This window comes from Diabrotica virgifera, chromosome 4 (assembly GCF_917563875.1).
Source record: "Diabrotica virgifera virgifera chromosome 4, PGI_DIABVI_V3a".
Taxonomy (NCBI): domain Eukaryota; kingdom Metazoa; phylum Arthropoda; class Insecta; order Coleoptera; family Chrysomelidae; genus Diabrotica; species Diabrotica virgifera.
The window spans coordinates 242,568,402-242,640,490 of NC_065446.1; the positions used below are offsets into that span (position 1 = coordinate 242,568,402).

General features: G+C 32.4%; 1 protein-coding gene across 1 annotated transcript; it reads left to right on the forward strand.

Moving 5' to 3' along the window:
- The first annotated feature begins 32,668 nt into the window (after positions 1–32,668).
- Positions 32,669–40,811, forward strand: LOC114338941 (uncharacterized). The gene is made up of 2 exons (XM_028289564.2): positions 32,669–32,845; positions 40,363–40,811. The coding sequence occupies exons 1-2, from the start codon at positions 32,837–32,839 to the stop codon at positions 40,735–40,737; spliced, it is 384 nt and encodes a 127-aa protein (XP_028145365.1). The 5' UTR covers positions 32,669–32,836; the 3' UTR covers positions 40,738–40,811.
- The last annotated feature ends 31,278 nt before the right edge of the window (positions 40,812–72,089 follow it).

Here is a 72,089-nt window from a genome sequence, read left to right on the forward strand (position 1 = left end):
GAGAAACCTGGATTAGAAATATACAAAAACTGGGATGGAAATAAACCTAACTGAATACCTAACAACGGATATCAGAACAAATAAAACAACTGGAAATAGACCAAGGTAAACAAATGAAAGGAACAGAAAAGTACAAGTATTTGTTTCATAATATCAAACAAAGGAACTACTGAAGAAGGTATAAAAATAGACTAGACTATAGACTAAACTATAAAAAAAGACTGCATACGAAAATTAAACCCGGTACAGTGTGATAAGAACATCAGATTAAAACAAAAAAAAAAAGAACTTATAAAAAAATTATATAACACGGTGACAAGAACTATCCTTACTTATAAATGTGAAAAATCGACAATAAATAAGAAAACCAAATACAAAATAAGAGCAACAGAGAGGGAATTCCTAAGAAAAAGCTGCAGAGTAACAAGAAGAAATAAAATAAACAACATAGATATTAATAAAATAATGGAAATATAACTACATGAATAAATAGACTACATCGAACAGAAGAGATTAACCTGGTAGGGACATCTCAGAAGAGCAGCCCAAAATCGTTGGATAAACAGAATAGCAGTATGGAGCCCGATAGTAAGAAGGAAGGGAGGCAGACCTCAAAGATCTTTCAGAGATAAAGTGGACGAAGCAATGGAAAGAATAAATCTTCAGGCAGGGGACTTTCAACAAAAAGAACTGGAGAGAAAGGTTAAGTAAAGCAATACAGTGAAAACTGTAGAAATCGTTAGTATATAATATATAATATATTTCATATTATGAAGTCTTATTTTTACATACTATAAGACTACGAGTACATACAAATTAAAAAAATTATGATCAAAATCCATCAACAAGTTCCAGCGATATTAATCGCAGCATATGTTTGCAGAATAAGTTTCATTTTTTGAGTGCACGTATTTTAGTAAGTCCCCTCCACCGACCACGAATTAATTCCGTTCGGTCGCCATTTTTAAAGCTATATTAACCACTCTGTTGAGGTTAAAAATTTACTCAAACTTTTACACATAACCTATATATCTTGAACTTCAAAATGGCTCTAGTTAGGTTGCTTAATTGTTATAAACAATGTTACTGTCAATTAAATAAAAAAGTGGCTAACTATGACCGTAATTAACATAGGCAAAAAGTTTTTCTTTAAAAATTCGTATAAAAATATCAGTTTTTCAAATTTCATCGTAGTTTTAGCCGAAAATTCATATAAAAATATCAGTTTTTCAAATTCCATTGTAGTTTTAGCCGACAGTCAATATTAACAAAGTTATTCAAATTGTTTATAAGCCAAAAATGACTATTTCTGTAAAATGTTTTCTGAGTGATAAAAATGACTTTTTAATGATTTTTTTTAAATGAGTTAAAAACATGACTATTCTTTCACGATGTTTTCACAGAATTGCTGTATCATTATTATTTTCTAAACAATAACATTGCGAAAAAAAAAGCTCTTTGGGATAAACAAATTGAATAAAATTTAAACTAATTGACGCATCGTCTTAAAATTTTTTGTGCATTGTATGGACTGTTTGGCTCAACTTTTCGTGCAACAGGAAAGTCCTAAATTAATTTTCGCAAAAGTTATAGCAAATTTTTTATTTTCGAAATTTTAGTTTTATTTTGCAATATCCGAAGCAACAAATAATCGGACCAAAATTCAAAAACGCTATTTTAAATCTTGGCTTATCTACTAAAAAAAAATATTATAAATAAGACATTTAATTACCCTATTTTTACCTGTAGCGATTTAAACGGAAAAACTCTCATTTTTGACCCTTATTTGTTAATAACTTAATTTCTCGTCCAAACTGTGACGGGCATTTTTGTATTTATAATGTATTAGGTATATAGTACCCAAAAGACCCATTTGCAACCTGGCTGCTCAAGTGTCCCAAACATGGTATATTTTTGCCTTATTTCCCTGGTGTATATTCAGAAACCTTACAAATGAGATATCCCGTGGCCCCTTTTGTATTTAAAAAACTTATCGATTACGAAACGAAATTCAATTTACGAATTAAAAGTTTACAATTCTTTAGGTCCCATTTCCCCCCTTTTTTTGTGTAGGAGTATTTCTAGACTATTGTTCCAGTCTTTAGGGAGGCGTCTATTAAATAGCTCTGTTAGTATTGGGATTATTTGCTCTCTTGCGTATTTTCAAAAGCTGGACAATTACACCAGCGTGTAATGGAGCTTTTTTAGTTTTTAGCTCTTTTTATTTCGAATTCCTCTATATTTGATAGTACCTTTGACTTCACGTTTTTTATTTTTCGTTTGGAAAGAGTGGTTGACTATGGAAACTTCTAATGAGTTTAGTTTAAATATTCTATAAAACGAATTCATTTTTAGTTGACCTAGAAAATAAACACAAAATATAAACTCAAATAAATTTATTCAAACTCAAAACAAAAACAATTCTTTTAATCTTTTACTGACTGTTGACTTTACTACCAATAATAATCTGGGTATGGGTATGAATCATATCCGTAGTATGGATAAGGATAGTAGTCTACATATACACGTCTTCTCCCCCATCTCCTATAAGGCCTTCTTCCCCAGCGGTATTCAGATGGCTCCAAGTCTTTATCATCTGTAGCTATAGCTTGTACGTTTAAATCTTTGGTTCCTTGTGACGGATTTGTTTCTTGGTCTAGAGGAACAGCCATTGCAATGGCGACTACTAAAGCCAATACGACAATTTCCTGTAAGTAGAATATAAAATAAAAAAATAGATAAAGAAAATGTTCAGCAAAATCATATTTATAAATATTTATAAATATTTATAAAAGAATATTGTTGTAACATATACACTAAGCATCAAAATTAACGCACCACCTTTACCAAAATACTTCACCAAAATTACAAAAAAACTATTTAGAAATCTGAAAACTGGTACATTTATTTATATTTCAGAGATGAATCGATTTCATTAACTGCGAATTTCTAGTACGGGTCATATGCGTCCGTTTTGGGTAGGTAAACGGTTATTTTATCGCATAACATTTTTGTCTTTCATTTTTAAGCATTTTTGACTCTAGATTATTAAGTTATGAGGTATTCTGGTACTAAAAGTTACTCTTGCTTTAAGTTGATAAAATACACCGTTTTTTTGAAATTTTTTTTTTCAATTTTTATTCAAATTCAAAAAACGAAAAATGTTCAATTCGATTTTTGTAGAAAACCGTGTGTTCTACGCACATAAACCAATAGTATCTTTTAGTACTAGAATACCTCACAATTTTTTAATAATCCAGTGTCAAAAATGCTTAAAAGTTAAAGCCAAAAAAGTTATATGATAAAATAACCGTTGCCCTACCCAAAACGGACGCCTATGATCGGTACTAGAAATTGGCAACGGATAGAATCGATTTATCTCTGGAAGATAATTATACGTACCGATTTTCGTTTTTGTAAATTGAAGAGTTCTGGAGCTATTTAAGAAAAACTAATTACGAGAAGCCATCTTCAAAGAGCTCTAGCTCATTTTGGAAGCATTTTCAGACTAGGCGAATTGAGCTAAATTGTCTTAAAATTATCCGAAGAATCTCCTGTCTTCGTTTGTCGGTAGAGTTTCTGGACACCTTGTATAGAACACACAATAGACAGCAGATATTAACTTAATAAAAGAAACTATGAACCAAGCTACAGCTACATACTACCTAAATGAAAATGAATACACGAACCCTGTACCATTAAACAGGGGAGTTAAAGAGGGAGACACTCTATTACTATCACCCATACTGTTCACCTTAGTTTTGGAGGACGTGTTTAAAAATCTAAATTGGAAATATAGGGGAATAAACATCAATGGTCGCTACCTCCTGCCGCTACCATAATCCTGATAGCTACTGACTTACAAGAACTGCAAACCATGCTTTCAGAACTACACACCGAATCTCCTAAAATAGGATTGAAAATGAATTTAAACAAAACAAAAGTCATGCACTCCGAAGAAACCGTGACAATAATAAACGACAAAGTTGTAGAAAAAGTTGAAAAATATATATAGGACAAAAAATAATACTAAATAGGGAAATTCAAACGGAAAAAATAAAAAGAAGAAGAAAGTTAGCATAGGCAGCATTCGGCAAACTGAACTATATACTCAGAAATCAACAAATTCAACTACATCTTAGATCTAAAGTTTTTGATGCATGCATTATTCCGATGTTAACATATGGTTCACAAACATGGACAATCACAAAAAAGAATATGAACATACTCAGAGTCACTCAACACGTGATGGAAAGAGCAATGCTTGGCATATTACTTAACGACAGGAGAACAAACACGTGGATAAGACAGAAAACCAAAGTCACCGATGTGGTACAAAAATCATTAAAATTGAAATGGGAATACGCTGGACATGTAGCTAGGAGCGATATAAACAAATGGCACAGAAAAATTCTAACCTGGAGACCATACCAACACAAAAGACCCAAAGGCAGACCTCCTATGAGATGGATAGATGATCTGAAACGAACTGCCGGGAAAAATTCGCTACAAGTAGCGTACAACAAAAAACAATGGAAAGGAAGACTTGAAGAGGCCTTTTTCACAAGCCACTACCTTTCTCTTAGTATAAAAGTAAGAATGCTGAGATGCTTATTGTCTTCTCTGTCCTTTTTTATGGTGTTAAAAAGATATGGGCCAAAAATTGGAAGCATTTGAGATGTGGCTATGGGAGCGTTCAAGTATTACGTAACGCAATTTTTGAGGATTTTTGACCCCCCTCCCCCCCATGTAACGCACCGTAACGTTTTTCTGTACCCCCCTCCCCCTACCTAAACGTTACGTAACACCCAAGTGGCCATTTGAACCTAAATGGAAAACGAGGTTGCGAAAAGTACTGGAAATTCGGTAAAAGAACTTTGTTATTATTTTAATGGCATTTGAGGTAATAATAGAAATTTACAATCATCATTCAGCCTTAAATGTCCACTGCTGAACATAGGCCTCCTCCCCTCGTTTCCAACCACGTCTATCCTGCTTCATTCTTTATTGTTCTTCTCATGCATTCTTCTATTTTATCTTTTTTAGTAAAAGCTTAAAATAAAATAACATATTTATTATTTCAACATTTTATTTTGCTTAGTAAAAATTTTTGTATAACGAATAATTTACGATTTTACCAGTAGTTTTGGAAAAATAGTGAAAAAAATGTGTAAAACTTTTTGTTCTTCAACGCCCTGTATCGTGAAAACGTATGCCGTTACAAAAATTATTTAGTAAGCAAACCCCAATTATTTTTTAATTTTTCACCTATCCTAGAGATCGTGTTACCTTTTTCTGAAACACCTTGTATATATATAAGAAGGCACTTATGGAATAAAATTATTTCTGTCCTTGTTTTAAATAATTTTAAAAAACGCTGGCACCCGTAGATTTTCATATATAAAAATGTGTGCTTTTTAAACATAAATTTAAATGTACAGGGTGATTCATGCAAGCCTAGCGTAGTCCATTATCTTTAATTTTAATTAAACACCCTGTACATTTTTGTTTTTAGAAGCTGCTTAACAACCTCATCTCAAAAATGTGTATTATGTAGGGTCTATTATGAATAATGCAAGGTGAAATTTTGAAATTATGTATAATTTTCGTCAAGATGTTAATCACATAAAACTTTGAAATTAATAATTCAGGAATCACACTTTAAATAAGGGTATTATTTTTTAAAATATCTATCACTTTTCTAAACTAAGTATCAATATAGTGGGTTTTGTATTTAATGCTTTTTATTTAAAGACATTTTTAAATAATTTGAAAATTTGCGTATTTAAAACATTAATGAATACCTACCTACTACTGAAAACGATACTGCATGTTATGGACTTAAATTACCCATTTCATTTTTACCCAAATATAAAGTACCTACCTATCTATTCATCAGATAAACCCATAAATAACTCCGAGGGAACAGTTCCGGATATTGGAAACATAATATGACACATGGTACATGGTCTTTTGTAAACAAAACAATTTTCAACGAAAGAATTCCTTATTATCTTAGATTAGGCACTTGACATCATTTTTATCCTGAAAATCCTATGTCGCTAACTTTACCATCAAATATAATTTAGGTGAAGTGAAACGAAAGAAGATTATGCGCTGTTGGATGTTGGGCTTTGGGTTGTATAATATGAATGAGAAATGGTTTATATTTGAGCAATGAATTTTTTTTAGAGTTTTCGGTTGATTTTATACAGTTTTCAGTAGATAAGTAGATTGGAGTTCAAATCAGTAGGTTTTATACAGTTTTCAGTAGATCGGAGTTCAAATCAGTAGGTCTACTGAAAAATCAGTAGACAAATCATAAATACAATTCACGGGTCTATGTAAAACATAAAAGAAATTATGTAGTTTTTTTTATTTAAGTTAAAAAATAATGTTACGTAACGCGCTGTTCGAACCCCCCTCCCCCCATGTAACGCGCCGTAACGATTTACAAAACCCCCGCTCCCCCCAAACTGCGTTACGTAATACTTGAACGCTCCCTATATCGGAGAATTCTTAAAATCTCATGGACTGATCGGGTCACAAATTAGGAGGTCCTTAAAGGAATGGGGAAGAATCTAGAGGTACTACCCACCATCAAATCTCGAAAGTTGGAATATTTTGAACACATTATACGAAATGAATCCAGATATACCCTCCTACAAGCCATCGTGCAAGGAAAAATATTTGGAAAGCGAGGTCCAGGAAGAAGAAGAACATCCTGGTTAAAGAACCTCAGAGCCTGGTTCAACACAACATCTGTGCTGCCTTTCCGCGTTGCTGCAGATAAAGTGAAGATTTCCATGATGATCGCCATAATTCGTCACGAATAGGCTCATCAAGAAGAATATTATGATTGTATTTTATAGAAATGTCTTAACGGCCTGTTGTGCGTATCAATAAATAAAATTTAATTTCAACCTAAGAAATTAGATTACCTAATTTTACATAATATAAATGGGAATACCATTCAAAACTTTTATTAGCTTAACACAATTAGCATAATCAAGGCAAATGACGTGAAAGAACACCAATGAACTAAAAATAGCATAACAACTAATCTCAAAATTATAATTTGGTATAAATTTAATATTATTAAATTTAATATAATTAAAATTTAATAAACTTAAAAGATGTAAAAAAGATACCAGCGTTTGCAAGAAGACCTTCCATATACCTAAAGCTGTAAACGCTAAATATAAATAAATTGAATGTAGAAAATAGAATGTAGGAAATGTCCACATACTCTTGACTAGATATTCAACGTAAAACAAAGGTTAGCTAAAGCCTGTGAGTACTACATAGATATCTACAAAATATTTGTAGATTTTCGACAAACCTATGATAGCATAAATGGAGATAAAATAATAATGTATAAACATTTTCAAAAATGTATAAACATTTTCAATTTCTTTGCAACACGAAAATGCAGCAGCTGCATAATACTTTCTGTGCTACTTCGATTGCTAACTTATTTTGATAAAATAATATTTTATATATATAAATACATATATTATACTTAATTATGCAAGAATTTGGTATACCAAGGAAATTTGTAAGGTTAGTTCAAGTTACCATGACTCACACAGAAGCTCAAGTACGAGTTTAAAATCGATTTAGTTCCCTTCCAGGGCCTTGATTTTTGACCCTTCGTTTCGTTATGGAACGTATTCGCTTCGTATCTGTTTAGTATATGAAGCGAATACGTTCGATAACGAAGCGAAGGGTCAAAAATCGAGGCCCAGATGACTAAAGTGCTGAAACAGGGACATGGACTGTCTCCGACTCTGTATAAGTATGGAATTTGTTGCAAGAAAAAGGTCTGTAAACCCAAAAAATATTGTTTAATAAGTCTAAGCAGATTGTAATGTACGCAGATGACGTAAACTTGATGGGAAGAACCGCAAGAGACATCACCAAACTTTGTGTGGAGTGTGGAGCTTGAAGAAAATGCGAAAGAAATAGGGCTAGTTATCAATGTAGATAAAAAAAAATTGACAATTAATAAAACTAAAGTCCTAATACAAACAAGGAAACAACGAAACTTGCAGAATAGCTCACTTATTAATAATGATAATAATAATATTACTTGGCCATATCATTAAAGACCCTCAGATCCAAAACGACAAATGACGATATTGATGTCAAACATAAGAAACCATCCAACATCTTACAGGGGGCTGGCAGGCATTTGCTGCAACTGAATACATGGAACGGCATGACGCAGTGCGAAAAATCCTTCATCAAGAGATAGCTATCAAGCTGGGACTTCTCCAAACTGACCATCTCCCATATTATCAATACGTCCATGTGAGTATGCTTGAGGAAGGCAACTACAAGCTATACTGGGACCGCACTGTGCTCACAGACCAAAGAGTGGCAGATAATAGACCAGATCTCGTACTAGTTAATAAATTAATAAGACAAACAACACTAATTGATACCTAACAAAAATAATCTACGTAGTAAATTTACTGAAAAGATCGCCAGGTACAGAGATCTGGAAATTCAAATACGAAGACAATCGAAAATGCAAAGTACCCAGACGGTACTTATTACTATGTCTACTACTGCAGTCATTCCGATGAACCTCCTCGAAATAATAAAAAAGCTGGGTCTAAATGAACGTCTTTATAAGACCATGCAGAAAGATGTACTACTCGCAACGGCCAGATGTGTACGAAAATTTTAGGGAGATACACCTGCATACCAAGTCACCTAGGGCTCGATAACACGGAAAGAGTCCCACCAGAGCTCAATACTTTTGATACCGTAGGTATCTGGGATGAGTTAATTTTCCCCTTAGAGGGAGTGTGAGCCAAATGTGAGTGAGTGAGTGTGAGCTAAGTCTGGATACTTGGCCATACAGATAACTGTATGTTGGGATACAGTGTGCATATTGTACGTCAAAAAACATCTTTTGATAGCTCTTCATTTCTGTAGATACTATCATACCTTTTGTTAAATACACTGACCGGCACAAAAAACGGCCACCCCACAAAATGGGTAAGTTTTGATGTCTTGAATTTCCTAAAGCTGTTGTCCGATTTCGTGATTTTTTAATATTTTATAGCCTTATCTTTTAACAATATTGCTGTAATGAAATTGTTGCTAGACAGGTAACTTATCATTGTATACCGGGTGTACCAATCAAACTGTGTTTTATTCTCAAAGTTCACCACACCCTGTGGAATATTCTAGCATTTATAAAATATTGAAATTAAAACCCAACTATAGCCTCAGGTTTTCTTAACATTCTGTTTTTTGATTAATTCGCTTATGTTGAATAATAAAAAAGTTAGGTACTTTAACAACTAGCCATGTTCTTCATTAATACAGGGTGTTTCTAAATAAGTGCGAGAAATTTTAAGGAATAATTCTGCATAAAAAAAATATTGACCTTTTGCTTATAAACATATGCCCGCAAATGCTTCGTTTCCGATATACGGGATGTTGAATTTTTTCTTACAAACTGACGATTTATTTATCGCTCTAAAAACCAGTTGAGATATGCAAATAAAATTTGGCAAGTTTTGAGAGGTTATTATTGCGCATTTTTTGAAATACAATTAAGAATTTTATATTCACCATTGGCGTGCATGCGCGCCAATGGAGAATATAATATTCTTAATTGCATGTCAAAAAATATGCAATAACTGTATCTTAAATCCTACCAAATTTCATTTTCATAATATCTCAACCTAGTCCTGTCGCCAGGGGGGGTACAACGGCCTCGTTAATTCAGATGGACTTACCCAAATTTTTTTTATGTATTTTGACCCGTAGAACACGAATTTTTTGGGTAACAGTTGATCCGGATGTCGATAAGATTGTTATAGACCAAGAACTTGAGGAATCAAATAACAGCGATTTTTGGCAAAACAAAACAATATTTTGTATTTTTTGGGTCATTTTAAGCAAAAAATATTTCTACAAGTTTTTTAGTAGGATGCACAGTTTTCGAGATAAACGCGGTTGAACTTTCAAAAAATCGAAAAACTGCAATTTTTAAACCCGAATAACTTTTGATTAAAAAATAAAATAGCAATTCTGCTTAGCGCCTTTGAAAGTTCAAGTCAAATTATGTCGGTTTTGATTATTTGCATTGCTAAAAATTTATTGTGTTATTGCTAAACAAAGCTACAAACAACTAGTGCGTGAGTGATGTTTCTATGATTTCTCATTTAAAATCGAACGAGTAGGTAGAATAGGTACTAGTGCAATCAAAGACTATTTCTACGTTACATGCGTTAAAACGCATGTAAAAGCACGGGAAACCCTACGTGTTTATAGCTTTGTTAAACAATAAAAAAATAAATTTTTACCAATGCAAATAATCAAAACCGATATAATTTGACTTAAACTTTCAAATGCGGTAAGCAGACTTGCTATTTTATTTTTTAATCAAAAGTTATTCGGGTTCAAAAATTGCAATTTTTCGATTTTTTTAAAGTTCAACCGCGTTTATCTCGAAAACTGTGCATCCTACGAAAAAACTTGTAGAAATATTTTTTACTTAAAATGGCCCAAAAAATACAAAATATTGTTTTGTTTTGCCAAAAATCGCTGTTATTTGATTCCTCAAGTTCTTGGTCTATAACAATCTTATCGACATCCGGATCAACTGTTACCCAAAAAATTCGTGTTCTACGGGTCAAAATACATAAAAAAAACTTGAGTAAGTCCATCTGAATTAACGAGGCCGTTGTACCCCCCCTGGCGACAGGACTAACCGGTTTTAGAGCAATAAATAAATCGTCAGTTTGTAAAAAAAAATTCAACATCCAGTATCTCGGAAACGAAGCATTTGCGGACATGTGTTTATAAAGCAAACGGTCATTATTTTTTCATGCAGATTTACCCCTTAAAGTTTGCCGCACTTATTTAGAAACACCCTGTATTAATTAAGAACATGACTAGTTGTTAAAGTACCTGATAACTTTTTTATTATCCAACATAAGCGAATGAATCAAAAAACAAAATGTTATTAAAACCTGAGGCTATAGTTCAGTTTTAATTTCAGTATTTTATAAATGCTAGAATATTCCGTAAAGTGTGGTGAACTTTGAGAATAAAACACAGTTTGATCAGTACACCCGGTATCAATGATAGTTTACCTGTCCAGGAAGAATATTATTACAGAAATTTTGTTCAAGAATAAGGCTATAACATATTAAAAAAATCACTTAAATCGGACAACAGGTTTAGGAAATTCAAGACATCAAATATTACCCATTTTTTGTGCCGGTCAGTGTAGTTAGATTAAATTTTTTATTTATTTTTAATTTTTTGAAAACTCATCCGGACATATTTGTTTATAGGGGAGTGCATTTAGATTTTCACTTCGGAAAAAATCAAACAAGATAAAACTTTTTGTAATTTCATTAAGAAATGTTTAATAAACAACATATCAAAAAGTTCTACTCGAGAAGTGGGTGCTTCATTTTTTATTAAACAAATGAACAGCGAAGTTAGATGTTTTTTTAAATAACTCCGAAAATATAATTTTTAGAAAAAACTGACTTGACCATTGAAAAATTCAGAAAATTTTACAAAAAAAACCTTATATAAAGATTTTTCTAAAATTAAATCACTAGCTTCTGTAATTTTTTATTTATAACGCTAAAGTCACCCTTCTCACACACATTGGCGCACTGTAAACTAGCGTTGGAAGAAGTGCACGGTTGAGTTTTTTTAACGTAATTCTTTAACTAATGGATTAAAAGAAATTTTACAAATTGGAAATGAAAGAAGATGAAATAAGCTATCTTATGGTTGTAATAAAAAGAAATAAAATGTATGGACATAAGTACGGTGTGGGCGGAAAGTGAGCCTTAAATGAATTTTGTTTAAAAATGATTTAAAATTGTGTAACTAATACAATTTTACTTGTAAAACTCTCAAATTTGCACAACTTAACTCTCAATGATCTTACTAAACGATGTTTTATTAAAAAAAATCTCAAAAATTTAATTCAAATAATACGATGTCTCAAAAAATGTAATTTTTGAAAACTTCGTAGTTTTACAGAATTCCCACCACTTTAAGACGGTATTACTCAAATTTGAATAAATCTAATACAATTTTTTTGCTATTGTTTTAAAGCTTTGGATGTAATCTTTAAAAAACACTGAATTATTTTAGTTTAAAAATGAAATAAACAATTTATTTTTGAGAAAACTAAGAAAGAGAACAAAAATGTAATACAAAAACCGAAAATTACCAGCTGAAAAAATGTATATACAGAGTGATCAAACCTTTTTTTTGTAAAACTTACCTAAAATACATTTAATAATAAGCTTCAACAATAATAAATGTTTAACAAAAAAAATTTTTTTTAGCTCTTATACAGTATGTCTGCGTAACTTGGAACCTATTGATAACTTTTTAATATCAGTTTTATGAAAAAAAGTTATTCTTTATAAAATACTCTGCATCGTATATAACATAAGATGCAACCATCAAATATCAAATTTTGTTAATTTTGTACGAGGTATGTCAAAAATATGAATTTTACTCAAGAGTAAAGTACCTTTATATTTTACAATATCGAAAATTTTTATAAAGAAAAGTTGTTTGGAATTAAAAACTATCTTCCAATATGTAATTATATCCTTCTAATCATAAATTTGTTTTTTTTTAATATTCTTTCTAATACATTTTAATTTTTAATATTATTGTAAAAATTATTTGTTTATCTTTTTTTTAAGAATAAAATTCCATATTTGTTTGATTGGATTCTACTTGTTTTTCATTTAAATATCCGCCATTTTGGATCCGCCATTTTGAAATTTAAATTTTTAATCTTTAATTCAGATTCAACAACCTGTTAAAAATTAAGACAATAAATGTTTTAGAAAAATATTCTTTTTTATGTTCTTTTATGAAAATCCGCATTTTGGATCCGCCATTTTATAGTTTATAATGTTACATTTAAGTTAGGTTTATCAAAGCACTCAAAAATAAATATATGTAGAAATAAATACATTTTGTAAAGAAATTATGATTTTACAACTATTTTTTAAGTTATCCGCCATTTTGGATCTGCCATTTTATAATTTAAATTATCAAAATTTGAATCAGGTTCAGCAACCTCTCAAAAATATCCACATATATGCAAACAAACACGTTTTATAAAAAAAATTCGGATTTTACAACTACTTTTTAAGGATTTTTAGGAAAAAATCCGCCATTTTGAATCCGCCATTTTGAATTTTCAAATTGTAATGTCAGATTCGGGTTCAGCATAATCAAAACTAAAATAAAAACATTTTTTATCAAAATAAAATGTTGAATTCACCCATATTCTTAACATTATTTATACAAAACAATTGTTATTGTTTAAACAATTAATAAACAATTAGCGGCGAAATTTGTGAGTAGAACTTTTTACTTTAATACATTGATAAACTAACAAAAAAGTTTTAGAAAAATATAACCTTGTTTGATTTTTTCCGAAACATTGTATCTTTTCGTTCTAATTGCACTCCCCTATTAATTAAATAAATATACCTAATATTAATAATTGAAAATGAATTAAATAAAACATACCTTTATCATTCTGAATAATCGTGTTTAACAGTTTAACAATACTAAATCAACTGACGCATAACTAGACCATTATATGGACTTATATAGATAAAATTTTTCAAAAACTACTAGTTTTAGTCATCATGCCATAAATAAGATTATTGATGCTTTTTGGTTTTGTTTTACGAAAATATTGTTTATACATAAATTGTCGAGAACATTAAAATGTCTTTTATGTCTAGGTATATTGTTGTGAGAGAGATTTGTTAAGAATTATTTTGGAAGCCAGAAATCTAGTTTAAAAATCCCCAAAATATATACAGTGACTCAATAAAGTCTAGAGATTTTAGTCAAATATTAACTTAATAGTGTTAATAGTTGTTAATATTTGACTCGGATATTTTTAAAGTGGAATTAAAATGCTAAGTGAATGCCATCAATGCTTTCGGTAGTAAACCGATTTTTCTTATTAAAAATATTTATTTATGTATGAAAAAATAGCTCTGTATATAACTTTTCGATGTGTTTCGGGTCTATTAGTCCCTTCGACTCTGCTCTTTAACCTCTTATGAAGCACCATATCGCACCCTCAGTAATATAAGGGCCTAACTCAAAATTTGTGTTAACTGTGATTTTAAATGATAAGGGCACAAAATGAAATTCTCTACTGGTTAGCGTTGACAGAGGGAGAAAAAGAACATGAATGGTCGGTAAATATATTTGTGCCTCTCTCTCACTCTCCCCGGCCACCTCTGGTTTTTACTGCTACAAGGGAGCAATCAGTAATATGTCTTCCTATGACGGAAATCCTGGTTAGTTTGTGTTTTAACATTTTGTATTATATAGAATAGTTTTTAGTTGAGCCGTTATATTATGCAAAATATAATAAATAAATGGGTCTAATTCATAATATATTGCTATTTTGCATAAACAGTGACAGGGCATTAATAATATAAGGGATCAAACTTAAACAGTTCCTTATTTCTGTTATGTGTTTTTGTACTATATGGGACTAACTTGAAAGTATTTTTTTCAATTACATGTAATTAATAGAATTTATTTATATTAATTTTTTCTCATTGCTGTTTATAGTGCAAGTATCAAATAAAAAATCTGCCAAATTTCACATTTATAACTTAAATAATAAGCATGTTATTTGAAAAAATAGCTGTAATTTTGAAAACCAGAATCTTTAAATCCGTTTTCCCAAAAATCTACTTTTTTGAATTGTGCCTTTATATTACTGAGGGTGCGATATATCTTTTTTCAAACCATAAAAATCATGCTTCAGTTTGTTTGAGAAGGATTCCTAATACTCATTTTTAATTTTTTTTACAAGTAAACGCATTTAATTTCTAATTCTTTTTTAACCTTAGTCAGGGGCGGATGGGCCCACCGGGATACCGGGAATTTTCCCGGTGGGCCGTCGTTTGTGGGCTGCCACGCGCGGACCTAAACCCTTAATTTTTCAACTGCATGAATCTTGATTTTTATAAATCGATGTAAAAATACTGATACGGTTGCACCTAGACCTAGCAAATACCTAGACTAGACTATAAAAGTAAGAAAAGAACCAAAAATTATGTTCAACAAAAGTAAACAGGATGTATACTTTCTTTAAAGACTGGTCCAGCGCTGTTCTTTATTATGTTATTTTCTAAGCTCCCTCAAACAGCGTATACCTGCTAAATGCTACCTGCTATTTTTGTAAGCTATTATTGTATTAAAATTTACCCAGCAAGAAACACGAAAATAAACTTAAACACAATGTGTGTCTGGCACTGGCCTATGTTAAAAACATCTGCAGACAATATGCACTCCCGGCTTACAGTTTGTATCAGTCATCGTAGTTATTGTTTTCTTAGTAAAGGAAGCCCCTTGACCTTGAGACCCTAAGGATTATTTTTCGTTTTACAGTTTGTTTACTACTGTCGACGACTGTCGTTATTTGAGACAGCGGTTGTGCGAGTTTGCAAATTCTACGTCCGTCGCGTCGCCAGAAATCTTTTGGATTAACTAACGCCTTATCCCATGTATATATATATATATATATATATATATATATATATATATATATATATATATATATATATATATATATATATATATTAAATTTTGGGCCGCCGTCGTTTATTCTCCCGGTAGAATTTTACTTGCCCATCCGCCCCTGACCTTAGTACGCTTGTTGTTACTCGTTTGACATTTAATTAGGAAAGCTTTTTTCTTTCCCTTTCTTCTTTAGTTCACCTTTGTACAGAACCACGGAGTATTCCGCTTTATACTTCAGGGAAATAAGCTAGAAATAGACCATGTTCGGAACACTCAAAGATCCAGGTAGCTAACTATTTTACAAGTTATTGTAGACCTATAGGAAGAAAACCTACCTGTTCCCTGCCTAGAATTCGCGTCCGTTTTTTAATTATTAACAATTTAGTGCAAAAATCGCGATTTTTTCGATTTTTTGCACCCCATTCAAAAGCTAAACGGTTGACATAAAATTTAGTTTTTTAGAAGATTGAAAAACCTTCAAAATGCCGATTTTTGAAAGTTAAAAAGTTAATTTGTTGCTACGAAAACTGCAAAATAAGTGAAAATCGTTATTTGTTAATAACTTTTACTAAAACTGCCTTAGAACTTTAGTGTTTCGACCAAAGTTGTGTATTGGGGTACTTAACAAAGCCTATTTGAGACAGATCCATTAATTAGTTTAAAAGTTATTATTATTGTTTATCCCAGAGACCTTTATTTTGCATTAACATAAGACATAAACTAATGAAGACAAGGCATTTCTGCGTATGTAAAATGAAAGTAGAAAAGTGATACTATCAAAATGTACTAAAAAACGGTAAAAATTATCTAATATAGTCTAAAATCCTAATGCCAAATTTTTGAAATTTTGTAGTTTATAAACATTTAGAATAACTTTAAAAAAATTTTCCGTAGAAAAAATCATTTTACATATTCGAGAAGTTGGTATTTTACACGAATTTTTAAAAATGTTGTTCATTTGGTAACTAGTCGTGGTGCGTGAAGGGGGAGCTGGGAACCGACAAATGCATGAGTTCAAAAACTAAAAAAGGCAACTTAAAACTACTATCATTTTCTATATCTCGGGATATATTGAATATATTTTGATCTTTCTTTTTTTAGTATGTACGTAATTTTTCTGTGCATTACAAAATAAATATACAATTTGTCTATTTACAGTTTGACATTTATTAATTGATAAACAGCCTAATTTGTTTTTTAAACAATTTTTACAAAAATAATTTTTTCCCAAAAATCCATGTTTTTAATCAGACTATCATTATTAATCATAGAAAAAGTTAAGGTATACTTTAATAAATAAATTATCTTCCATAAACTATCTAATAAAAATAATTTATTTATTAAAGTGAACTTTAACTTTTTGTTCTTATCTTAAGGTGATAATTAATGATACTATGATTAAAATAATAGATTTTTGTAAAAACATATTTTTTCAAGAATTGTTTAAACAAATTAGACTGATTATTAATTAATAAATTTTGAAAAATCGTAGAGGGTGCTGTAAAGATACAATGTTTATGCAAATGTTTATGAACTCTAGGCAGGAAACAGATAGGTTTTCATCTTATAGGTCTATAATAACTTAAAAGTAGTCAGCTACCTGGATCTTTGAGTGTCCTGAGAAAATCCTTATTTCTCTGGACTGTTAGTAGAGTTGCTTTTATTATCTTTCATTTGCCCAGAGCTTCTCCACCTGAGTCTAAAATTTTTGCCCAGCTTTTCTCGACTCAATCACTTTGGGTTTGTGTTTCTCTACATCCAAAATTAGGGAAGGAAGTAATTTTCTATTTGAGAGAAAATATAATTACGTAAATACCACACATTACGTAATCACCATCAAAAAATACCATCCATAGAGATATCAATCCGCCAATGAACGAGCAGAATTGCTTATAAAGAGGTAGACCCTATCTCCTCACGACGATCAAAATGTCTACTCACCAACACCAAATGGATATTTTTCTCTCAGAGAACGTGAATTCCTTATTTGATACTTAAACGTTTCAAAATCATCAAAATATCCAAATCTCCAGAGAGGTAGAAGAGCCGGCAGAAGAACCATCCTCTCAATACATACATAATAATTGTTCCTCTTCTACGTTTAGTATCGAGGAAGATGCTTCTAGCTTTTGAAGAATTTTCCCTATTCTTCCCTGTTCTTCGCCATTTCTGTCGCTACTGACAAATATTTGCCCTTATTTTATAATATCCCTGCAATGTCTCAGTTCCACTTTTATTGGTCTGCCTCTTCTATTTTTTTTCCTAATGTTTTAGCTTTCTACACTTTTTTCACTTGCCTGTTACTGTCCATAACTGTTAAATGACCAAACCATGCTAATTTTTTCTCTTTTATTGTGTCACGTAACGGTTTGATTTTAAGTCTGTTTCTTATTTCTTCATTTTTGAGGCTCTATTATTCTTGCCCCTATCATTCTTCGAGGGTATTTCATATCTGCTGCTTGTATACTACTCTGGTAACTTCTGTATAAAAGAAGGTCATGTTGGCCTATAAATTGTTTCATTTTCGTCTTTTTCCTGTTTTCCTAGATATTTCTTTGTTGTTGTTCTGAAGCTATTTCCTTGTGGAATTTTCGCAATTAACTATTTTTAAATGGAAATAAGCCACAATTTTACCAAAAAAATGATTTTATTAACGCTTCGACGGCCAAGTCGGGTGTCGTTGTCAAAAAACAAAATAATACTAAATTAAACAAAAATGTTGTTGCTTAATAAAAAATTCTTTTAATAATTTATTTAATCTGACTCATTTATATCGGCAATTCAGACATACATTATACATTTTAAAGTAGAAGACTTTAAAATTCATTGAACTGGCAAGAACCACAAGTTCTTATGGAGCGGGGAACTATGTTGCCTTTTAAGCACTCCTAACACATTCAATCTTTGAACATCGACTTGGAGTCCCTATAAATATCATATAAGTATCATGTAAACCATATTTCTCGATGTTACCAATTTCATAAGGTTGCTAGTTTCATGTACTAAGCAGAAAGCACTGAAGATGATCTGATCTAGATCGAAAACGTTTTGCGAATCCTTTTGGATGACTTTTAATGGTTTTTAATAAACTTTTTTATACCATAGTACAAACGAAGTTTTTACTTCTGTATGATTTACTAAAATATAAAATATGTAGGTACTAACTCGATATGTTACTGACTTACTAATCGTGGTATTTTCTTTCTATTGACTTCCTCTTTAGTATGGGTAACCACATCCTACTGCATTCTACCGAGGAATTTGCGACACAATTGGTTTAATTTAGCATAATTAGAACCGCTTCTTTGATTTTTCTCTTTTTACTATCTGTTTCTTTCAGGACTATACTTAAATCTCTCCTCTGAACTCTATGTTCATTATCCCATGCGTGTTGACATATTTGAGATCTATCAAATTCTCTATTTTTAATATAAGACTGATGTTGACTTATTCTAACGTTTAATAGTCTTGATGTTTCACCTAAATAAAATTGTTCGCATTCACAAGGTATTTTATAAATACAATTCTTTGATTAACTACTTATATGGGAAATAAGCCACAATTAAATTGAAAAAAATAATTTTATTAACGTTTCGACGCCCAAATCGGGTGTCGTTGTCAAAATACTACTAAATTTAACAAAAATATTGTTGCTAAGTAAAATATTCTTCTAATAATTTATTTCATCTGACTCATTTATATTGGCAATTCAGACATATATTATACATTTTAAAGTAGAAGACTCTTAAATTATGTTGCCAATATTTATACAATTCTTTGTTCTTTCTTGTTCATTGTTAAGTTTAGTTTTAGATAGAATAGATCTCAATGTGTTGGTTGTTTTGAATGTTGTTGAAATTATTTCCTATTGTTTTAAGTTTCTCGGATATTCCTTTTATATTATGGTATTGATATTTTCCTCGTATTATTTCTTGTGGATGTTATAGGATCCCGTTCTACGTTGTTCTGTTCTATTCGATCCAATCTTGAGAATTCCTTATTTATAAACGAATTTTTAATAAATCAGATGTTAACAATTGATTTTCTTCTAACAATGAATTTTCGTTAGAACAAGTAATTTTGGCTCATTTCTTTGTTATTTTCGTTATCTGTGTCTTCTCTTTATAAACATTTAGGTAGTATTTAACATATCTATCTGAGATAGTTAACCCGGCATTGGTCGCTAGGTAGATTATTACGCGAGTGAGATTTTCTCTCACATATCCAAATTTTGCCTTTTTTTACAAAATAAAATTTTTAAAACTGATTTTAAACTTTTTTTTATTAACTAATAATAAGAATATAATAATATAACATAATATAGATAATAATATGATGAAATACAAAAAAAAAAAAAAATAATCGGAATTAAACCAATATTAATCAGTCTCCGTAACTTCACAGTTTACGGCACAGCACACAAGTATAACAAGAATCCTCTGGACAAAGTGGTTGATGACAATAATTACAATTTTTTTTACATTATTTCAGGTTTTAAGTGAGAAAATAAAATTAATTTTTATACACAGTTGGCGGCGCCGGTGGTCGCTCGATGAGAGAATCTCTCACATGAAGCGCATTGACTCAGCAATCTGGTGATACTGCGTCAACTGAGTCACTATCTGAGCGGACGAGTCTATTTAGGCCCGGCGCAAATTGAACCTAAGCGAAACACAACCTGCCCCTGCTAACTGCGTAGACAGTTTTGCGCATACTAATACTACTATCAGTGCATCCGTTCGCAGGTCTCGCTTGGGAACGTTTGTCATCGGCGTACAGTTTTCTTGGGCCGTGGGACGCGTGACTCACCGCCATATGTTTATTTTTATTTGTTTTTGTTTGCGAGATGGACTTATTTGAAATGAATACGGATGATACCTAAGTACGATTTATTATGATAAATAAAAATATTAGCATAGTCAACACCCCGAGTGAAAACTGCGATGTCTTTGTCATTATATTCTGATAACTAAGCGGCGATACGAAATTAATAATCAAAGTTATGCCTTTACAAAAACACATTATTAGAAAAATAAGGTGAAAAATTATGCATGTTACTTAAAACCGTGATCGATAAAAATATCGTTTTACCCTCAAATTCAACTTGTCGGCATATTACATTTTTGTTTATAACATATTACATTTTTTATGCTTAAAAATTAGAAACAAAATATGCAGATAGTGTTATTTTTTATGACCGATCAGTAGCGGAGGGATTATGAATTATTATGACTTGCAGTAATTGTAAATGATTGCGATCCGAGCAATAAATTGAGGAATATGAGTTATGACCGAGCAGTAGGGGAGAGATTATTTTAAATATGTAGGTATTATGTGCAGAAATAAAATATTCAGTGTAAGATATCTTTTTATGCATAGCCTAATAAAATAAAAAAAAAGTCAAAATGTAAATTCGTACAGGTTAAAACACATTTTATATCAAAGTTTAGGTGGGTACAAAAGATATTTTCAAGAAAGTATCCAAATCATACAAGGGGATCATTGTTTAAATAATTAAAAAGGGGTCATTTTTGCAAAAAAAAAATACTTTTTTAACTGCTGAGGTAACTCACTTATTAATGAAGGTCTATGGGATTCTTTTCTGCAAAGTTGAAGGGTAAATATTTCACATAAGACTTACTATATTAAATTTGACCCCCTATTTATTTAAATAATTGTATATAAAACTTTAAAAACAAATTTGCAAAAAATTATTTTTAGCGTTTTAGATAAGCACTATAAAATATCTTGTTTTACAGATTAAGTTGCGCTATGTTACCAGTATTAAGTAAAAAAAATTTGGTTGGAAAATATTTAATATTTTTTGAGATATTGAATTTGTTTTTTAAATGTTACTATATTTTCAATTGCAAAAACGCGGTTGTTACCAAAGAAATATTCACCTGCTTAAGATCTCATTATTTTTATTTTTATGTATATTTTCAAAAATATATTGATAAATTTAAATTTCAGTTAAACTCCTCCCTAAACTGGCATTTGAAAATTATTCAAATTTGTTTATAATTTGTTTTTTTAGTAGCGGAATTTTTTATTAATTAACAAAATTTTTTTGTCGTTTTTTCTTCTTCTTTTTTTCCTTGCAGTTATATTACTACGGGCCCTTTTAGGGCTAAATTTTATTAAGAATATCGAATCTCTAAGTTGTAGATTGTAGACCTAAAAATATTAAGATTTAACTAAAATATCTTAAATAAAATGTGGCTACTTACTGAGTTACAGGGTGTTTTATTTAAAAATTTAAAAATTATTGTTGCCAAGTACTTTAAAACTATTTGACGTATCCTTATCATACTTGGCAGAAAGTGTAGCTATTATACACCCTACTAAATTGTGATTAATAAACGTTTCTAGCTAGTTCCAGAGGCGTACGACAGGGGATAGTGAATGATTGACCCTTCCCAAATTCTACACCACTGAGTGAATTACTATTTTAGCGAAATTTTTCGATTCTCCAATACTTTGTATGTAAGTAACTTTATTGGTATCGATAAAGTCATCAGTTTGAGAGATATTGGAAGTTTAAAATGAATGAATGAATGAATCAAAATAACTATGCCGTTTCATTTTTAACATCCAATATCTCGAAAACTAATGACTTAAGCGGTACCAGTAAGGAGTATATTATTTACTTATAAAGTATTGGAGAATCGAAAAATTTCGCTAAAATAGTAATTACCTCAGTGACGTAGAATTTGGGAAGGGTTAACCATTAACTATCCCATGTCGTACGCCTCTGGTAGTAGCTAGAAACTTTTATTTATCACAATTTAGTAGACTGTATATTACCCACACTTTCTGCCAAGTATGATAAGGATACGTCAAATAGTTTGAAAGTACTTGGTAAAAATAATTTTTAAATTTTTAAATAAAACACCCTGTAACTTAGTAAGTAGTCACATTTTATTTAAGTGATTTTAGACCAATCTTAATATTTTTAGGTATAGAATCTACAACTTAGAGATTCGACATTTTTAATGAAACTTAGCCCTAAAAGGGCCCATAGTAATATAACTCCAAGAAAAAAAAAGAAGAGGAAAAAAAGACAAAAATATTTGTTAATTAGTGAAAAATTACCAGAAACCCAATTATCGAAACAGCATTTCAAAATATTTAATACCCGTGACGTTATTAAAAAAACAAATTATAAACAAATTTGAATAATTTTCAAATGCCATTTTAGGGGGAAGTTTAATTAAAATTTGAATTTATCAATACATTTATCGAAAACATACATAAGAATAAAAATAATAAGATTTAATACAGGTGAATATTTCTTTGGCAACAACCGCGTTTTTGCGATTGAAAATAGAGTAACATTTGATAAACAAATTCCATATCTTAAAAAATATTAAAAATTTTTTTTTGACCAATTTTTTTTTTGATTAATACCAATAACATAGCGCAACTTCTCCTGTAAAATAAGATATTTTATAGTGCTTATTTAAAACGCTAAAAATATTTTTTGGCAAATTTGTTTTTAAAGTTTTATGTATAATTATTTAAATAAATAGGGGGACAAATTTAATTTAGTAAGTCTTATGTGACATATTCACCCTTCAACTTTGCAGAAAATATTACTATAGACCTTCATTAGTAATTGAATGACCTCAGCAGTTGAAAAAGTATTTTTTTTGCAAAAATGACCCCTTTTTAATTATTTAAACAATGATCCCCTTGTATGATTTGGATACTTTTTTGAAAATATCTTTTGTACCCACCTAAAGTTTGATATAAAATTTGTTTCAACCTGTACGAATTTACATTTTGATTTACATGTAGTATAATTTTATTTTACTAGACTAGCACCCGCATATCATCAAATTCGATGTTTTCGAAAGTCATGCCGCTGCGACTACTAGGGACGTGTAAAAATATTTTTAAAACGTTACTAGTTACAAGTACAGAAATACCGATTTTAAGTTGCCTACTCAATTCAGTACAAGGATCAGATACATCAGTATTGTAATCAGTATTTGTACTCAGTACCACTGAGAATCGGTATCAAAAGTAACCGTTACATGTCCGCACTGATTTTGCCCGTCTCTATTTGCCACGTCGATAGCCAACGGTTGGTTTGGGTTGTGTTCAATATGCGGCACACTAGAAAAATAAATGCACGGGTCAGCCGTCCGGCCGGCGCAGGTTGTCTCTGGCTTAGGTTCAATTTGCGCCGGGCCTTAGATTGTCGAGAAAGGATAGATAGGAGACTAGAAGGAACCTCTGCGCATAGAATTTCCCAGAAAAAAAGTTGTGAGCAGGTTTCTAAAACCGTGAGAGAAAATCTCATATAGCGACCAGTGCCGGGTTAAACAACAATTGATTTACAAAGATTTAAAAGGTTTGGAAGATTTGTCAGAACTAACAAACCTTTGTTAGTTCTTACAAAACGAAGATTTGACCTTTGTGGCCACATGTCCAAGGTGATTAAATATTTATAAACATAATAAAATAATTATTAATAAAATAGCAAAATGATATTTTTATTATAAGCTGAAATTTTTTATAATAAAACCTCAAAAATATCGGTTTTGGACGGGAGTCCCGGTACCTTTTACTATTGTCGTCATTTTTTAATTTCCATATTGATCCGAAAAATAACAGTTTCGCAAGGACTGGTTTTATTATGACAAATTTATTATAATAGTCAAATTAGTTGTGCTAGTCTTGGAAATGTCCAATCACAGATCCACTTTACACAAAAAACAATATTATGGCGAATATTTTGCTATGCTAATAAGGAATTATTTTGTTTTTTTTTATATATATTGCGTATATATACATAATTTGTACCAAACAGACATGTTATTCTAAGTTTAGACGTTCAATTCTTATGACTAACTTAATCCTAAACAGTCGTATAAATAATTTGCATAACATTTCATAATTTTTGTCTGTAATATTTTTTTTTTTGTATACATAATTCATGCTTCTGTAAAAGTTTTGTTTTGCTTTGTTTTCACGTCAAAACAATGTTTATGATTCCGAGTTTCGTTTTATAATATTTTTTGTGTTCGTGCTTTGCAGTATTTTACTACATTTTGTCATATATTTCAGTTCTTTCCCATATTTATTGTTTTAGTCTATTTTTATCTCTATCAGATCATTCATAGAAGAATATGTTAGTCCAATATTGATAAATTAACTATTTATATAGGAAATAAGCCACAATTAAATTGAAAAAATAATTTTATTAACGTTTCGATGCCCAAATCGGGTGTCGTTGTCAAAATACAAAATACTACTAAAATAAACAAAAATGTTGTTGCTAAGTAAAATATTCTTGTAATAATTTATTTAATCTCACTCATTTATATTGGCAATTCAGACATATATTATACATTTTAAAGTAGAAGACTGTAAAATGATATTGTCAATATTTATGAGTTGCGTTCCTGGAACGACTTTACTGAAAGATAGTTCATTCAATTACATGAAATCAACCCCAACTCAAGAATATCCGTTACAAATAATCATAGCATGTAATCTGTCATTAAAAAGACAACCAAATGCAACGATGACAGTAAAATTCTCGCGTTAGAGATTCCATAGTAAATCACGAGGGAAAACCAGGAAAAAACCTTGTGATACTATCCCGTCATCGTGAGTATTTGGTATTAGGTACATTTAATAATTTACTCTCAATGTACTCCTATGTCTGAATTGCCAATATAAACAAGTCAGATTAAATAAATTATTGGAAGAATATTTTACTTAGCAACAAAATTTTTGTTTATTTTAGTAGTATTTTGTATTTTGACAACGACACCCGATTTGGGCGTCGAAACGTTAATAATTTTTTTTTCAATGTAAGAGGAAACACTAGCGATCAACAGGTAGCGAAAACGCGTTCCAAGATTGCGGCTGTAATTTTGAATATTATTTCGAGATATTTGGCACAGGTATTCGTTATATAATAAAGAATGGCGGTACAGAGCTCAATTTTAAAAATATATAAATATGTGGAAATTACTCTGCATTTAAATACAATATTAAAAAAACGAGCCTGTACCGCCATTAAGAAGAACAAAAAAATTGACTTTCTTCAAATAATTTTTTTTATCCGATGCCTAGATTTTGTGCCATTTTGGAACTACTAAAATTTTTTATTTCATTAGTAGTTCCAAAATGACACATAATCTAGGCATCGGATAAAAAAGTTTGTTTGAAGAAAGTGTATTTTTTTGTTCTTAATGGCGGTACAGGCTCGTTTTTTTTAATATTATATTTAATTACAAAGTAATTTCTACATATTAATATGTTTTTCAAATTTGGCTCTGTACCGCCATTCTTTATTATATTATGAATTAATACGTGTGCCAAATATCTCGAAAAAATATTCAAAATTACTGCCGCAATCTTGGAACGCGTTTTGGCTACCTTTTGATCGCTACTGTATCACCTTAATTTTGGCTTATTTCCCATATAAATAGTTAATTATAAAAATACCACCAGGAAATAGCTTTAGAACAACAATACTGATAGATCGCAGTTTTGCTTTTGGAAAGCACTTGAAACTAGAAAAGCAGTTTTTCATGTGTACAGCGATAGAGACTTTAATAAGGATATGCATTTGTGCTTTGTGGATTTTAGAAAAGCGTTTGATAGTCTCAAACATGAACAACTAACATAGATAATATATGCTACGAAAGGCGGGTATTGACGACAAGTATATCTATATTAGGATTATGGCAAAATTATACTGGGGTCAAACAGCAAGAGTAAAAATACTTGCAATGAACTTACTGAAAGTGTGGAGATAAAAAAATGTGACCAAAATGAGTGTATCTCCACTCCTCTTCAATATCTATCCCGAGGAAATATTTAAACATGTCTCTTGAACATAGTGAACAACGGTCAAGAGCTGTTCTCATTTTCTTTTGTAAATTACTCCACGATTCAAAAAGATATTCCGGTGTGCATCATTTTACGATTTGACAGACAAAAAAGAAATAGAAAATAAAAGTTGACCATACTTTAAACGGTTTTTCCTCAAAACCGCTTCTTTCAAAGGCTGTAGACATTCTAACTCAAAAACTACTTGACTGACCCACCTGGAATTTTGTACTATTTTCTATAGACACTATTTGAGGTAACACTATCAAGATATTTTTCGTTTTATGCTTATTTTTTGTTTAACAATAATAAATATGTTGATTTTCACCCTTTCTTGCAAAAAAAATCGTTGTTTTGACTTTTGAGTGATATCAAAAGTCAAAAGTCGATACAACTAAAAAACTCTACATCGTTACCTCGAAAAACTCATAAGCTAATAAAATCTGTTTGAATTTTTTCTTTACCATGATCCAATGATTAGTTGTCATGTCCACCGCAGAATTCATTGTTTTTTGAGGTGTCTTCAAAAATTTGCCACCGTTGGCTTATTTTCAATATTTTTCCTTGAATTTATTCTTGAATAATCTATGAATTATACTGAATATTATGCTTATTTAATTGGAAATAAAATAATTCTACCATACTTTCAAAAAAAAAATGTGCTTGAAATATTGATTTCAACCCCTACGGCCCCCCCTTAAGGATAGCTATGACACGATTTTGATAGGCAACCCATGCTAGAAATATTTGTCTATGTATGAAATTTAATAAAAAAAATGTTTCATCCGGCAACTAGGTGGGTACAGATCGACCTATATTCGGAGCTTAGACTATTAGTGCAGTCACTGAAGGTGGACATGAGCTATTACCTCCGATTTCGTTGAACCTGCATCGATTTGCATGAAAATTGATGAGTGGTTAGAGGATATCTCAAGGACCAAAGGTGATATGGTGCCAACTTGCGCTTTTACCCTGGGGGTGGATGCCACCCCTTCTCGTGGGTAAAAATTATTTTATGAAAATAACCCCATAAATCGATAGAGGGACAATTTATAAGCAAAATTTGTTATATAAAGTTATTAAAATAAATTAATACTTTTTGAATTATTATAGTTCAAAAATTTTAATTTTTCGTTAGAAAAATGCATATTTTAAACCGGTTTTTGATAAATAACTAAAAAACTATAAGTTTTTACAAAAAAGTTAATATTACCAAAATTGAAGCTAATAAAAAACGAAATAAACTTCTTACTTAAAAAATCTTTTAATGACTGAAAGTGAGTTATAGGTAAATGAATGTATATTTTTTCGGCGAGTACCCAAATCTAAGTATTCAAGCTTAAATAACGGAAAAATGATACATTTCATAACATAAACTTATTAAACATTTGTCAAAGTACTTAGAAATATCTGTCAAATCGCCGAACAAGTTGATAACGTTAAAATTTATGCACAAAAATTTTTTCAAAATTTATCTTCTCAAAATTATTCCAAAAAATGTTATTTTTTTATAACTCCCTTAATTTTACGACATCAGATTTACCTACAAACCATTTGAAAGATAATTTCAAGGGCTATTAAACCACGTTGCATTTAATTTTTTCAACCCCTTAATTATTTTAATATAAAAGGTTAAATGGCCTTGGTTACATGGTTCTCGCACTAAAATTTAAGCTTTAAACGTTTCTATCTCGGTTATTTTTTACCCTACAGAAATGGTAAAACAAGTAGAATATTTGCTAAAGGATAAAATTCCGTTATATATCACTTTTTACGTATTTTGAGTATTTTTGGAGTCATTATCAAAAGAAAGTGAAAATTACGATAGTTTTAAAAATTCTGATTTTTTTAAATTATATTTTTTTTCAAAAATATGCATTCTAAAGCGTTCAAAATTGTTGAAATCTTTACTTATGCTAATACAGTCGTACCCGCTTATTGGAATAGCCTCCGTGTCAAGCAAAAATATTTGTATAACCGGGATATTCTAATAACCGATCACTGGTGGCTAGTAGAAACGTTTCAAAACCTCAAATTTTTATTCACTAAACCGGGATATTCTTATAACCGGTATTCTAATAAGCGGGTTCGACTGTATAAGTAAATTCTTGTAAGGATTACTATAAATTTTAATTTTTGTGGAAATGGCGTATGTTTAATTTTTCACTTTTTCCTAAAAAATTCGAAAGAGTTCTCTTATTTTCATCATAACTTGCTTAATTTTCATGATATTAACTTCTTCTGGAGCTCATGTGATAGATATTTTGAAGTACTTTGTTAAGTTCCTAACAGATGTATCTTATAAAATGCATAGTTTTCCCGTTATTTTAGCTTCATAACTTAGATTTGAATACTCGCCGAAAAAAATATACATTCAATGACCCATAACTCACTTTGAATTAACATTAATTAGTGTAGTTCTTTAAGTAAGAAATGTATTCAGTTTTTTATTATCTTTAATTTTGGTAATAATAGGTTTTTTGTAAAAGCTTATAGTTTTTGAGTTATCAGTGAAAAACAGGATTAAACATGCATTTTGTTACGAAAAAATAAAATCATTGATCTTTAATAACTCAAAAAGTATTGATTTATTTTAATAACTCTATATAACAAATGTTGCTTATAATTTGTCCCTCTATCCATTTATGGTATTAATTTTAATACAATAATTTTCACCCACGAGAAGGGGTGGCATCCACCCCTAGGGTAAAAGCGCAAGTTGGCACCATGTCACCTTTGTTCCTTGAGGTATCCTCTAACTACTTACCAATTTTCATGAAAATCGATGGAGGTTGAACGAAATCGGAGGTGAATATCTTCGGTGACTGCACCATATCAGTGTTGCATTAATTTATAAATATCTGACTATACATCAAGATATATTATAATAGATCATTTGCTGTTTTTAAATAAAAACCGGAAACAAAAATATTTGTTCAAATACATCGTGTACAAATAACTGGTAAATATTGTCTACTAAAGACACATCAAACAATAGCTACAAGGTTTCGGTATGAAGAAATATATTTTCGGTAAAACACTCGTTAAGCAATGCAAAAAAATAAATTATCACATTTCCACATTGTTTACTTTTAGTGGAAGAACCTTCAAGTGAGGATCTATAATTAGGTAAATATAACAAAAAACTATTTTGTCTACTTTTTTTCTTCTTTTAATCAGATATAGTCCGAGATTCGACTACTGGAAAACTTTGTTTGCAGATAATGAAAAATTACAACATAAAACAAAATAATACCAAAACTAAGGCTTCAAAGTGTTAAAAAATTACAGCATTCTGACTAGTATCGGGAAAATTTCCACAATTTGCAGTAAGTTTATATAAAAAAAGTAAATTTTGATTAGATTAGATCGGATTTTTACTCTAAGGCAGCTGCTTGAAAAATGATGGGAATTCAATAGAACTATTCATAATCTTTTCATAGATTTCCGACAAGCCTAACACAGCTTAAGGGGATCAGATGTAGAATGCAATGGCTGAACTTTTAGTTCCAAAAAAACCTATTCAGCTTGTTAAGATAAGTGGAAATGGCTGTAGATCCAGTGTAAGGATAGTTGAGAAACTCTCAGGATCGTTTGAAATAAGCAGTGACACCAGACCTGAAACAAGCAGATGTGCTGTCACAAATTAGAACAGAATGGACAGAAATTACTACTAACATACGCGGCTGACACATTGTGGGAAACACAGTTACAAATATGAAGGAGATTTTTAATAAATTAGAGGTAGAGATAAAAAACTGGATTAAAAGTAAATTGAGAAGAAAACCAAATATATGTGCCTTAACAGACGAGATAGCTTAAGGCAAAATACAAGAAGAAATTCAGGCAGAACACACTAAACAGGCTATACGTATTTATAGCCTTCACACCACTATGAAATCTAATGAGCTTACCACGGATATAAAAAATCAGAGTATATAAAACAGTGATTATTAAATTATAGCACTACAGGCGTAGCAGGCCCATGGCTTAATATACCATTCTCTTCCATTCTCGTTTATCGTTAGCTTTCTTTTTCCAGTTGGTTATGTTAAGTCTTATCATGTCTTCTTTGACCTCATTGCTTCATCTTGACTTTGGCCGTCCCCTTCTCCTTCTTCCTGCCAACGCACTAGATATTATCATTTTTGGGACTCTTGTTGAATTCATTCTCTGGACGTGACCCAGCCATCTAATTCTTTGAGCTCTTGTTGCTGCTAGTATATTAGGTTCTTGATAAAGCTCTGATAGCTCCTTACTTGTTCTTCGCATCCATTGACCGTTTACGTCCTTCCCACCAAAGATTTTGCGCAGCACTTTTCGCTCCCAGACTAATAGCATTTCATGCTGTTTTTTTGATATAGTCCATGTCTCAGATGCATAAGTTACGATTGGCCTTATTGCGGTTTTGTAGGTTCTTAACTTTGTTCCTCGGTATATATTTTTGCTTCTCAACAGCCTGTTGAGAGCATTTACGGCACGGTTACCTGACATAATTTTTCTACATATTTCTTCTTGGATATTAGAGTCAGTCCCTTGTGAAAATACTTCCTAGGTATTCAAACCTTTCCACTTCTTCGAATTTATATTCGATTCCTTTTGTTGTTTTCATCGTTATGTATTGACCCTGAATAAATTGTTTGTTTGACCATTTCATATATTTTGTTTTTTCTTCGTTGACATTTAATCCTTTGTTCACCGCTTTCTCCTCGAGCTTCTTGGCTTGGCTGTTTCAATCAGTTCCGCTTTGCTCGTAGTCAATATTACCATGTCGTCTGCAAATGCTAAGCACTGGTGCTTCTTAAGATGTATAGGACCTGTTCTATTAATATTTGCTTCCTGTATAATCTTTTCCAATATTATTCTAAACATTATAGATGATAGGTAAGGTAAAGTCGTTGGTTCAGAGTGCTGGACTGCGCTCCGTATTCTAAGTGAAAAATAAGATTATTTTGCCTTCGTATTGCAACTGAATAAAAATGGTATACATTTTTATTTTTATTAGTATTACTCCTATAGAGTAACTAGGTCCATTTTCCGTTGGAACTTTACCAAGCTGCAGACGGGGGTTGTGAATTGCATAGTGTAGAATACCTCCCCTTTTGTCTTCACTGCAGCATCCTTCTGGCTTGCATATTTTAGAAGCCTTGGAGGTGTCACCAGGGAAATGGACCAATAAGTTTTCAATTTACAAATCTTTTAGTAATATTTTTAATATTTTTCAATATTATTAATGTTGCTATTAGGATTGAAAACTTTACCTTTCAATTGCCAGATGACGCTAGTTACCTAATCCATACACGTCAGTTGCAATGTGGGGATAAGCTTTTATAGTTTGGTCACTTCGAGCAGAGAGCAGCAGGCCTACGCCTCTCCGAAGATAACTCCAATAAGAGTCGAAAATCATCGGTTCAGAGTGCTGGACTGCGCTCCGTATTCTAAGTGAAAAATAAGATTGTTTTGCCTTCCCATTGCAACTGAATAAAAATGGTATACATTTTTATTATAGATGATAATTGATCACCTTGCCGTACTCCTTCTGACATCAAAGCTTTCTGTTAAACTATCGCCTATCTTAACTTTATTCGCTGTTCTTTGCATAGTTAATTTTATCATCCGTATTTATACCAAAAACGAATAGATAAATAAAAGCAAAACCCTCCCAAATAAAAAAGCTCCCTTGTTGTATACAGAGGTGTATTGGTTTATTTTAATATCTTGATACACCAAATTTTTCTTAGAATTTTTCTCTCTATCGATTTCTGGGGTTATTTTTAATAAAATAATTTTCTTCCCCGAAAAGGGGTAGCATCCACTGCCAGGGTAAAAGCGCAAGTTGGCACCATGTCGTTTTCGTTTCTTGAGGTATATGCTATCCATTCACCAATTTTCATACAAAACGATAGAGCTTCAACGAAATCGGAGGTGAAAACCTTCAGTGACTGCACTATACCTAAATAGTACACTGTATATAAGTGCGCAAGGGGGGAAAATCTCACAAAAAACATGTAATACAATTTTTGAACTTCTCTGCAAGCTTTCTTTCGAAAATTTTATTTGAAATAGTTGAAAATCTGATGATTTTAAGATTTTCTTCTAGTGATATCTATGATCTTCGTCATATCTCTGACTATAATAAAAGAAAAATGATTCATTCCTAGGAGATTTACGATGTAACGTAAATATTTGTGTTTTCATTTTGACAGTAATGACGAACGATGATGCTGTAAAAAACCGGAGTATCTGAATCAACGTAAGCTCATTGGTATGGGAACAACCTTACCAAAGGACATTGACTACCGGTACGCCGAAGAGTATAAAAATAGACCTCTGGTCAGGAACGGACATCAAATATCTTAAGACTTTTGTATTCGAAGTGTTTAGTGGATTGTTTGCAAAAATGATTAAGGTAAATGTTTACTTTTGTTGAATTTTCTTGCCAATATTTTAACAAGTTTTTTTTTTCTAATTTTTCCCAAGTTTCTTTATTTTCATGTTTTTTATTTTTTTTATTTCATCGTAAGTCAATATTTTAACAAGTTTTTTTTTAAATCTTCTTAAGTAAAAGGTCCTAATGACTTAGGCGCAAAATTTCACGCGAATGTGTTTTAAATGCATTCATTTTTTCGAATTCTGAGAAAACTAATCAGTATTTTTGAAAAATTTAAACGCTGAACGAAAGATTACATTATTACCGAGGGCCTAAAGTCCATTAACATAACCAAAAACTTTTTTTTGAGTGAGATATTTGAAATTAAAAATCACACTAAATTTTCTTTTTTTAACCCCTGTAACTTACCTGTAACTTACCCATTATAGAAGTTTTCAGGGACTTTCGGCCTTCGGTAATAATGCAATCTTTCATACTGCGTTTAAATTTTTCGAAAATAAATAACAGTTTTCTTAAGATTTCAAAAAAAAAAATAAATGCATTTAAAACACATTGGAGCGAAATTTTGCCCCTACGCCCTTAACTCAAAAACAGCGATTTTGACCAAGCTGAAAAAAGTGATTAAATTTCAACGCTTTTCAAGCTGAAAAACGTTGAATTTAATAGTTAGTTTCAAAATAGAGATAAAATCTGTCGATTTCTATTACTTTTTATCGATTTCTAATAGTAGGTACTAAAATAGTTACTCAAAATCGATATTTTTGACTTAAGACCTTTTTACTTATCAGTACAGAATTTTAAGGTAATAATATTTAAGGTATTTAAGGTATATAATATTTACAAAATTTCCTTATCAAATTTTTAAAATTTATCTTTTATTTCCATGTTTTTATTTTGTTTTACTATTCTAAGTATTAATTCTTCATTGCATTTAGATATTTTGCAGGTCCTTAATTCATAATAAGTCAATATTTTACAAGCGTTTTTTCTAATTTTCTTAAATATTAATTCTAGTATGAAGATAAATTTTAAGATAATATACATTATACGCAGCTACAAAAATACCCTTTGAGACTATTAAAAATATGAATTTTCTTTTTAATTAATATTTTTTATACACGATACCTATATATCTGCATTTCTTTACCTATATCTATACTCATAATATAAAAATTTCTTTATAATTTTTTTTATTTTTTGGTTTTTCTGATTCCTTTTTCACATCTATGAAATTCTTCATTACTATTTTTATGTTTTTTATTTTTAGTTATGTTTTAGTGAAAATTTTTTAGCCATAATTCCTAAAATATAATAATTTCAATTTTTGTCTTTTGATACGTATACTGCCTGCCTTCAGTCTCTATAATTTGGGGTTTTAAGTGAATTGCTCTTTTTGTATCTTTTATTTCGATGGTTTCTTTATTTCGTTCTACTAATCTACGTAATTCTTTAATAATATTTTCTGTTAATTCTAAATTACTTTTCATATTATTTTTTGCAAAATGACTTAAATTTATATTAGTTTTAGGATTGAACAGTATTTTGTATTTCTTTTTTTTTTTTGTTCATCTCTTGCTGAAAAATTGTAGCCGTAATTCCTGAATATAATACTAATACTTTTTATGGATAGGTACTTATACTATCTGCCTGGATAGCTTCAGTCTCTATAGTTTGACTTTCCAAGTGAATTGCTCCTTTACTCACCATCTTCCTAGGTTGAAGATATTGGTATATTTGATATCCTCTCAGCTTTTTGAATAAAAATATCTGTTTTGTAAAGTGAGTATCTGCTATTAGACATAAATATACCGATTTTTTTGTTTAGGGTTAACAAAATCTCTGTTGATGCTACAATAAGCCATTTGCGTTCCATTGTATTATTCTTAGCACATCTCTCCATTTCATTTTCTATTACCAAGTGCTATTTTGTCTTTCTATAATTATCTTTTTTTTGCTTGTTCTTGAATTCTATTTATAATATTAATTGAATATTTGTAGCATGTATGTTTTTGAATTGATGTTATTGCATTTAGATATTCTGTGGGTCTTTTTAATTCAGTTTTTGCTAATTTTTAATAGTAATTGTGCCTGTCTTTTTAATTAATTCATTCTTTTGGATTATTCATGGCATTCTGTATTACGTTTGTCTCTTAACATAGGGAATAAACTTATTTTTTTATATTTAGCTTAAAAAGAATAATATTACATCTCAATAATAGAAATTTAAAAGTTTAATTGGATCGGGATTTTGTAATTTTTTAATTTGAAAGATAATTATTTCAATTTTAAGTTTAAAAGTCATAGGGGATCCCGCGTATGAAAAAAAGTTGATTAATAGCAAGCTGAAAATTTGTTAATAGCTTAAGGGTGTCTAGTCGGATAAACTTTGATATATGGGAACACTGTAACATGGGCAGTTTTAATTGTGGAACAGGTTAAAAATTTGGAACGGTCACACCACGAAAACGGCACATTTATTTTGTCTGACAGAACAGACTTAAACTCTCCGAACAGAGATTAAACTCTCATGCAAAAATCAGACTGCTATTTATCACCTGTCATAATTCCTGTTATTTGACATATTCTACATGTTCCACTCATTAAAACGCCCATTTGGTGATAAATAGCAGTCTGATTTTTTAATGAGAGTTTAATCTCTGTTCGAAGAGTTTAAGTCTGTTCTGTCGGACAAAATAAATGTGCCGTTTTCGTGGTGTGACCGTTCCAAATTTTTAACCTGTTCCACAATTAAAACTGCCCATGTTACAGTGTTCCCATATATCAAAGTTTATCCGACTAGACACCCTTAAGCTATTAACAAATTTTCAGCTTGCTATATTAATCAACTTTTTTTTTCATACGCGGGATCCAGACCTATCACATCTGAAACATTTTATTTGTTTTTTATATTATCATATTATTTCCTATTTCAGCACTTCATATCTAAAGTTATTAATGTTATTTTCGTTTTCGTTGACCACAATGTGTATATACACCGTTCTTAGGCGTCAACGCCCTTCGGTAGGGATCTATGGGGGAGTATCACCGAGCCGCAAGCCCTTATCCCTTGCCGTACAGCTCCCTCATAGGTCGATCAGATGCCCGCATATTCGTTGACCACAATACTTTTAGAATTTCAATAGGGCTTCTTGAAATACGATTTCGCTATAAACTAATACTGGAAAAATTATGCTTCCTTGTCGAAGACTCCGAGTATGTTAATTTTTACTGAAAAATTATTTTAATGATTTTCCCATGCAACCCCTTAGGAGTTGCTATAATTATGGGGGCTTTTTATTTCCATTTTTATGTATGAGCTTAAGTGCCCCATTTTACATTCTTTTGGGTATTTTTACATCAAATAAGCATTTGTTAAATATTTGTGTTAATTATTGTATTAAAGCCGAAAAAGCGTGTTTTAGTATTTCTGCAGGTACCTATGTCCCCAGGAACAGCTGCTCTGTTATTTTTCATCCTTTTTCGGCATTTCTTATTTCGTTTTCAGACATCTCTACAAATTATATTTGTCTATCTCTTATTTCGTAAGTTTGGGAAGTAAATAGATATAATTTTCCATGAATCCCTTTCTTTTGAGCCTCCCATTAAGCTATTTATATTTTTTCATTTTTTACTCAAATTGTTTTCTTTATTTTTCTATTATTGTATCTGATCATTATCTCTTTCAATTGCTTCTTTTGATGCTAGGTGTACCTATTTGGGTTTCATGTTTTCATATCTTTCTTCATTTTTCATTTCATGTTCATCTCATTTTCATTTTTCACTCTTTTGTTTTTTATGCTAGTGACAATTTATAAAAAAGTGATCGACCCGTCGAGTATTTGAGATTAGTTGATTTTATGTTTTCATCCTCCATGACATTCTATTCTTAATACACTGTTGGGGTCGTTATTTCTTTTGTTCGTTATTAATAGACCAGGGCGCATCTGTAAAAATATTATTACATTTGGACGTTGAGAGGTGACTCAAATTTTTTTGCAGAAATTGCTTGAAAATAACTCAATTAATAATATTTGAGTTATCCTCCCACTCAAAAAGGTCCGGAACATTGTTTAAATAATCAAAATGTCAAAAAATGAAGGAAAAATTCGATTTTTTCTTCGTTTTTTGATTATAAATTTAAAAATATTCATTTCCCAGAAAATTTGTACTGGCATAAAAGTTGCGTAATTAAATTTCCTACAATATAAAATTGGTTGAAAGTGTTAAAAATAGTCAGCCTTCTTGAAAAATAGCAATAATTGCAAAAAAAAACTATAAAAAACAAGTATTCGAATTTTACGTTTTTCAACCATTTATACTACACTCAGGACCTTCATATTTTACTCAGAAATACTTTATGATATAGTAATATAACACTGTGAATTTCATTAATATCGGCTCAATAGATTTTGCAAAATAAATTTTGCAATCCAGCTTTCGCAAAAAAATCATTTTTTTAAAATGTTAGAGGACTGAAAATAAAGCAGACATCAAGTTGAATTTTTTTGCATATATAAGAATACTGTACCTTTCATTTTCAATTTTCAAAATTAAAATCGGCTAACTACCACGGCGTCGGTAATTTTTTTAAAAAAACATTAATTATTGGTGCAACGCGCAGGACAGCTGATTTCTGATTTGGCATTCCAATGACCTTTGATAATGATTAATACATTTTAATTTTCAGTACATCTTGATATCAATAAATAAATTTGTTTATTGCAAAATAAAAACACATACTCTGTCCTTTGAAATAACACTTTTTTAGCAAAAACTTTCTTTGTTCATATATTTAAACTTGAATAAAAGTTTATTATTTTTAAACATAGCAATTGTTTAAACAGTATTTCACAAACAATAATAAAATTAGTTTGATTTTTGTGGAATTAAAATATTAAAATACAACAAAATATAGAGTAAGAAAACAATGTATTAGATAAAGATTGGAAGAAATTTTGGTGGAAATCAACTTGTGTAAATCGAACACCGCTGTCCTGCTCGTAGCACCAAAATTGAATGTTTATTTAAAAAAATTCCTGACGCCGTGCTAGTTGATCGATTTTAATTTTGCAAATTGTAAATGAAACATACAGTACTCTTCTACCGGGTGGTGAATCGGAAAACGGGCCATAGGAAACTCAATGTAAAATTCTAAACTGTTGAATTCCTGCTTCCCTATCTATTTTACATCAAAAGTCATGAGAAGTTATTTGTAGAGGATTGAAATCTGTATTAAAAACAGAAGTTACAATTGTTCTACGATTTAAACACATTCCAAAATTTTGAAAAATATAATGTATTTACCGCAGTAGGTATGTGTGGGTATGTTAGGCCACACGTTACTATTTAACTGACAGTGAGCACATTATTGACTGAAGAAAATATCTTTATTATTAATACTTTCTCCTTAACTAAGGGTATCTTATCAACTTTATTGTGTTTTAAACAAAAAATGATAAAATAATTTAAAAAATTGACAGTTCTAATTGTTAATATAATAAATTCATTGTCAACAAATGCAATCTTATACACATTATTGTATTGTGTGTGGCCTAGCTTTGGCGTATTACTCTGAAAATTGTATTATATTTTTACAAAATTTTGAATAATTATTGTTCATAGAACAATATTAACAGTTGTTTTCAATAGAGATTTCAATTCTCTACAAATAGTTTCTGATGACTTTTGATGTAAAATAATTAGGGAAGCAGGAATTTAACAGCTTAGAATTTTACATTGAGTTTCCTATGGCCCGCTTTCCAATTCACCACCCGGTATATGCAGAAAAAATTCAACTTGCTACCTGCTTTATTTTCAGTCCTGCAACATTTTGAAAAATGAATTTTTTTTGCGAAAGCTGAATTTCAAAATTTATTTTGCAAAATCTATTGAACCGATCTTAATGAAATTTACAGTATTGTTTTACTATATCATAAAGTTTTTCTGGGTAAAACATGAAGGTCCTAAGTGTAGCATAAATGGTTGAAAAACGTAAAATACGAATATTTTTTATGTTATTTTCGCAATTATTGCTATTTTGCAACAAGGGTGACTATTTTTAAAATATTTAACCAATTCTATATTGGAGGAAATCTAATTACGCAACTTTTATGTTAGTACAACTTTTCTCGGAAATGAATACTTTTAAAGTTATAATCAAAAAACAAAGAAAAAATCGAATCTTTCCTTCATTTTTTGACATTTTGATTATTTAAACAATGTTCCGGACCTTTTTGAGAGGGAGGATAACTCAAATATTATTATTTGAGTTATTTTCAAGCAATTTCTGCAAAAAACAATTGAGTCACCTCTCAACGTCCATCTCAAAACAAATGCGCCCTGGACTATAACCTCACCAAATGGGGTCTGATCCATAGCTGGCTCCTTTATATACTTTCCTGTCTTCGACATTGATCATTGTCTCTTGTCTAACAATTACATAGTCCAAACTCATTGTCCAAAGAAATAATATTCTTAACGATTACTGATTGTATAGTATAGGTCATGAGTCTCGTTCCATTCTCTTCTTCTTCTTCTTGCAATAGGGCTATGTCCTGTTTCTTCTGTTACACTCTCTGCTGCAATCCGGAGCTCCAGCTCTTGTACCATCGTTTTTTGGGTCTACCTATGAGTCGCTTGGTGTTGGGCTTCTGTGTCTTCGCCCATTGTGCCATACGTTCAGGGTCCACCCGATCTACGTGTTGTCTCCACCCACATGCGTCGTCGTGCTCTTGTCCATCTCACTGCGTCTTGAACGTCTAGCTCTCTCAATGTGTCTTCGTTTCGTTTTCTATCTCTGAGTGTAATACCTCTTATGGATCTTAGGATTTTCATTTCTGTTGTTCTTATTATTTGTTGGTCTTTATTGTCTCGGCCCATTCTCATTAAGACAATTTCTTCATATGGGCCTACTATTTTGCTATTATTCTTTTTTTGTTCAGTGATCCCCAACTATTTTTGGAATAGTTTCCGGCCCAAACCTGGCGATTTGTTTCATTATATTAGCGCTCTTTCCCCTGATTTTTCCATTTAAGTTGGAAAGAATCAACTTGCCTTACTGCACCTTCTGGGTGAACTGTGTCTGTTTTAAGGTTCTCATTGATTTTCGGAAAGGCAGAATTTCTGTAAATGTCACAAATGAGAGTGATACAATCGTTGTCGCAATCAATCAGCCAATCTCGTTCACTGCTGGACATAGGCCTCCCCGAGTTCATTTCAGCGTTCTCTACACTGGGCCACTTGTAACCAGTTTCCTGCTACTCTCTTTATAGTCGATCCATCTAGTCTCTGGTCGTCCTCTTCTTCTTTTTACAGTTTCTGCATAATGCATGATACAAGATGATACAATAAGTATGAATAATGGCACAATTTAATAGTATCTAAAAGTTTGTATGAAAACCATAGGTTGTGGGATGTATTCGGTGACTTATATCTAATTATGTCCTCTACTATTTTTGGGTATAAATATTTTTATTTGAGTATTAAACCATCCCAATAGAGATTCTCATCTCTTTACACTTTGTTTTTTTTTGCAGGAGCTTATTCTATTGTTCCTGGCCATCGCAGCAGCAATGGCCATCCCTGCAGTCCCCCAAGAGGCCAAAGAAGCTTCTGAAGGCAACCCTTCCTTATACCAAGCCGGTGGATTTCCAGCAGCAGAGACTGTTCAGGGTGTAGAAGCAACCGACTCAGACCTGGAACCTTCTGCGTCTGCACATTGGGGTGGATACGGATGGGGCGGAAGGGGTTGGGGCGGATACGGAGGATGGGGTAGAGGATGGGGCGGTTATGGAGGTGGATGGGGCGGTTATGGGGGTGGATGGGGAGGTAGAGGTTGGGGAGGATACGGAGGATGGGGTAGAGGATGGGGAGGTTATGGTGGATGGGGCCACAGAGGTTACTGGGGTTAAGAGTGTTTGGACTGGGGAGGCTGTGAATAATTTTAATTGTAAGGTAGTTTTAAGTGAATAAAATTGTAAAAGCAGTTGATGGTTATTTTTTTACTTTAAGGCCCTTTAAAATAAAATACCTCATATCAGACTCAGGATCAGGTTGTTATAACCCAACACAAAAAGATCTTAAATAAAGTAAAGTAGACAAATATATAATAGGCAAAGATACGTTTAACAATGTAAGAAATTTAAACATAGGTTCAAAATTATGGAATTAATTCATTTTTTCGAGAATAGGCCGCTTTGGAGAAAAATCCCGAGACAGGTCAATTTTTATTTTTAAATTATGATTTTTGACATATGCCATGTCTAATAGTCATCCATTTAGGTGTGATAACGTAATCGATAATTCTTTTAAATGGGAAAAGGGGTCGTGTGGTATCTCATTTGAAACTTTATTCAATTCTCTATTCGATAATATAAACATCAACATTATTTATACAGGGTGACCAAACAAATATTTTTTGAGTTAAATTAATTAACGCAAAAAAGAAGAATTTATGTGAGCTATTTAACTCAAAATACATTATACAAATAAACCTGCTTATATATGTCTTAAATTTTCAATGTTTCAATTAGCAGGTGGGTGGCTGTTTCATATTTAATTTAAGCGAAAAGCAATGTTTATTTATTAAATAAATATTTTTTCATATTTTTGACAGCAGTAAAATGTATTTTGAGTTAAATAAATGACATAGATTCTTCTTTTTGTATCCATTAATTTAATTCAAAAATTATTTTTTGGCCACCCTGTATAAATAATGATGTTAATGTTATATATAAAAGCTAATCGGATAAGATGGGCAGGTCATGTAGTAAGATCAGAGGAAGACAGAGTGCTAAAGACAGTGTTCTTCGAGAGACCAGACGGTAGAAGATCAGTGTGCCGTTCCAGAAAAAGATGGAAGGATGATGTTGAAACCGATGGAGGGCCATAGTGGATGCGGCGAAGACTCACCCCGAGTTGTAAAGCCAGTCAAGAAGAAGAAGAATGTTTATATTAGTGAATAGACCAATTAGCCCTTTGCATCCACTGCTGGATATAGGCCTCCCTATTTGGCATATATGTCATAAAATCATATATTTTAAAAATAAAAATCGACCTCTCTCGGGATTTTTCTTAAAAGGGGCCTATTCTCGAAAAAATCAATTTATTCCATAATATTGAACTTCCCTATATAGTTGAACTGCCATATTATAAGAAGGAAAAATTAAACAAAGCTAAAAAACAGTTGAACCTTATAATCTGCATATATAAGTATGTACCTACAGGTAAATCCAAACAAGAAGTATTAATGTCCTAAAATTTGTTTTAAGTCTTCCCTAAAATTGTTTTTTAATGATCTCTTGGAGAGCAAACTGAACATTTTAAGTAAATTTTGTCTCAGACATTCTAACGTTGATTACTTTGAAAATCTTAAATCTCCACGCCCACTTGATTCTCAGCAGTGCCGGATTTATATTGTTTACGAGTGTAGGCCACTTTATTTGCGCCGCCCCATGTACCTTACTAAAATAATAATTTTCCATATGTAGTAAGAAACGAACTAAGGTTGATCAAAATAATGAATTAGTCATTAGGAAGGGCTTAAGGAAACAATAATTACAATTTTTTACGGGACTTTTTAATAGCAAAATCATTTATAATATCATCATAGTTTATAGTGTTCATTATCTCTGCTTCTATGTAGAGAAGAGCCAAAGAATTCATTTTTTCTTGAGACAATGAAGACCTTTGATACTTTTTTACTCGTTTTAAACAGGAAAAACTTCTTTCCCCAGAGCAATTCGTAGCCGGAGTCGAAAGTGCGATGCGGAGAACTATATCTAAGTTAGGGTAAACATTAGACAGCGAGTGATTCCTCAAAAACGTTGAGAGACTGAGCAATGAGTTTGATCTAGGCTTCACTGCACATTCTGCAACATTACTAGAGGAAATGTAACTGTGAAAATGCACACATTCTTGAACCAAATCTTCCTCTAAATCATTGGTATAATATTTCACCAGCGACTGGGCTTTTTCGGTAACTATTTGTGTTGAAAATTCAGTAATTTTTGTTAAAAATAAAAACTTTTCTTTAAAGTTTAAGTAAGCATTATGCCTTCTCTCTATTTCAGCCCTCAGTCTATCAAGGATGACCAAAAAGGTGTCCACTCTGAAAAAATCTCTGGAGCCGTAGGGTGTTTCAGGTTCTTCATTCGATGTTTCATCCGTCATTTTTTTTCTTTTAGGTTGCCTCTTTATTTCACCTTGATATTGCTTAAGAGCGCTCATCTCAATTGCTTTTTCTTCAAAATAGTCAAAGTTGTCTCGTTCTGCTATTGTAAACTCTACTAGAGATCCATAGAGATCAGATACCGTCAAAACATCTACAGATGAGCTCTGAATCTGAATACTCACTTTATTTAATCTCTCCAAAATAGCATTCCAAAATACGACCATGAAAGCAGTTTCAAGTTTTTCTAATTTAATGCGAATTTCTTTTGCCTCATTTCGCGGGACGGGTTTCTCTGTAGTGTCATTTTCAATAATTTTTAAAACTGTTACTACTTCATCCCAAGAATCTCTTAGACTTTTACAGGCATCTGCTCTAGCCGACCAACGAGTTAGATTCACTCTCTTGAGCCTCTTTCCTCTTCCTATCTCATTTATCAGTTTTTTCCAACGTTCGGTTGACTTCACGAAGAAAGTATATACCTCCTCCAGCAACATGAAAAAGCGGCAGGCTTCTGGACAAGACTCAGCGGCCGAGGTTCCCACCAAATTCAGTGAATGAGCTGCACAAGGAACAAACATGGCAAATGGTGCTTGTTCTTGAATTTTAGCTTGTAAACCATTGTAAATCCCTGACATGTTAGAGGCATTATCATAAGATTGACCACGGCAATCTTTGAGATTAATGTTTAACTGTTCTAGCTCTATAGTAATGGCATCAAACATTTCTTGAGCTTTGTTTGGAAAGTCGACGCGTCGAGCGCGGGTAGGAAATGGAGGTGGTTCGGCTCATGTTCGGCTGCATTGAGTCACTGCTCCCGCCGCGTCGTCGCCCCGCTGCTGTTATCCATCAGTCAGATACAGTCACACAATAATAGTATAGTAGATATTATTAGTATATTATTATGTAGATAAAAACGGTAAAAATACCTAGGATTGATAATTTTCGATATGTGAGTTTCTATGAGAATTTAACGTATTAGTATAAAAAACCATGAGACAACCTGTGAACTTGTTTGACCTTTATTCTCTATAATTAAGTGAGCTTCCTGTAAAATCTGCCGCCCCTAAGACGCTGCCGCCCATAGGCCGCGGCCTATATGGCCTATTGACAAATCCAGGACTGATTCTCAGTAAAAGTACTCTTAACCACACTACTCAAGCCTGAGTACTTCTTCAGGGTCATCGATCACCATATGTTTTTCACTGAAAATGATTTCCTTGTCTCTTTTAGCTTCCTCTTCTTCTTTTTCTTGTAGTTCCTTCTCCTGTCGGAGGTTGGCTATCATTACAGCTATCCGTACCTTATTGGCGGCTGCTCTGAAAAGATCTACTGAGCTGCAACTGTACCACTCTCTTAAGTTTCTCACCCAGGAAATTCATCTTCTACCCATAGATCATTTACCCTTAATTTTACTCTGCATCACATCGCAATCCTTTTGTAGCCTTCTTAATACTTCTGCATTTGTAACTCGTTTGATCCATGGTACTTTCAAAATCCTTTTATAGCACCACCTCTCAAATGCTTCCAACTTCTTTATACTTTTAGTGTCCAGCTTTCCCTTCCATACAACAATGTCGAGAACACGTACTATCTTAATGCTGGGGCCATAGTAACGTCTAATGTCGTTAATTAACGCATTATTTGCCATATCTGTAATGCAAATGATACGTTAATTAACGGCATTAGACGTTACTGTGGCCCCAGCATAAGGCTCTTAAGGTAAAGGAGGGTAAGAGTACGCGGTCGGCTAAAAGTGCGCAGGGAATTTTTAAACACTTGGCATCACTGCAGGAAATTCGTGATATCACGTTTTAGTGTGCTTTTAACTGAAGAAGAACCCGCCATATTGTCATCCACCTGACACTCTATCTTTGGATTTTACAAGGTAAATTGATCTTTTTCACATTCGGAATGTAATATTTTTACTCTAAAATGTAAGAGTTTAAGGTTAATTAACAGTGGTAGGTATATTTTGTATTAATATTAAGGCAAAGACCATACGGTTAGCTATCTAATGAGTGGAGTTAAAGAGAAGAGTCTGTTTAGTGCAAGCACGTAGCGGCCATTCTTTGAATCATGTCACATGAGTGTAAAAGTACGCAGTCTAAAGATTTCAAGGATGGAAAAGCGGATCAAAAGGAAAAATATGAAAGATAGTGACAAAGAAACCAAAAAAAGCTTCAAACGTCAAAACTTAACTAAATTTTGATATTGAGCAACCCAAACCATCTACCAGCTCAAACCGAGATTCAGAAGAGACTGTTGAGCATAGATAAATAATATAGTATTACCAGATAGATACGCAAATCACTGTAAAAATTTGGTTCCTTACGCCATTTGCGTCCGTGTTAAATAATCAGCATTTGGCGGGAAATTCAAATGGACAAACATTAATTTTATCCATTTAGCGCCTCTTGCGGGCAATTTCGTTACTAATTAATAAATCTTATTATTTTACAAGAAATAATCTCAGCTATATTATTAAAATAAATTACCAAAAGTTACTAAGCTTGTTAAAGTATTTTATTTAAATAATATCTAAGTAATACACATAAATTATTCGGAATTCCTAAGTTACAAAATATATGTTTTTTTTTATGTCAAATTTAGTAAGGAAAAGGGATATAAAAAAGTTAGACAATGTTTTTCTAAATATAGGTACGTGTATTTATTTGTTGTTTCAGATAAAACAGTTATAAACTAATTTCTATTTACCTATGCATTTTTCTAACTTTTCTATGATTTGTACACAACAATAATAACCATGTTTATTTTTTTTTATTAACACAACACCAAAGTTCTTTCGTAACTAAAACAAAACTACACTTTATAAACGAAGGATAAGGAACCAACTTAAATTGAAATTACTAAGAATAAATCGTTAAAGATAATACAATAAAAACTGTAAACTAATAGAAAATTATTTGCACTAACTCTAACTGTCATTACTTTTGACAGAATTGACATTGCCGAGTTAAGCCTCGTTTGATTATTTTATTTGTGACATTCAGGTATGGTGTTAACATAAATGATTGGTTAAAGTCTTCGTGAGCGAGATAGGCTGTCATTTCTCTTTATTTAGCTGACCGGTGTGGAAGTGGTGGGGGAAATTCCCCAATTGTTCCATATAAGATTCCAGGCCATGCTATTGAGTGCCCAGGATGTGGACAGTCATATAATGACAATTGGATTCATTGTGGAATATGTGCAGAATGGTGGCATGAGGTCTGTATAGCGTATGAAGGAAGCGGACCTTTCGTATGCGACCATTGCATTGTAAGACTCTTAGCTAGTGCGTACTTTTAGCCTAACTCATTCTTACTTTTAGCCTCCCTAGAGCTTAAGAGTACGCAAATGACACTTTTTCAAAATAATCTTTTTACAGGGATGTTTTTTTGTTAGAACATAATAAAATATGATTTTATTGTTACGTAATAAGTAAAGACCGATATTCAACAAATATGGTATTTTTATATCTTTCTTCCCCCAAGTTACAACCCAAAATAAAGTAAGTGCGTACTCTCACCCTCCTTTACCCTATTCTCAGCTAAAGAGGAAGGTCTCGCTTAATAAACATTTTTTTTTCATTTTTATAAATGCTTTTCTTGCAATTTCAATGCGTGTCCTGATTTCTCTAACTAGGTCATTGTTTTCATTTACACATGTTCTCAGATATTTGTAGTTATTTACTCTTTTTTACTTGTTTTCCCTCGATATCTATCCTTCCTACTGTATGTTGCTTAGAAATAATCATGAACTTGGTTTTCTTAACGTTCATATGTAGTCCATATTTTATACTAACTTGATGTAATCTATTTACTAATCGTTGCAGTAGTTCTAGACTGCTTGCAAATTAGCGGTGTTGTCTGCGAATCTTATGTTGTTCAAGATTTTTCCGTTTTTGATATATTCTGTTCTTCCTCTGATATTGCTTCCTTAAAAATAGCTTCGCTGTACATATTCAATAACAATGGAGACAACACGCAACCCTGTCTAACATTTCTTTTGATTTTTATGGCTTCCTTTTCGACATTTTCGATTTTAACCTTTGCTTTTTGATTCCAGTACAGATTGACCCGTAGGTATGTATATCTCGACTGTCCATATTCTTTTCTTTTAAAAGTTCTATGAGTTTCTGATGTCGTTCTCTATCAAAAGCCTTTTGGTAACCTATAAAGCAGACATAGAGATCCTGGTTCATATCTAGTCGTCTTTGCGTGAGAACGTTAAAAGCGAACAGAGCCTCTCTCATTCCTAGTCCTCCTCTGAATCCAAATTGGGTGTCATCTATCTCTTCTTCTATTTTTTTGTATAGTCTTCCTTGTATTATTTTGAGGAATATCTTAAGTGTGTGACAACAACCAATCCTGGGATATTACTCCTGTTGTATATACTATGTTGAATAGATCTAAATCTCTTTTAGCAGGGGTCTTGTAATAATCCTTCCATTTATCTGCTTCAATTAACGAAATCCTGCCATGTTCCTCTTTTTGTGTTCTAAAGTCTGTGGATAGTTTCCATGCGTAGCTTTACTGGCTTTACTAGCCCTTACAATTGTTTATTTCAGAGCATCTCTGTTCCCACATTTATTTGATACCAATAATTGACAATTATTGTTATGTTATTTATTATGGCTTGATAAAGGCCTCAATGTTTTTTTAGGTCCTCAAATTTTTACCCAGGATATTTCTTCAACCAACATTTCTTTTAGCTTACCCTTTTTGTGTTTAATGATAACTTAACTTGAACTTTTATATAGTTGTTCCATTATATCTTTGCACAAACGTCATCATTAATTTGCAAACAAGTCAAAGTTATATAACACGGGAGCTAATAGAAGTATATAACAAATGGTGTCTCGAAGTAAACATTAAGAAAACTAAAGCTATTTGTATTGGAGGGACAAAGCAGTCCATTACATTAGACGATGGGGTAGAAATTATTAAACACTGTCATGAATACAAGTAGGTACCTAGGCATGAAGATAAATCAAGATGGAACACTCGATGCTGCTATAAAAAAACAGAAACATACAGGGTAGAAAAGCCATATTCACACATTCGTGAGACATCTCAGAATAAGGTTCAAGCAGTCGCCCACGTGAAACGTGGTTCAATTTTTTTTAACAATTTTTTTTAATCAAATTCCAAAATTCAATATTTTGGCTCGGATAAATTTTTTTATATTTTTTGGACCATTCTGGACAGAAAAGGTCTGTTATAATTTTTCACTAAAGTTGATCTTTTTTGAGTTATAAGCAATTTAAAATTTGAAAAACGCAAAAATGGCACTTTTTAAAACTTAATAACTCAGTTAAAAATTATTATTATGAAAGTTAGAAAGTGACTAAATCAAAATTTAAAGCCTCCGCTACATGATCCTGAAGAAATATGTGTTATAAATTTATTACTAAGCTGTTATTTTTAATTAATAACAATGGGCGGTTAGATCGTATTGACGCGGCTGGAAATATGAGTGCAAGTAAGATGCACAATTGGACTGCCGGAATGGTATCTTTCTCGCACTCATCATTTACGGCCGCCTAACACGTGCATGCCGCTCATTATTATTACTTAAAAATAACAGCTTATTAATAAAATAATGACAAAAATTTCTTCAGGATCTTGTAGGCATTAAACTTTGATTTAGTGACTTACTGACTTTTATAATATGTAATAACTTTTAACCGAGTTATTAAGCCTTGAAAATCGCCATTTTTCGTTTTTTTCAATGTTAAATTGCTTATAACTCGAAAAGAATCAACTTTCGAGAAAAATTATAAGAGACCTTTTTGATCCAGAATGGTCCAAAAAACCTACAACAAAATTGTCCAGGCCAAAAACATTGATTTTTGCAATTTGATTAAAAAATATTTTTAAAAAAAATTTGGACCACTTTTCACGTGGGCGACTTCTTGGACCTTATTCTGGGATATCTCACGAATGTGATTATGCAAAAAATCTCATGAGAATATTTTCCCAACGAACCCGTCGTTTTCGCCTTGTCTATACGGCCATGGGCCATGTACAGATAATACCACCAGATGACAGGATCCCTAAATAGATTTTGACGTGGACACCACAAGGGAGAAGGAAAAAAGAAGGCCGAGAAGAAGCTGGAGGGAGGGAATTGAAAAAGAACTAGAGAAAAGAGAAACCCCTTAGTATATGGCTAAACAGAGAAGAATACCGCTTAGGAGTCGGAAGGCGTCGGAGAACGCTGTAAACCGATAGTAGTAGTACCTATAGTTAAATCAAAACGTAGGTACTTCTATATGTATCTAATATCATTGATATGTACTGTCAATGTAATAATTAGAAAACGGCTATTATCGGTGGACGTATTTTATAAAGTTATATTGTACCTACATTTATATTTAACTATGTTATATCTAATACACCTATTAAACACAATATAGACTATAACTTTATAAAATAAACACAATACCTATAAGTTATAAATTATTCCAATAAACTCTACAAATGCAATAATGCCACTGTCACTCAAAATGGTAAACGTCAAAATTCATAGTAGATAAACAAGGTATTATCAAAGACATGCAATATTGTTTATACTTGTTTAACTTATTGTGGTTTCTGTGGACAAGCGGTTTAATTTTGCGATACTACATAGTTTCTGTGATTAAAAAAGAGACCTAGTATAGAAAGTAATTCGTGAATAATTTCATGCATGTGCAATGATATAATGGAACAACTACATTATTTATCAATCAAAGCTTTTTATATAAAACCTTACAGTTAGTCAACTCACATTACGAGTTTCTGTATAAAGGTCTACCTATGTCCAGTGTTTAATCGATTATAAAAATAATAAAGTATGCTACTCACATATTTAATTGGTTATCTATATTCATATATATGTATAAAGATCTATTTATGTATTTATCTATTTGTTAACCTTCAACTAGTTTGTTTGATAGGAATAAATATTGTTTGTTTTTACAAATTACGGATCCGTTATCTTAAATGTTCAATAGAGAGAAAGAGAGAAATAGAGAGAGAGGGGGAGAGGGAGAGAGAGAAAGAGAGCTACTGCTTTGTCAAGATATGAAATTTAAAATATTGTTGTAGAAAATTATCTATTTTATGTTTATATCTATTTCAGGCAAATTTCTAGAATAAGTCCATAGCAACAAATTAATACATCTTATATTTTGAGCATGAATCTAATAACTACAAATAGAAATCAAATACTACAGTTAAACCTGCCATATCCGGATCAATGTGGCGACAGACCGATCCGGATATGAAAAAATCCGGATATCAAGACCACTACTTCTTTTATAGTCTCTGAAACGTTTTCTCCTTCATACATTCCAGTAATCAACGCCGTCAATAACTTTCGTCGATAGACACGTTTTATAGATTCTGTAGTACATTATTTTGCCATCTTTTAGTTCTTCTTTTAGTGCGTTGTACAACAGCAGGACTGCCTTTCTCGGTAGATTTCGGTAGATCCGGACGGCGCAGAACCGTCCGGATATGGGGAGGTCCGGATATGGCAGGTTGTACGGTACAATAGAAATCAAATGCTTTACCAACTTAGTTTAAACAGTACTAACATTTGTTCAAAACAAAATTTCGAAAATTTAAGTCTGATTCCTGCGACTTCTTACATTACATATTTACTATTAGGTACTTTTCCAACGAACGTCTAATTTTGAAAATCGGATATATTATTATGTACCGGTATTCAAAAGGTACCGAGCAACCGAGCTCAGAAATTTTACTCAATTTCTATTTAAAAAGGGAAAAATGGTTGTGGGCATGTATTCTATGTACCTATGTGAAAAAAGTAGATCTTTTAGCCCTAGGCCTAAAAGGCCTGTTGAGCTTAATAAATAATAAATAAATAATAAATGTACGTATGTGTATGGAAAAGTTACACCGATCAGATTTTTTTTCTGTTTCACAGCTATACCTAGTACTGGGTAGGTACAGCAGGACATATTTTTAGGGTGAATGTATCTCAGGTTCAAAGAAAGATAGGAAAACCGTAAATACCTACACCAAATCAGTAGCGCTTGAGTTTAGCTTTCAAATGATGCCTAAGTGGCCAGGTTCAGACATACACACGGCTCAGTCGACAAACTGAAAAAATTTGAAAATTTTGGTTTTTGACAATTATGTACTTAAAGTTCCGCTTACGAATTGCCCAATAACCGAGCGTTTGTAGGAGGACTCCAGACGCGTCTAACGAAGTATACCTCATATCTAGAAAAATTCGTATTTTTCAGTCATAGGCCTCATAAGTATGATTAAATCCATTTCCGATGGGAAAAGCGGTTTTTTAAACTTACTAAATTCTATATTACCTTCAGATATCACACTTAGTCTAGGACGCATCAGACACTACTTGTAAATAACTTTCAAACTCATGTTTAGCTTCAAAGCCAGTTAAATAGTTTAGAAGTTGTCGAGCTCCAAAATATAATCCACTTAACCATTATCATGAAATGGTCTATAAACAGGGGTTTCCAACTCACAAGATATTGAGAGCCAAACCATAAACTTTTGGTCTGGGTGCGGGCCACACTAATAATACGCTATTAGGTTTGTGTAAACAAAACAAATAATTATATTGCTTCAAAAATTTAGTTAAATTAGCCTATTTAGTTAAATTAGCCTGGGGTATTCCCATCTCGGCTCACTATAATCCTTAAGTCCTTTATGATACCCCAAGTACATTTTAAAAACCCCCAGGTCGGCTCGAAGAGTAACAGGTAGGTATTAGTACCCCATTAGTAGGTATAATAATAATTTTATCTTGGAATTATAGATTAGGGAAAATTTACTATTAACATAGAAAAACATCCTACCCTCAATACCCCTTCCTTCAATATTGTACAGAAATTTTGGGTTCTTTGCGAATTTAAGAACCAGTTTCTCTTGGTTGGAAATGTTGGCCGTGGAATCGATTTCGCTACTGATACATAGGATAATAGTCCAGGGCGCATCTGTTTTGAGATGGACGTTGAGAGGTGACTCAAATTTTTTTGCAGAAATTGCTTGAAAATAAATCAAATAATAATATTTGAGTTATCCTCCCTCTCAAAAAGGTCCGGAACATTGTTTAAATAATCAAAATGTCAAAAATTGAAGGAAAAATTCGATTTTTTTCTTCGTTTTTTGATTATAACTTTAAAAGTATTCATTTCCGAGAAAAGTTGTACTGACATAAAAGTTGCGTAATTAAATTTCCTACAATATAGAATTGGTAAAAAATTTAAAAAATAGTCACCCTAGCAATAATTGCGAAAAAAACATACAAAAACAAGTATTTGCATTTTACGTTTTTCAGCCATTTATGCTACACTTAGGACCTTCATATTTCACTCAGAAAAACTTTATGATACAGTAAAACAATACTGTAAATTTGATTAAGATAGGTTGAATAGATTTTGCAAAATAAATTTTACAATCCAGCTTTCGCAAAAAAAATTCATTTTTTCAAAATGTTACAGGACTGAAAATAAAGCAGATAGCAAGTTAAAATTTTTTTGCTTATAGAAGTGTACTGTAGCTTTCATTTGCCATTTTCAAAATTAAAATCGATTAATTACCACGGCGTCAGAAAATTTTTGAAATAAAAAATAATTTTTGGTGCTACGCGCAGGACAGCGGTGTTCGATTCACACAAGTTGATTTCCACCAAAATTTCTTCCAATATTTTGTTGTAGTTTAATATTTTAATTCCACAAAAATCAAACTAATTTTATTATTGTTTGTGAAATATTGTTTAAACAATTGCATATGTTTAAAAATAATAAATTTTTATTATTTAAGTTAAAATATATGAACAAAGAAAGTTTTTGCTAATAAAAGTGTCATTTCAAAGGATAGAGTATGTGTTTTTATTTTGCAATAAACAAATTTATTTATTTATATCGAAATGTAATAAAAATTAAAATGTATCAATCATTATCAAAGGTCATTGGAATGTCCAATCAGAGCAAACTATCAGCTGTCCTGCGCGTAGCACCAATAATTAATGTTTATTTAAAAAAATTCCTGACGCCGTGATGTTAATCGATTTTAATTTTGCAAAATTGCAAATGAAAGGTACAGTACACTTCTATAGACAAAAAATTTTCAACTTACTATTTGCTTTATTTTCAGTCCTGTAACATTTTGAAAAAATGAATTTTTTTTACGAAAGCTGGATTTCAAAATTTATTTTGCAAAATCTATTGAACCGATCTTAATGAAATTTACAGCATTGTTTTTCTGTATCATAAAGTTTTTCAGGGTGAAATATGAAGGTCCTAAGTTTAGCATAAATGGTTGAAAAACGTAAAATGCGAATACTTGTTTTTGTATGTTTTTTTCACAATTATTGTTATTTTGCAACAAGGGTGACTATTTTTTAAATTTTTAACCAATTCTATATTGTAGGAAATTTAATAATGCAACTTTTATGTCGGTACAACTTTTCTCGGAAATGAATACTTTTAAAATTATAATCAAAAAACCAAGAAAAAAATCGAATTTTTCCTTAATTTTTTGTCATTTTGATTATTTAAACAATGTTCCGGACCTTTTTGAGAGGGAGGATAACTCAAATATTATTATTTGATTTATTTTCAAGCAATTTCTTCAAAAAAATTTGAGTCACCTCTCAACGTCCAAATGTACTAATATTTTTACAGATGCGCCCTGGTCTATAAAGCTTGGTTAGATGTTTGAGACATGGGTAGCTGCTACGCCACTGCTCATGTAGTCAAAAGCAATTACGTTTTTATCTTGAAATTATACCTAATTTAGCTTATATGTATTATGGTAGAGGTTCAGCTTTTTATCCATTTTACAATAAAAATAGATTGCCGATTGTAATGCAAATTTTTCTTCTATGTTTAGTAACAATTAATATCCCATGAGCCGAGCTGGTATATTTTATATCGGACAGTTTTAATCTTTGCGCCGACTTGAGACATTTTTAAAAGAACTACCTGTTTCTTGGGCCGACATAAGCACTGCCCATTAGCCTATATACAAGAATGAAATTAAAAATAGCTTAAGAAATCTGTAGTAAAATTCTGTAGTTTTGGTTTTGACAGTAAACCTTCGGCCTTCGTATTTATTATGTAACAGTGAAATAATGAACACATGTTGTGTGTGTGTGTATGCTCCTCAAACAAGTCTGGGTGAGAATGAAAGAAGAGCTTTCTATGATCAATTAGGAGACGCACTGAGTGATATTCCAGCAGAGGAGAAAGTTATAATAGGAGGTAATAATTTCAATGCACATGTGGGCCAAGCCAAGACAGGATATGAAACAATACATGGGGGATTAGGCTTTGGAACTAGAAATGAAGCTGGAGATGACATGCTAGAATTAGCAACAGCATTGGATATGGCGATTGTTAACACATTCTTTAAAAAGAGAGAAACTCAACTTATTACCTACAAAAGTGGACAACATCAATCACAAATAGACTACTTTATAATAAGGAAAGAAGACATACGTGAATGTAAGGACTGCAAGGTAATAGTTAGTGAGACAGTAAGCCAACAACATAAGCTGCTTGTTCTGGACATCGAAGTAAAAAAGCGAAACTAAACAAAAATATCGGAGAGGACCACAAAAAATCAAGTGGTGGATGCTAAAAGATGAGAAGGAAGGTCTATTCAGGGAAAGAATAGTAGAAAAAATATGTTGGAACATGAAAGGAAGCCCTAACACAATTTGGAGAAAAATGGCCAATATTATTAGAGAAACGGCTATTGAAATACTTGGGAAAACGTCAGGAAAGAAGTTTGAGGATAAAGAGACTTGGTGGTGGTCAAATGAAGTACAAGGAAAAATAAAAGAGAAGAGAAAATTGTATAAAAAGTGGCAAGAAACCAGATCGGACATAGATCTTCAAAACTATATGGTCGCCAAAAAGGAAGCGAAAGTAGTACAGTCGAACCTGCTTATTGGAATAGCCTTCGTGCCAAGAAAAAGTATCCCTATAACAGGGATATTCTAATAACCGATCATATAAGCCTAGTAAAAACATTTTGGGACCTCAAATTTCTATTCCTTAAACCCGGATATTCCTTTAACCGGTATTCTAATAAGCGGGTTCGACTGTAGTAGCAAAAGCTAAAGCAGAAGCGTATTCAAACCTATACGATCAACTTGATACCAGGGAAGGCGAAGCAAAGATATATAAAATAGCCAAACAGAGAGCAAAGAAAGCAAGAGATTTTAATCAGATTAGATGTATACGAGATGAAAATAATAAAATACTAATTCACGAAAAGGATGTCAAAAAGAGATGGAGAAATTATTTTGACAGTTTATTAAATGAAGAATTTGACAGACAGCCTGTGGAGTTAACGGAGACAGTAACAGCAATGGTTACCAGAATAACAAACGAGGAAGTGGCTCAAGCGCTTCAAAAAATAAAGAAAGGAAAAGCAGTCGGACCAGATGATATTCCTGGGGAAGTATGGAGAGCATTGGGAGAGACAGGAATAAGTTGGTTAGTAGGTCTATTAATAGAATTATGGAAGTTTGACAAATGCCAGACGAATGGAGAAGCAGTATATTAGTACCTGTCTACAAAAACAAGGGAGACATACAACAATGCACAAACTACAGGGCTATAAAACTACTTAGCCACACCATGAAAATATGGGAGAGAGTAACTGATAGACGGATACGTGAAGAAACCGACATATCCGATAATCAATTTGGCTTTATGCAGGGCAGATCAACAACCGATGCAATTTTCATTGTAAGGCAACTGATGGAAAAATACAGGAATAAGGAGACCAACGCTTATATGGTATTCATTGATCTTGAGAAAGCATATGATAGAGTTCCTCGAGAGATTCTGTGGTGGGCACTCAATAAGAAAGGAGTTCCTGGCGAATATGTAAAGATTTTGAGAGATATGTATACGGGAGTAACGACTAGTGTTAGAACAGGTGTGGGAGAGACTGATAAATTTCAGGTGAAAGTAGGATTGTACCAAGGCTCGGTGCTTAGTCCTTATTTATTCTCATTAGTTTTGGACCAGATAACAGCGAAACTACAGGGTAGTATTCCATGGTGCCTAATGTATGCTGATGATGTACTGTTAATAGGAAAAAGTGAAAGAGACTTAGAACAAAAACTGGAACAAAGTATTTGGAATGTTCATTTAAAGATGGAGTTACTACAAATAAAATGGTACCTTTGGATGGTGAAATGGTTGTGAAAAGCAATAGTTTTAAGTACCTAGGATCGGTATTACAGAGTAATGGAGAAATAGATGGAGATGCATGCAGTAGAATTAGGACTGGATGGATGAAATGGAAAGAAGCGAGTGGTGTGTTGTGTGACAGAAAAATTCCAATGAAGCTGAAGGGAAAATTCTATAAAACAGCCATAAGACCGGCTATGATGCACGGAACTGAATGTTGGGCAGTGAAAAAGAAAGAGGAACAACGAATGCATGTGGCGGAAATGAGCATGCTTAGATGGATGAGTGGAGTGACAAAGAAGGATAAAATTAGAAATGAGTATATTAGGGGAAGTCTAGGTGTGGCACCAATTGATGCCAAAATGAGAGAGCATAGGTTAAGATGGTTTGGTCATGTTCAACGTCGAGACGTTAATCACCCAATACAAAGAATAGCTGAAGTGCAGATTCCTGAAAGGAGTAGAAGAGGAAGACCAAAGAAGACCTGGGGGGGAGACGATAAGGCAGGACATGTTGGTAAAGGGGATTAACATTGATATGACCCAAGATAGAATTGGGTTGGAGAAATGCAATTAGTGAAGCCGACCCCGCATAGGGATAAGGCAAAGAGAATGATGAGTGAAATAATGAACATAATCTTTAATGTCTGAAACTATGTGTCATAAAAGGAGTTCAGATACTTATCCTGTTTTTAAGGCGTTTAGCGGTTTTTTATTCTTGTTAATTACGAAGGGAAAAATCCAGGAACTAGGGAGATGAGAAACAGAAGTGGAGTATGTGGAATGGTATAGTTGCTCATATATGTATCGAATATTTCAAGGCAGCCGCTTCTAAGATCAGAAAAGCCATGATGGATGCCAAACTCCTGCGGAAATAGCATGTAAAGAAGTAAAAGACGTTAATTTTGTTCAATATTGGCCAAACATAGTGGTAGAAAGGGAATTCCTGATGTAATTTTTTTCAACTTTTAATCAATTATTACCATTATGCTAAAAAATTATCATTATGCGACAATTAATTGATATTCAAAACTCATATTTAGCTTCTATCTAGTTATTAATTGCTGCTACGCATTTGGAAAATCAGTAGACATGTGTATGTAGGTAATTTTAAGATCGCACATTGATTGTTTCAGTTATGCTCTGTCGAAAATTATAATAATAATGATAGTGATTCACTGAAAACTTTGTGGGATAAATGTTTTTCTAATGTAAACAAAATATGCTTATGGCATAATTATAACGTACACTATATACGAGATGTTTTTAACAAACGTGGTTGGAAATACCGGAAGAATACATACTAATTTCCTAGTTACCCAGTTATAAAAAAATCAATTTTTTTAGCTTAAATTTCTATTCACAAGGAAAATAATTTCCTGGGTCTGGCTGTATACCATTAATCACAAAAAATTAGTAAAATCCTTTATAAAAGATATATTTTATTTAAAATATCCCTTAATGGCCTATTTATGAAATGAAAGGGTTTCATTTTAATGAATCCAAAAGTTAAATTGAAATTTTGACTAAGGTTGAAACATTACAAGTTGGTTAAATGTACTTACCAGTTTTTAACATGCTTGAGACACCAAAATATAGGGGTGAAAACCCTTTAAATGTTGTACAACTATAAAATGTTTTCATTTTTATATTGAGGGGATAGGCCCAAAATCTCGGACCAATGCATTTTAAATGTATTAATTTTTTTCGAATCCTGAGAAAACTAATAAGTATTTCTAAAATCAGAATAAAAAGCGCTACATTTGAAAAAATCAATATCGAGAAGGGAGTACGGCAGGGATGTGTCTTGTTACCTTTGCTTTTGTTCAACGTTTACTCTGAGAAGATATTTAAAAAGGCTTTTGAAAAGGCTTTGGAAAATTATACAAATTTTATGGACAAAGCTTAATATAAAGTCAGAAAAAATAAATAAATAATAACAATAACAAATACAATTTTCTGAAATTTGATAAATCGTCAATATAAAAAAAAATACAAAAATACAAAATATACCTAAGTTAATAAAGTAAAGAAAAAAAAACAAAATCGATATATTGCAACAATTAATAGAAATTGCAAAGTGAACATACAACAAAGTAAACTATAGACATAGGAACTAATCAACTAATAAGTTTAAGCTGCTGCATGTGACATCCAAATATAAATAAGTTTGGTTACTTTGTACATTACTGTACTGTAATTTCTTAGTTAGTTTCAGTAGAAACTCTTCTACTGATTAATATGGTCTTTTAGATAGATGAGCTTTTATCATTTTACGGAACTTGGGGAAAGATGTTGCAGATTTGAGTTGTAAAGGAAGATGGTTGTATAGTTTTTTTTTGGAATATAATATACTTATTAATAGATTTCTTTACTAACTCAGATGACGGGATCGGTAAATAGACATCAAAAGTTGAATTTCTGGTGGAGTAGTCATGATGAGGCCTTGCTGGAAAGAATAGCATGTGTTTACGAATTATGCAAACAGTTTCTAAAATATATAAAGATGGAAGGTTTAAAATTCCGTGATCTTTGAAGTAACTTCTGCAATGTGTTGTTCTTCTGAGGCCAAAGAGATACCTTATTGCTCTTTTTTGTAATTTAAAATAACATCTAATTGGGCAGCTGTACTATAAATAGAACCCCAAAAAGGAAGGCCATATCGAAGATGAGACTCGAACAAAGAAAAATATGTTAGTTTAGAAAATGCTAGATTGAGTTATTTCGAAGCAGATCTTATAGCAGAGCTGGCTGAAGCGAGTTTCTTACTTTACAAATCAATATGAAGGGACCATATGAGGTTGCCGTCTAAAAAAAATACCAAGAAATTTTACAGAATCAACGGTAGAGATCTGGCTGTTATTAACAAGCAGGGGTTGAAGAGCACTTTTATAGGATAGTGATACTGTCTTATCCACGTTAAAAGAGAGTAAATTAGAGTCAGACCAGGTTTTTATCGTAAGCAAATCGTTATAGTTGCATGAAGAGATGCAATAGTTGAGTTGCTCCAAGTGATACTGGTATCATCAGCAAGAAGAAAAATTTTTCCATCGATTTTTAAATTAGTGATGTCATTTATAAAGATAAGGAACAGAAGAGGACCCAATACTGAACCTTGTAGTACTCCACATACAATGTTTTTGAGACTAGTGTCAGTATCATTTGCTCTAACTAGTTGTTTCCTATTATTTAAGTAAGATTGGAACCAATTCGAAGAAATAACTCGAATTCCATAGAAATTTAGTTTTTTATGGTATAATTATTATAAACGGACAATGTCTAAAAAAAACCTGCGATACGCTGATGGCAGGGTAATTCTGGCAAATAATGCTGAAGCATTGCAAGGCCTAATGGATCGAGTAACGACAGCCTGTAGAGAATTTGGAATGAAATTGAATACAAAGGAGACAGAAACGATGGTCATCAGCAAGCACCAAAACAGAAGGGCGAAGGTCAATGTCGACGGAACAGATCTGGAAAGAATAACAAGAATAACGTGCCTTGCAGTAATCTTGATGAATCTTGGGAACACTCACTGGAGATAAGAACATGCCTGGAAAAGGCACCTTCAGTGTTTTACAACATGAAGTCCTATGCAACCGCCAGCTGGATATCTCATCTATAACTAGAATACTTAAGTGCTATGTTTCTCCACCTTGCTCTCTATGGTGTTAAAGCCTGGATAATGACAGAAGCAACACAAAAAAGAATGCAAATATTCGAACTCTGGTGTTACTGTAAAATTTTGAGAATATCCTACATGAGCCATACGACAAATGCGGAAGTCTTATGGAAGATGAACAAGGAAAGAGAGCTTATTCTTATAATAGAAGAGCGGAAAACACAATGTTTTGGTCACATCGTAAAAAATCAAAAGTATGAACTGCTCCTGAACTTATCTGAAGTATGAACTTATAATCGAAGACAAAATCAATAGCTAAAGGGGTCCAGGGAAAAGACGCAACTCTTGACTTAAAAACCTACGACAATGGACGAACATGACCTTCAGAAAACTATTCATAGTGCAGTCATCGAAGCTGTTTGGCTCAGAAATTTTTTACTATGAACCGATTTACATGAAATTTTGGAATTAGGCTTATCCTACCCTTAACTTCAAAAGTGATATTGACCCGAACTCCGTTTTCACCCTGGGGGGGGGGGGGGGAGAAGCTGGTTGCCACCCCTTTTCGGTGGTGGATTTTTTTTCGAAATAACCTCATATATCAATAGAGAACCTAATTTTAAGCAAAAAGTATTGTATAAAGTGTTTTCAAAATCCCAATACTTTTCAAGTTATTGGCAATTGAAAATTCGGAATTTTATCACGATTTTCAACAGTTTTTTGCAAATATCTCCAAAAGTAGGCATTTAAGCGATAATATTATACTAAACAAAATTGTAGCAGGTAGAAAATGAACAAACTGTTTTTTAAAGAGTGCTAATAGTGGAATATTAAGCGAGATATTGAAGATCAAAGCCGTTTTTTATTTTGTGTGAAATTTAATCGATGTATTCAATGCCATCTAGCGGAGAGCGAATACATTTTATGCATACTAATGAGGAAGGCTTTTATAGTGCTTGAAATAAGCTTTAAAATGAGTACTGTTAAAAGTCTTTGGTACGTAAAATGAGTGAGCTGTAATGAAAAAAAAAGAGGAACATTTAACTTTTTTTTGTTAATAAATGTAATCGTATTCCGTCTAGAATCAACTTTAATATAAAGAGTTTGACGGATTCTAGCAGTTTCGCTTCCTTGAAACACATATTTTTTTGAAAAAATCACGATATTAAGAAAAAAAATTTCGAATAAAAAAAAACCACCTTCTTTTCATAATATCTCAAAAATAATGAAAGATACGTAAAAAATGTAATAAAAAAAATAGGTTTTTTTTGACAAAAATTTTGGTTTATTTTTTTTTTCTATCACACAAAAATTGACAAAGATATGATTGATTAAAAAGCGCGCGGTAGCGCAACCACAGTCTATCTCGAGCCCTTTGACCCTTCACCGTTTCAAAATAAAAGGTCTTTCACTACATATTGTAATGAAAAAAGTTGTAGCTCTTTTAATTACCTTCAAAATGGTTGTTTATAAGTTGTGATAGCTTCAAAATTAAAGTAGTTATGGCAGAAAAACTAAATCATACATATTCAATGTTTTAATTTAGGGGTAGTTTTAAGGGTTAAAGAACACATGATTTTAAAGCATAGCTTTTTCGAGAACCTGGAACGATATATAAATCCTTTTTAGTTTATCAAAAGAAATTTTTAAACAATTTTTAATCGAGGGGTTGATTTTAAGGGTTGAAAGGGGGTTAACAATATGATAATTAAGATAGAGAACGTAAAATATCATTTACTCTATATTCAAATATTTTTATTTCATACTAAATTAATTTTTTGTAAATTTTTTCGATTAAGGGGTTGTTTGCAAGAATTGTACGGTTTTCAAGGCGAGGAAAATGAGTTTAACATGAGGTGCTTGTGTTAAAAAACACTTCACAATGTCACTATTTATTATTAAACACGTTTTCTGGCGATAAAATGGCGCAATGTCAATTTTTCCATTAGGGGTTGTTTTCACCCCTCAAAAATAAAAAAAGGAGTTCGGGTCAATATCACTTTTGAAGTTAAGGGTAAGATAAGCCTAATTTCAAAATCTCATGTAAATCGGTTTATAGTAAAATATTTCGGAGGTAAAAGCCTATTTTACGCTTCAATGACTGCATTATCAGGGCGGCTGAAAATAAGATTAAATCAGAAAATGTAATGGCCAACGTCCTTAAGGATAGAACACCGTAAGAAGAAGAAGAAGAAGAATAAGAAGAAGAAGAAGAAGAAGAAGAAGAAGAAGAAGAAGAAGAAGAAGAAAAAGAAGAAGATTTCACAAATGTTTTTAAAAAGTGCTAAGTAAATGTAAATATGCTGTCAAAAATTATATCTGAAATAAAAATAAACCACCCCGCTAATAACCCTAGTAGGGGTTGATACTGTTATAAAAATCTTATGGCTCAGGTTCTTGTGCTAACGAGTACCTACTTACGTAGCCTGGACCGACGGCGACGGCTTCACATACCCTCCGAAGCACGGTTGCGGCTGAGATAAATTGGAAAATAAATTTTTTTTTGTGTGTCTTAATGTCACCTGTTAATGTTACTTATGTCCATTTTTCTGTATGTACTTTTCGTTTCTATATAAACTATTTTAATCTGAAAATACGTAGTTTTTTTTTCATTTAATGGCATAGACATTAGTCATTCAGCCAGTTGCAATCAAGAATATACAATCCTATCCTTAATACAAAATTAAACAGAATCAATATACTAATACAATAAATAACACAATACAATAATATTACAATAAAAAAAATGATGGATTTCTGATAAAGTGATATAACATTTATGATAAAAGGATGCAAATCTGAACATAAATCATAAAAAATTTCACTCCCGTGTACAAATCTTATTGGACCGTGCGTGTATCTGACAAGAAATCTATAATGATATTGTATATTTGTTGTGAGCCTGTAGCCAACAGAGACTGGATATTGAATGGTGCATGCATGTTAAGTTTAATTAAATTTTTATAGAGAGAGTTTGAATGCTGTTGAAACTTAGTACATTAAAAAAAGATATGATCAAGATCACCCCGTTTTCCGCAATGTTTGCAATTATCATCTTCAATCACATTTATTTTATATAAATGACTTGGATAGCAAGCATGCCCAAAACGTAGTCGATTTATAGTTGTTATATATTTACGTGGAGCTTTAAAACTCTTAAACCAAGTACTTTGTGAAATCACTGGTTGTAAAGTGGTGTATCTTGTGGGGTTTGTTAAGCAGTAAATATTCCATTGATCTTTCCATATCAATAGTTGGTTTCTTTTAAAAATAGTAATAACATCTGTTATAGTAATAACATATTCTTTATGTGTATCAGATGTTAAAATACGTAGTAAAGTTAACGTATTTAAACAAGATAACTGATTTATTATGTTTTTTTCTACATTATCATTATATCTTCTTTTTTTTTCTAATTTCAAAAATTAAATCCAGCAATTCATTACGTACTTGCTTCACTTAAGTATAAGTTGTTAATTAATACTTTATCAAATAAGAGTAATATATATCGAGACATTGAGATAAGCATAAACTACTTGATAGTTTATGCTTATATCGTTAAATGCAAATATGTACTTAACAAAAATATAGTTTTATATAACATACAAGTCATTGAGATAACAAAAATTTTATTAGTTGCAAAATAGTTTTGTTTTAAAACTATTACGAATTTATAGCTATGAGATAAGATAGGAAATATCAGAAATCTAAGAAAAAATTAGTCTAGTAATGTTCAGTTTTTAAGATTTAGACTTTGCTAAAATACAGAAGTATAATGCGATTCTGAAACTATTTTATGTGGCATATTTTATATGGACTATTTTATATTATGAAAATAAATACCACATCTATTGGATATACCGGGTGGTGAATCGTAAAACGGGCCATAGGAAACTCAATGTAAAATTTTAAACTGTTGAATTCCTGCTTCCCTAATTATTTTACATCAAAAGTCATGAAATAATATTTGTAGAGAATTGAAATCTGTATTAAAATCAAAAGTTAAAATCCTTCTACGTTTTAAACGCATTCCAAAATTTTGAAAAATATGATACATTTGCCACAGTAGGTATGTGTGTAAAAGTTAGGCCACACGTTACTATTTAACTGACAGTGTTCACACCATTGAGTGAATAAAAATCCTTTATTATTAATACATTTTCCGCAACTGAGGGTATCTTATCAATTAATAATAAATTGTTTTTAAACAATAAATGATAAAATAAAAATATTAACAGTTCAAAAATGTGAAAATAATAACTTCATTGTGACACACTATTGCACTATGTGTGGCCTAATTTTGGGCTGAAAAACTGAAAAATGTATTACATTTTTACAAAATTTTGGAATATGTTTAATTCGTAGAACAATTTTAACAGTTGTTTTCAATACAGATTTCAATCCTCTACAAATAGTTTCTAATGTATTTTGATGTAAAATAATTAGGGAAGCAGGAATTCAACAGTTTATGTTATATGTTACATAACCGGGTATACACCACCCGGTATATGTTATATGATATATAACCAAAATATGCCCATAAAACCGACACACTCACACAGATATTTGAATTCATCATTTAAATCTCGAAGTAAATATTATAAAAGACATCATTAAATCATTTTCTGACAGACAAAAAAATACTTTAATGTCCGACTGTTATAGGTATTATTTGACAAATAATGACATGATTTCGAAGTCAGTTAAGGATGATATATCGCCCCAGGGCGTTATTTTCAAAAATAACGCCCAAGGGCATTAAATTTAAATAACTAGTTAAATACTGTCAAGTTGACAAATAATAACCTAAGTAAAACTATGGTTAGCACAGTTACGTTACGACTATTGCTAGTAAATGTATGTATGTACTTATTTGAAAACTAATTAATTCAAAGTTTTTGCATATAAAGAATAATTTAGTCGGGAATTAAACGTTGAAGGTACCACGGGTATTATAGATAATAACGCTTTCGGTCAACGTATATACACCATCAACCTCAAGCGTTATTATCCTTATAATACCCGTGGTACCTTAATAACTATATCATGGTTCTGGCTTTACAACCTTTTATATGTCCTAGTCTCCTAAAGATGTCTCTTCAATCATTCCTATCCAATCGTGCCTTCCTCTAGTTAGCACATATCTTTCGCATAACTTCATCTGTTACGGCTCTGTAACTTATTTCTTTATTATAAAAAAATCATCAAGTTTTGTTAAATATCTTTTAAAAACTTATTACCTCATAAATTAGACACTTTTTTGATATACAGTAAAAGCTCTTTATTCGCGGGCTATATGTTACATATGCCACGAATACAGAAACCGACAATATGGAATGGTAATTTATAAGGGGCTACAGAACATACGTTCCTACATAGGTTCCTAGGTGAACATAAAAAAATTAAATTTATTAAAGTTTTTCACCATACATATTGATTATTTACATATTGTCTTTAGGTTTAGACAATGTGTTAAATAATTTAGTAATTTTTTCTTGCTTGACTGTTTTTAAAAACTCCTTGTCAAATATCAAACATTCATTATTCATATACGATATTGAACAGTATATTTTTATCACCCCGTGCATCACATAAACCAATTTGTTATCATATTTAAACATGTGCGGAATATTTCAATTGTTTAATTGTAGCAATTTATAAACAATATTTTGGCCATGGACATAATTTAGCTGACTAATTTATTTAGCGTATGGCTTAAGTATATCACAGAATATATTTAGATTTATGCATTATACAATGCATCACAAACAGATGTCCAATTTTTTTATATATTCGATTGACCCTTCGGTTGCCATTACAAAGTCTATAGGGTCGCCTGTGTATGCTCTGCGTGGGCAGTCCTGAACAATGTGACTGATCGTCTGTCTTGCAGCGCCGCAGTCACAAGAAGGCGAGGGGAGTTTACCCCATCTGTGGAGGGAGTCGGCGCATCTTCCACAGTTTGTTCGAATTCGATTAAGGGCTGCCCAAATCTTACGGGGACGTTCAAATTCGCCAGGTTTCCCTATGATGTCCGGTAGACTATGGTAATGCGGATCTGTCCTACTTTCCCAATCTTCTCTCCATCGGGTATTTAAGTCAAAGTTGGATTGCTGCAGCGCTTGAGCAGATTGTAGAGGGGGTAACCTGGATCGGAGACGGTTTCCAAGAATATCGGGGATGTCGTTGTGGACTAGAAGCTGGCGACTGTCCATTATTTTGTTATATTCTTTAACCAATGCATGTTCGCGGCGTAGGTTGGGTGGTGCTATATTACTAAGGGTAGGTAGCCACATTGTAGGGGTGGGCTTAATTGTGCCTGTTATCATACGCATAGTACGGTTTAGTTGGGTGTCGACCAGGTGGGTATGCCTGCTATTTAGCCACACTGGAGCACAGTATTCTGCCACCGGATATATCAGGCCAAGAGCAGAGGATCTTAATGTTGATGCTGTGGACCCCCATGTAGTGCCGCAGAGTTTCTGTATTATATTGTTGCGTGTTTTCAATTTTGCTGCTGTTTTCGTCAGGTGTTCTCTGAATGTGAGCGTTCTGTCTAGAGTAACCCCAAGGTATTTCGGGTATTTATTGTGTTTTAACAGCTTGTTATTAAAATACACTCGCAATTCTCTGTTTGCCAACTTGTTGTTTAGATGAAAAGCTGATACTTCAGTTTTTGTAGTACTTGGCTGTAGTCTCCATTTCTTAAGGTATTCGCTGAGGATGGATAAGTCATTCGTGAGACTAATTTCTGTAGTTTCTAAAGATTGGTGGCTCGTTGCAAGGGTCCAGTCGTCAGCATATCCAAACTTCCGAGATTCGGTTTCAGGCATGTCAGCAATATAGAGGCTGAAAAGTAAAGGGGCAAGGACAGAACCCTGTGGAAGACCATTGTTAAGTTTCATCTGTCTACTCGTCTCCTTTCCCATTATAACCTGGAAGGCTCTGTTGGTCAGCATGTTGTCAATGAGGTTAATTATCTTTCTGCAGGGGATAATGCGGGCCAGTTTATATATTAATCCCTGTCTCCAAACAGTATCATATGCTGCTGTTAGATCTATAAATACTGTTGCTGTCTTTTGTTTCTTTTGAAAACTAGCTTCTATAAAAGTTGTTAATGACAGCACTTGGTCCGTACAGCTTCGATGAGGGCGGAAGCCAGCTTGTTCAATGGGGACATTTTCTAGTATCCTGTGACTAATTCTGTTGAGGAGAAGCTTTTCTAATAGTTTATATACCATGCTGAGTAGAGCTATGGGGCGGTAGTTTTCTGGTTTATCGTTTGATTTGCCCGGTTTCGGAATTGCAATTATCTTTGTTCGCTTAAGTGAGAAAGGAATGTTACCTGAGTGAAGTATATCATTAAAGAACATTGCAAGCCACTGTTTCGTGTATGCACCACTGTGTATCAAGAACTCTGGATGGATACCATCAAAGCCAGGTGCTTTACCTGATTTCATTTCTTTCAGCGCATGTGTGATTTCAGAAATAAGTATTCTTGCTGAATATTCGGAGTTCGTTCTGTTCATTTGTTTTAATGCCCTTAAGTCTCTTTTCACGTTGGTAGTATGTGTTCGATCTCGTGGAGCTCTGGATAGAGATACTATATGGGAGGCAACCTTGTTAGGAGACATTTTAGACTCTCTGGATTCCAGCTGGTTAGCTCCTCCAATTTTCCGCAACAAGGACCATGCCTGCCGGCTTGATTTTTTGAAGTCAAGGTTTTCGACAGTCTTTATCCATTTTTGGCGTCTAGCTGTATCGATGTTGTGTAAAAGCTCATCGGCTATTTCTCGGTCACCACTTTCGAGAAACTTCGTGTATAAGTCTTCACATGTTTCAGTCCATCCAGGCACATATTCTTTGCGATACCCCCTAGGGATGGTTTTCTTGGCAGTGCTTATTACTGCGCCCACAAACCTCTCATAATGTTTGCTGGTTGGAGGGACCCAGCTCAACGTCCGGTCTAGTTGTTCAGAGAACTTCTTCCAGTTTGCTTTTCTAAGATTCCACCTGGGTCGAGGATATGATCTAATTATTGGAATTGATATTCCGATGGTGATAAGCACCGGACGATGTTGAGTATGTGGGAAGTCTGCAAGGACACTTCTCGCAGTTGTTAGTGGTCTGTCATTGGTATCTTTTGAGACAAAACATAGGTCTGGGTTATATTCTTTTCTCCATGCAGCTGATTTAAATGTTCCTCTGTCTTTGGCATCAAAAACTAGGTATGTGTTTTGCTCTTCGGACCATTCTACTAGTGCCTCCCCATTTTCATCATTCGTGGTGTACTTCCACGTTTCGTGGTGGCTGTTGAAGTCGCCGATGTATATAGTAGGATGTGGATGAGTCTTTAGCACTTCTGGGTTCCATGTAGTGGCTGGAGGTTTGTATATGTTAACTACGGTAATATCTCCAATCTTGGTGACTACTTCATGTATATTATTTTCATTGGAAGCAGAAAGTAGGAAACCATTCTCTATATTGCAGCGAATGTAGGTTGCGACGCCGTAATGTTTATCATAGGTGGCTCCCAGTAAATCGTAGCCAGGTATCTTTCCCCTTAAATCAAGCTGGACTTTGTCTTCAGTATGGGTCTCTTGTATGGCAACCAGGTCAATGTCGTTATCGTGTAGGATTTTTTGCAACACTTGGCATTTTGCCTGGCTTATGCCCTCGATGTTAAGGTGACAGACTCGGATACACGGTCCGAGATCTCTAGTCAATTGGTTCTGAGAAGAACCTTTATTTGTTCCCATCGTATGTTTACGTATAGATAAGATTTCTGTTTGTGATCTGTGATGTTGGCAGGATATTTTTTTGTTTTTCGTTCGTCTGCCGCCAAATTTTTGCTAGTTCATTTAGCGTTACCCAGGGTGCACCACATGGAGGCGAACTAGCATTACACCCCTTAGCTGACTAATTAAACTTGTTGTCGTGTGGGCCATGACCCAATTCATGTTGACAACAAGAAATAACACATCTTAGAATCATTCTCAAGAATCACTTCAACCAGGCCAGAGGTGTCTTTAACTTCACTCACTAGAATCAATATGTAGTATCAAATAGAGTCTTCAACTAAATCTCGTACAAGTCACAATCAGTACTCAACGTTCTCCCGGGGTAACTACCCTAGTGTCGGTGTTCTAAATAAATTCTATAATTGCTATTGGTGTTTCCATTATCTGAAGAGCCTACTCCACTGAGCCACGAGTATTTGACACTCCTTCAATCCATTCTGATATTCAGCAGTGGCAGGCGCGGATCCAAGGGGGGGCCAATGGGGTCAATTGCCCCCTCCTTGAGACTTCGCCTGGTGTCGCCTTTTTTTAAGAAAGAGATAATTACGATTGAAAATAAATAGTTAGTTTTGTGTCCTGTTGACAACTGAATAACGGAATGAAACATAAAACAGAGTTCCTTCTCCAAAGTACGTGTTCTCTGTCTTACTGTATGTAATGGTGCCGAGTCTTGGACTGTGAATAAAATCGATCTACTTACCTAAATCGCCTTGAGGCTTTCGAAATGTGGTTCTATAGAAGAATTTTAAAAGTATCTTGGGTGAAGAAGATTCGAAACTCCACAATACTAAATAGAGAAAAGTGGAGTATTTTGGACATGTAATGATAAATTTCAAATATAGGTTGCTACAAAATATTATGCAAGTGAAAATAGAAGGCAAACGCCGTCCAGGACGAAAAAGCACTTCGTGGTTAATTTAGGGTGGCAGTGAATAAAATTAAGATAGCTACGATAGTAACCAACGTTCTGAAAGGACATGGTACATGAAGAAAAAGTAACAGCCCATACCGAAAAAGAATCCTGCGTACGCGAGTGACGAGAAAATTTTTATTTCATTGCCCCCTCCTTGCAAGGTTGCTGGATCCGCCGTTGAGCAGTGGCATTAGCAATTTACCTCTTAAAAATAAGACTTAGTTCAATAGATGGATCAATTTTCATAAATAAATCACAAATCTAATTTGCCATTCGTAAACCTTCACTAAGATTCTTCAAATTAAATTTCACGTTGCCAGTGACTCTTGAAGTCTCTTCTTCAATGTGTTGTGAATTTGAAATTTCCTCCAAGCCGGTCTCAGTCAAATCTTCATCTTGCGATTCAAGTAACTCCTGAAACTCACTTGATTCGAGTCTAGGAAAGTTGGTCGAGAACACTTCGTCGACGTTAATAGTCTAGTCGCAACATAGGGTGGTATTATAGGTTTTTTGGGTCGCTGAATCCAATCGAAGTGGTCTGGAAGTCCAAATGTTGTGCCTTTAATTGCTATTAACAAATTATGTGAAAATTAGGTGTTTTCAGGAATTATTAGAAGCCCTGTAAATAAATTGATAGTGTTAAGGTCTTCTCTGGTGTATTTTTGATCGCTGAATCGAATTCGACTAGTCGCTATTACTCAAAATGTGTTCTTATTTTGTTAATAACAAAATAATTGTTTATTAGCCGGAAAGCTCGAAATGCGTTATCTACAGCAAGTTTGTAGTATTTTTCATAGTATTTTTATACGCAAAATCGATTGTCACTAGTCGTGATCAGGGCCGGCGATAACGGGCCTGCAAGGGATGCACTGCAGGCGGGCGCCCTTGTTTGGGGGGCGCCAAAATTGGCTTTGTTCTGCTGTTGTGATACAAAATATTAATTTAAAAGAAACTGAAGGGCGCCTATGCTAGTTTTGCAGGCGGGCGCCTGATACCCTAGCGCCGGTACTGGTCGTGATAGCTTAAACCACGTTCCGACTTTGTTATTAATAAATTATTGCAAAAATAATGGTTTATAGTACGTTTACTCACGGTTTTTGCTCTAAAATTTAAAAAACCACCTGGAATGTCATGAAATTTGGCATGCACGTAGCTAACATGTAAAAAAAAAACAAGTGATATTGTGCCGATTTGTGCTTTTACCCTGGGGATGAGTTTAACCCCGTTTCAGGGGTGAAAAAAGAAACCTTAAAAATAAGTCCGGAATTGGATAAAGTCCGGAATTCTAAGTAATTTTCGTTCTATACAGTTTTTTCACAAAGTCAATACTTTTCGAGTTATTTGCGAGTGAATATGTTCATTTTTCAACAAAAAAACAAAAATAAGTCGAAAAGTATTGACTTAGTGCAAAAACTGTATAGAAGAAAAGTTGCTTAGAATTAATCAGTTTATCCACTTCCGGATTTATTTTAAAGGTTTCTTTTTTCACAACCGAAAAGGGGTGAAACTCACCCCCAGGGTAAAAGCAGACATCGGCACAATATCACTTGTTTTGCTTGACATGTTACCTACGTGTATGCCAAATTTCATATCAATCCAAGTGGTTTTTTAAAATCTAGCTAAAGCAAAAATCGTGAGTGAACGTACTATAAACCGTTATTTTTGCAATAATTTATTAATCACAACGTCGGAACGTGGTTTAAGCTATCACGACTAGTGACAATCGATTTAGCGTATAAAAATACTATGAAAAAGGCTACAAACTTGCTGTAGATAACGTATTTCGAGCTATTTGGCTAATAAACAATTATTTGTTATTAACAAAATAAGAACACATTTTGAGTAATAGCGACTAGTCGCATTCGATTCAGCGATCAAAAATACACCAGAGAAGACCTTAACACTATCAATTTATTTACAGGGCTTCTAATGATTCCTGAAAACACCTAATTTTACCATATTATACCAAGGACATTGATAATTGTTCGAAAAAATTTTATAACAGATTTCGAAAGCTTGTTGCTTGGAGACAGACCGACGCCGTAGGCGGAGGTCTGTTGCCTGTAAGCAACAAGCTTGAGAAAGTTGTTAAAAAATTTTTGAGCATTTATCAATGTTGGAGGGTTATTCGGATAGAAAATTTTTTACTGTAAACAGTATTCTTTGGTATATTTGATTCGATAATTTCATTAATATTCTCATCAGTATTACAACCAAATCGTGACATTTTGAAATATTGAATATTTGAAATGTCAAAATCGAAATGAAACGAAATGTAGGTATCCATAGCTACATGATTGAGTGAAAACAGCCCATGGGATCTGTTTTCAGTATAATGTTGGTTTTATTGGTTGTATTCAATCAGATGACCACAAATTAATTGATTTCATTGGATTTCTAATTGAGCAAAAAATTTTCAGTAGTAATAACCCAAGGACATTGATAATTGTTCGAAAAAATTTTATAACAGATTTCGAAAGCTTGTTGCTTGGAAACAGACCGACGCCGTAGGCGGAGGTCTGTTGCCTGTAAGCAACAAGCTTGAGAAAGTTGTTAAAAAA